This window comes from Vigna umbellata, chromosome 3 (assembly GCF_029865625.1).
Source record: "Vigna umbellata cultivar VRB3 chromosome 3, Vumbellata_1.0, whole genome shotgun sequence".
NCBI classification, from domain to species: domain Eukaryota; kingdom Viridiplantae; phylum Streptophyta; class Magnoliopsida; order Fabales; family Fabaceae; genus Vigna; species Vigna umbellata.
This window is the reverse complement of record NC_142167.1, coordinates 27,357,010-27,429,098: the sequence shown is the minus strand read 5'-3', so window position 1 is coordinate 27,429,098 and position 72,089 is coordinate 27,357,010. Positions and strand designations below refer to the sequence as shown.

At 36.3% G+C, this 72,089-nt stretch overlaps 2 protein-coding genes and 1 pseudogene across 2 annotated transcripts; 1 reads left to right on the top strand and 2 right to left on the bottom strand.

Moving 5' to 3' along the window:
- The first annotated feature begins 14,900 nt into the window (after positions 1-14,900).
- LOC148202158 (uncharacterized) lies at positions 14,901-15,530 on the top strand (annotated as a pseudogene).
- A 12,065-nt stretch (positions 15,531-27,595) lies between these two features.
- Positions 27,596-36,758, bottom strand: LOC148202157 (uncharacterized). The gene is made up of 4 exons (XM_088109537.1): positions 36,101-36,758; positions 35,821-36,053; positions 27,830-27,910; positions 27,596-27,730 (listed from the first exon to the last, which is right to left on the bottom strand). The coding sequence occupies exons 1-4, from the start codon at positions 36,756-36,758 to the stop codon at positions 27,596-27,598; spliced, it is 1,107 nt and encodes a 368-aa protein (XP_087965663.1).
- Positions 36,759-44,498: 7,740 nt separating this feature from the next.
- On the bottom strand, positions 44,499-57,492 carry LOC148202156 (uncharacterized). Its single transcript, XM_088109536.1, has 8 exons — positions 56,415-57,492; positions 56,188-56,258; positions 55,697-56,091; positions 55,404-55,603; positions 55,168-55,358; positions 53,037-54,153; positions 45,506-45,561; positions 44,499-44,912 (listed from the first exon to the last, which is right to left on the bottom strand). Exons 1-8 carry the CDS (start codon positions 57,490-57,492, stop codon positions 44,499-44,501), a joined length of 3,522 nt encoding a protein of 1,173 aa, XP_087965662.1.
- Positions 57,493-72,089: the final 14,597 nt, after the last annotated feature.

Below are 72,089 nucleotides of genomic sequence, written 5' to 3'. Positions count from 1 at the left end.
GTTACTGTTTTCAACTTTTATTTTCACTGTTGAACTTGGATTAGTTCTCAAAAGCTCATGACCATAATCATAAATTCTTCTAAATTGTTCCTTGAATGACTCATCAACATTATCTTTTGCAATGACTCTTTCCCTATGTTAAGATGTCGGCAAGTGTACCGAATCGTATCAAGTAATATAAAATGGTAAGACCAAGTATCGTATCCCAAAGGACTCACGACACTAAACAGTTGTGTAATTGCTTAACTAATTAAGACTTAAGAAGAACAATTTTTGGGTTTTCAATGCAAAACAAGAAAGTAAATATGAATGCAAATTGATCAATTGAGGCTAAACACTAGAATGAATGGATGAAGTGTAAAATATGAGATGAGTATGTTGTTGGGGTTTAGATTTCACCTAGTTTACTCTCATGCATATAAGAATTCACATTCTTCATTCAATTGTTAACGTCACTTTCTAAAGTACTTAAAACCTGATCCCTCGACGAAGAAAGCCTATCCTTATTTACTAGACCACAATCCCTTGCATCCCTAATAATTAATTCTACGATTAGAAGCTTAAGACGACCAAAACTCATATCCCCATCCCTGAGCAATACTGCTTTTGGGAGCAATTCTCCAGAACCTGAATTGTAAGATACCTCCCGGTACTCATGCAAATCATACATCATGCCATGAATGAGTTAAACATAACAAGCATTGAGCGAAGAAGAATTACCCTAACAATTAATGAAAGAAGCATATGTAATTAAAACCAATTCAAATATATGAGAGTTTAAGAGGTTACATTTTTCCAAACAACAAATAAGGTTTAGTTCTCCATTATCATGGAAAAACTAGATGAACAATGGGATGAAAGAATGAAAGAGATAGAAAAACCCTAGAAAGAAAAGAGGAGAGCTATCACATCCCCAAATCTACCTCCAAAGGGTCAAAAATGTGTTTCTTTGTTCAAGCCATCAAAAGATAAAATCCTTAGGACGCCCAAGTCCTTAAATAGATCAAAATAATAACAGAAAACAGGTCCAAGTCCACGTTGTTGGCGCTCAACGCCTTAAGTGGGGCGCCCAGGCGTGGTGCGAGACAAAACTAACGGTCAGGAGCCCTGATTGGGGCACTCAGGCGCCCTACACTACACAAACTGGCGCTCAGGCACCTTGCGTGACCTCATGTGCTCATTTTTTGATGTTTTAACTGTCCTTCTTGAATTCCAACCCCTTGATACTTTTGCTCTTCTTCCAAATCATACTAATAACCTACAAAATCAAGGGAAATTATTGATAAAATCATAAAGTATACCCTCTACTCACTTATTCAGAAAACTAAGCTAAAAACATGCGTTCAAGCAAGCTTCTAAGTAAAAAAGGGTTGATTTAATATCAAAATTGAATCACAAATAACAATATTTTCAATCGTTATCACAACCTCAAACTTGAAACTTTGCTTGTCCTCAAGCAAAATGTAACTTGGCTTAAACAAAATAATTGTTAACGATTGAAAAGACCGTTATTTGGGATGTACTTTTAATACTAAATACACCCTTTTTCACTTAGAAACTTGCTTGGACTCATGCTTTTTTATTAAGTTGTGTGAATAAGAGAGTTGAGGTTGAATTTAATGATTTTATGACTAATTTCCCTTGTTTTGATAGGTAACGAGAGAATGCGGAAAGGAGAGATGAAGTGCTAAAGAGGTAGAGCTCAAAAAGGCCTGGAAAAGACCCAAAAGCAGGAACCGCACGAAGTTTGGGCGCCCTATCTAGAGGCTTGAGCCTCGGAAAAACAACGTCCACCGCTCGGGCACCCTCCTAGGCCGCTTGAGCGGCAAGCCCCAAAGCCTGGGTGTCCAATTGAAGGCTCAAGCCCTACATGAGGACCGTCCACCGTCCAGGCGCCCTAAATGGGGCGCCCGAGCGTTGTGCGTCGTAGATCCGACGCAATTTTTGCTCTGTTTAGACTCTTTTGGATCGAGCCCCGTTTCTACTCTTTTCCGACTTTATTTAAAGGACCTAGGCGCTCTAGGTTTTGTATCTCTGGCTGGAGCAACACAACAACACACTCTTCTACTCTCTAAAGGCGGATCTAGAGGCGGGAACTTCCTCTTCTACTTATAGGGTTTCACTATATCATGCTTTGCGATTATTCATCTAGTTTCTCCATGTCTATGGGGAACTAAACTCTATTTGTTGTTGGGGCATGATGTAACCTTGTGAACTCTCATGAGCTTTCTCATTTAGTAGCATGATTTATGAATTGGATGAGTGCTAGGAGGTTCCTTACAATTCAGGTTCTTGTTGAATTCTCCCAAGGGTAATATTTCTCAGGGATGAGGGTATGAGTACTTGGTGGTCTTAAGCTCTTGATCTTCAGACTTAATTTTCTAGGAACGCTAGGAATTGCACGAACTAGGAATTAAGGCAGACTTATTGTGCTGAGGGATCGGGTTCTAAGTAATTTAGTGAGTGACGTTAACATTAATGTAAAAAGAAGAATTCTTATATACATGAGAGTAAACTTGGTGAAATCAAACCCTAACAACATATTCATCTCATATTAAACAACATCCGTTCATCTTTGTGTTACTCTACTATTGATCAATTTGCATTCATATTTAATTTTATGTCTTTGCATTTGAAACCAACAATCTCGTTTTATCTAAGTCTTAATTAATTGAATTATCACACAACTGTCTAGTGCCGAGAGTCTTCAGGATACGATACTTGGTCTTACCATTTTATATTACTTGTACGATTTGGTACACTTGCTAATCCATCAACAATAGTCATACTACAACGGTCAAGCATATCAAAAAGCATTTTCTTTCTAGACAAGTAAATCACTCATGAATGCTCATCATAGAAAGATTAGTCAAGATATAATGATACTTTAGCCAATCAAGCTTGAAGTGGTGCTCACATAATCAAGACATACACAACAGATGCAACATTATGAGTAATCAACAACCAAGCAAAAATGTTATCATAGAGTGCATGGAACGATTCCTCACCAAAGACAGTGTTTCACACAAGCACTCAAAAGTGTTTCACTCAAGCACTCAAAAGTGTTTCACTCAAACTTAAAGGTGTATAGTGAGGTAACACTTTTACACTCTACGATTACAATGTCACATGAATCAACTTTTCCATTCATTTAAAAGAAATATCAAATACACTCACAAGCAAGTTATCATCACAAGGACTTTTTGAGGTTTGTTTTGATGCCGGGCTAAGAAGAAAATTGGTTTTTCTAGACAACAAAATCCTTGAGTTAAGAGAGTGCACAATTCATTTATTCTCATTAAAAATCAACTCTCTTTCTTCTTTTATGTGAGAAACCAATTTTGAACTTATTCCCAACTTTACTTGCATTGAGCTTAACCTTTTCTTTTCTTTCTTTTCTTTTGTTTTGCTTTTTGCTTTTGCTCTTTCTTTTCCCCAATGCTCTTTAATGAATTTCACAAAGTTCTTTTCGGTTTCTCACCACCCCAAACTTGAACCATTCTCCATTACCACAAAAACATACTCTACTTAACTAAAGGTAAGGATTTCAAAAAGGGTTTTTCCACTTTCAACTTTAAGCTCAAGGTTCAAAGGGTAAAGAGAAACATTGTTCTTTGTTAGGTTCACCTATTCGCATTGGCTCTAAGGAAAAAGAAAACATGGCCTTGATGATGTGTAACAAGCAAACAAGTGGTTCAATAGTAGAAAATTAGGTAAAACCAATCATGCTTCCAAAGCAATAGCGTTCAATCAATCAAAACTCTGGAGCCCAATCTCTCATAGGCTAAATCAAGTTCCACAATTTGATAAACATCCTGCGTAGCATATTAATCACAATTGAAACCATGCATATGTTTTTAACAATTATGAACAACCACCATTTATGCTTAAAAGCCTCACCAATCATTAACTCAACATGCATCATAGAACAATAGAGCAAACATAAGAATATTACTCATCACAAACAGTTTATCACATCATACCAAATCATTGTAGCACAATTCATTAAACAAAATAAACACAATTCAAATAAGTATAAAAAGTCCTGATCCAGCAGCATACATCAGTAGATGTGAATCCTTCTCATCAACATCCATCAGTAGATGTTGATCTTTCTCATCTTTATTGGCATCCCTTAGTAGATGTCGTTAGTAACATCCATCAATAGACGCTTAATAACATAACATCTATCAGTAGATGCTTAATCTAGTAGCATCCATCAGTAGATGCTCTCATTTGAATCTTCATCATCAAAGCATCCATCATTAGATGCTTTAATCTAGTAGCATCCATCACTAGATGCTCCACTTCATGGCAGTATCCATCAGTAGATGCCCTCATCTAAATCATCCTAGCATCCATCAGTAGATGCTATCATCTGAGTCCTCCTAGCATCCCTTAGTAGATGATGTCCAGCATCCATCAGTAGATGCTGTCATTACTGCAAAACAAAATCAAATCCAAACCACACAAATAATCAATTAAAAAAGAAAAAGTTAGAAATTGGGTTGCCTCCCAATAAGCGCTTGTTTAACGTCAAGAGCCTGACACCATTAAGGACAATCCAGATTTTTGATATTGGTGCTTTTCTTTCTTTCATCACACCAACAGTTTCCTAGTTACCATCTTTACTCTCCTTGAATAAGGAGCCTCAATCTCAATAACTCCAATATCTTTAATATCTTTAATCACCCATAACCTGTTCTTGAATTTCACTGGTTTGCCAAGGTAGGGTTCATTATTTTCATGCACAAATTCTTGATGAACTAGTTTCTCTTCATTTTGTGCCTTCTTCATCTACTATTGGCAGTCTTCTCTACTTTCAGACCTAAAAAGAAAGATTCTAATTTCACTTGAAGTCTGGTGCTCAGTGCCCTCAAAGGGGCGCCCAGGTGGTGATGTGTGACATCCTGCACTAAGGGCCCTTTGAGGGGCAACCAGGCGCGCCCTGAGACCTTCTTCAACCTTCTTCTCTTTTTGATGATCATGTGCTCCTAATACAGACTTTCGGATTTAATCCTGTAGACACTATAGAACATTGCACTAAAGCACCCCATTAGCACAAACAGATAAAAAGATAAAATTAAAAAGATAAAAATATAAAAAAGATAAAAAGATAAAAAGATAAAAAAATAAAAAGATAAAAAGATAAAAAAAAAAGATAAAAAGATAAAAAGATTAAGTCTAATCGGTTAAGAATCACAAAAAAGTATAGTTTAAAGCACGAGTCCCCAGCAACGGCGCCAAAAACTTGTTAAGATGTCAGCAAGTGTACCGAATCGTATCAAGTAATATAAAATGGTAAGACCAAGTATCGTATCCCAAAGGACTCACGACACTAAACAGTTTTGTAATTGCTTGGCGCCAAAAACTTGTTAAGATGTCAGCAAGTGTACCGAATCGTATCAAGTAATATAAAATGGTAAGACCAAGTATCGTATCCCAAAGGACTCACGACACTAAACAGTTTTGTAATTGCTTAACTAATTAAGACTTTAGAAGAACAATTGTTGGGTTTTCAGTGCAAAACAAGAAAGTAAATATGATTGCAAATTGATCAATTTAGGCTAAACACTAGAATGAATGAGTGAAGTTGAAAATATGAGATGAGTATGTTGTTAGGGTTTAGATTTCACCTAGTTTACTCTTATGCATATAAGAATTCATCTTCTTCATTCAATTGTTAACCTCACTTTCTAAAGTACTTAAAATCCGATCCCTCGGCGAAGAAAGCCTATCCTTAATTACTAGACCACAATCCCTTACATCTCTAATAAATAATTCTGCATTATGATTAGAAGCTTAAGACAACCAAAACTTATATCCCCATTGTTGAGTCACTGGCAAGTGTACTGGAGTGTACAAGTAATATAAAATGGTAAGACCAAGTATCGTGTCCCAAGAGACTCTCGGCGGTAAACAGTCGTGTGATAACTCGATTAATTAAGACTTAAAAGGAACGAAATCATTGGTTTAGAATGCAAATACAGAGAATTATATATGAATGCAATTTTGATCAATTGAAGAGTAGCACAACGATGAACGAATGATGTTTATGTTATGAGATGAATATGTTGTTGGGGTTAGATTTCACCAAGTTTACTCTCATGTATATAAGAATTCTTCTTCTTTCATTAAATTCAACGTCTCAAGAATATATTATTAAGAATCAATTCAAATACATGAGAGTTCACAAGGTTACATCATCCCCCAACAACAAAATAAAAGTTAGTTCCCCATTGTCATGGTGAAACTAGATGTACAATGGAGAAGAATAAGAAGAAAAAACCCTAAAAGTTGAAGATGGAGGCTCTTGCATCCAAATCTGCCTTCAGAGAGTGGAAGAATGTGTTGCCGCGCCTCCTCTGCCAAAGATACAAAACCTAGGGCATCTGGGTCCTTCAAATAGAGCGAAATCAAAATAGAAACAAAGCCCAGACCCATCACGCTGGCGCTCAGCGCCCCAATTAGGGCGCTCGGGCATGCTACGATACTAAAACTGGCGCTTAGCTTCACTCGGAGGGCAAGCAAGCGTGGTTCTTCAAGAAAAGTGGCGCTTAGCGCCCAAAAAAGGGCACCTAGGCGGTGTGCGGTAGGCTTTGGCACTGAGGGCTCCAAAAAGGGCGCTCAAGCTTCAGGCGTTCCTACTTTCTAGTGCTTTTTCAGATCTTTCTGAGCTCCATCTCCTTGGCACTTCAGCTCTGCTTTCATATCATCTCATTTCCTGCCAAAACAAGGGAATTTAGTCATAAAATAATCAAGTTCAACCTTAACTCTCTTATTCACAAAACTTAACAGAAAAACTTGATTTCAAGCAAGTTTCTAAGTAGAAAAGGGTGCATTTAGTATCAAAATCACATCACAGATAACGATATTTTCAACCGTTATCACAACCCCAAACTTAGAACTTTTCTTGTTCTCAATCAAAACAAAATGTAACTCAGCTTTTCTGAACAATTACTACAATGGCTCAGCATATTTCAAAACTTTTTCTTCCAAGACAAGTAATCACTTTTATCAGCTCATCATAAAGATGTCAGTTAAGATCTACAAATGCCTTAATTCAATCAAACTCAATGTGATGCTCATATACTTCAACAGATGCTATCCTTAAGAATAATCAATCAACCAAGCAAAGATGAAATCATGAATTCAAAGAACTACTCCTTATTAAGGAAAGTTTTTCACTCACGCACTCAAAAATGTATCACTCAAGCACTCAAAAGTGTATCACTCAAACTCAAAGGTGTATAGTGAGGTGTTGGTGTCTCTTTCACTCTGCTATCACAATGTCATAAAAATTAACTTTGCCTTTCATTTAACCAGAATCAATCATACTCACAAGCAAGTTTTCATCACAAGGTCTTTTCTCGGCTTGTAGCTTGGCTAGGCTAAGAAGAAAATTGTTTTTTCTAGACAACAAAATCCGTGAGTTAAGAGAGACATTTATGCTTTCATCATTCAAACACATCCTCTCTTTCCCATAACCATCTTCACTTATTCCCAACTTTCCCTTGCATTGAGCTTTTTTTTTTTCTTTTCTTTTCATTTTTCTTTGCTTTTGCTTTTGCTTTTTCTTTTTCTCATTGCTTAGCTTAATGGTTTTTTTTTTCTATTTCTCTTTTTCAAATATTTCTCGCAACCCAAAACTTGAATCCTTATCAATACCTTACAAATGTTCTCAACTTAACTCAAGGTAAAGATTTTCAGAAAGGGTTTTCAAAACATGCTTAAGGCTCAAGGTTCAAAGGTCAGAACAAATTGTTCTCTTTTCATTGGGCTAGAATCATGTGTAGGATAAAAATAAAGGATAACAAAAGATAACCTTGATCATATGAAACCTGCAAGCAAGTAGTTCAATCACAGAAAATTTGGGCAAAATCATTCATGCTTTCAAAGTAATTGCAATTATTCACAAAAAAAATCTGAAGCCCAAACCTCACACAAGTTACTTTCAAGTTCATAATTCATACAAACTGTGAGCCATCACCTGTATATAAGCACATCATGCATCATCTCAACATCACTCAATATACTAGAGCATCACAAAGCAATACTTATCACAAAACACAACATAATTGAACCACAGTAGTGTAGTTAATTTAAGCTAAGTACAATAACAAAACAAATGATCAAAAAGAAAGGTTTAGAAAGCTGGGTTGCCTCCCAGAAAGCGCTTCTTTAATGTCACTAGCTTGACACCATTAAGCTCATGTGACATCTTTGATCTTGGTGTTCTCCTTTCTTTCTCCTCACCAATTTATCTTCAGCAGCATCCTGTTCACCTTCTTGACTCTTGAAATTGAAGATTCAATCTCTATCATTCCATCAGTTCTGAGTTCTTTTACAACCCATAATTTGTTGTTGAATCTCACTGGTATGCCTGGTCTAAGTTCTTCATATTTTTCCAGGGAGTCTTGATGCACACTTATTCCTTTGCTGTCTTTTTCTTCTTCCTTTACCTGTGACATAAAACAATTTTTACCTTTCTTGCCTGGCTTAGCAGCTTTCTTACTAGTCCCTGGTGCATCTTCACATGCAACTTTGAGCCTAGTCTTCTTCACCTGGATCTGCTGCTCAGCATTGAAGACGCTGAATATCACCTCCTATTCTTGGTCTTTGAGTGCTATAGTTCCATCATCAACATTGATAATAAGCTTGGTCGTTTTCATGAATGACCTTCCAAGAATAATAGGGATCTCAAAATCTTCCCCATCTCCATCACCACAAAGTCCACCAGGAATCTAAGGTTATCTGTTCGAACCACTACATCTTCCACCACACCATAAGGCTTCTTAGTGGATCCATCCGCTATTTGCAAAGTCACCTTTGTAGGCTTGACTTCAAGACCACCAATCTTCTCAAGTATAGATAAGGGCATCAAATTGATACTGGACCCTAAATCAATTAGGGCTTTCCCTATTTCATAACTCCCAATAGTGCAAGGAATAGTGAAACTTCCCGGATCTTTAACTTTTGGAAGGAGTGCCTTCTGTAAGATCACACTACAATCGCCTTGTACCTCAAATGTTTCCTCCTCTAGATTTTTTTTTCTTTTGAGAAGTTTCTTCAAAAATTTAGCATATTCAGGAATCTGTTGCAATGCTTCAGTCAAAGGAATTTTAATCTCCAATTTCTTGAAGATTTCTTCAAAACACCATAATTGCCTATCTTTTTCTCCTCTTGAACACCCCTTACGGTAAGGAAGAATTTTCTCAATTTTTTTTCTTTTCTCTCTCAACCTCTTTTTTTTCTTTTCTCTCTTCTTCCACATTCTTCTCCTCTTCTTTTCTCTCAACTTCACTTTTTTTCTCTTCTCTTTCTTCTCTCTCTTTTAATTCAACTTTTTCTTTTCTCTCTACTTCTCTCTCTTTTTCCCTCTCATCACTCACGCTCACAATACCCTTGCACTCTTTCTAAGGGTTAACTTCAGTATTAGCCCCAAAACCGCTGTTAGGCATCTCCTCCAACTTCTTGGCCAGCTGACGAACCTGCATCTATAGATTCCTTATAGCAGCTTCAATGCTTTTCTAGTTGGAGATAGTTACCTGCATGAACTGTTGAAGGGTTTCTTCAAGTTTTGTAGTTCTGTCAACTAGAGAGGGTTGTTGTTGCAACTGTTGTTGTTGCTGTTGTGGTGGTCTATTGAATTGTCCAATAGCTTGCCCAAATTGACCTTGTCCCATGCTTGGATGAGGTTTCCATCCTTGATTATAATTGTTGGGACGAAACTGGTTACCCATGTAGTTAACTTCTTCATTGATATTCTCGGACATTGCATATTGACCATTAATATGATCACCACCACATAATTCAAAAAGTTGTTGTTGAACCTGTGAAACATTCTGGAACTCCTTTGGCAATTGAGAAAGTTTCTTTGTCAAAGCCTCCAATTGTTGAGTAATAATCTTGTTCTGTGCAAGAAAAACATGATGTGAAATTAACTGTAGAACTCCTTTCTGTTGAGGTGGAGCTCCTCTTTCACTGTGCATCTCATTGTCATTGGTAGCCATGTTGTCAATCAATTCATAGGCTTCCTTTAGAGTCTTGCACTTGATATTGCCTTCAGTTAAGGCATCTAGCATCAATTTTGTTTGTGAGCCAAGACCTCCAAGGAAAAGAATGACTACCGTCACTTCATCAAAACCATGAGTCGGCATTTTTCTCAACAAGCTCTTGTATATGTCCCATGCTTGTCCTAATGTCTCCTCCATGCCTTGCCTGAAAGAAGAAATTTCATATTTACCTTTGTTAATCTTTGATTGTGGGAAATATTTGTTCAAAAACTTTGTAACCACATCTTCCCACTCAGTAAAGCTATTTTCAGGAAAAGAGTTCAATCAAAATTTAGCATTCCCTCCTAATGAGAAGGGAAACAAGCTCAACTTTATAGCATCATCTGACACTCCATTTAGCTTCACAGTATTGCTGATCTCATCTAAAGTGGTCAGATACTCATATGGACTTTCATGGGACAATCCACTGAATTGGTTGCTTTTCATCAGATGAATCAACGCAGGCTTCATCTCCATACTTGCGGCATTGACCCACGATCTTGCAATACCGTTAAAATGATGGGAGGGCCAACAACTGTTGCATGATCTGCCAAAGTACGTTTACCACCATTGTTGTCCATGCTTTCCTGATTAGATTGTGAAGTCTGTGAAAATGTCTCTGGAGAAGGTTCTCTAGATATCCTGTTTCTTCTTGTCCTTCTATTGTTCTCCAGTCCTTCAAGAAGAGGTTCAAAACTTTTTCTGCTTCTAGTCCTAATAGTATCCTGCATACACTAGACACAAAACCCTAGAAAGCACTCTTAGCACAAAAGATAAAAACAAAAAAAAACACAAGACTAAAATAAAAAAAATAAAACAAAATAAAGATAAAGAAAAATAAAATAATAAAAAAAATAAAGTCAAAGTTAATCAAGAATCACACAAATAGAATAGTTTAAACCATGAGTCCCTAGTAGCGGCGCCAAAAACATGTTGAGTCACCGACAAGTGTACCAGATCGTACAAGTAATATCAAATGGTAAGACCAAGTATCGTGTCCCAAGAGACTCTTGGCACTAGACAATCGTGTGATAACTCGATTAATTAGGACTTAAAAGGAACAATATCATTGGTTTAGAATGCAAATACAGAAAATTAAATATGAATGCAATTTTGATCGATTGAAGAGTAGGACAACAATGAAAAAAATGATGTTTATGTTATGAGATGAATATGTTGTTGGGGTTAGATTTCACCAAGTTTACTCTCATGTATTTAAGAATTCTTTTTCTTTCATTGAAGTCAACGTCACTCACTAAGTTACTTAAAACCCGATCCCTCGGTGAAGAAAGTTTATCCTTAATTACTAGTTCATATGATTCCTAGCATCCCTAATAATTAATTCTTAAGATCAGGAGTTTAAGACGACCAAGACTCATACCCCCATCCTTGAGAAATACTATTCTTGGGAATAATTCTACAAGAACCTGAATCGTAAGGAACCTCCCAACACTCATGCAATTCATACATCAAGCTATGAATGAGTTAAACAAAGCAAACATTGATCATAGAAGAATTACCCTAACAGTTAATTAAAGAAGCATATATTATTAAAAATCAACTCAAATACATGAGAGTTCATAAGGTTACATCATCCCCCAACAACAAATAGAAGTTAGTTCCTCATTCTCATGGTGAAACTAGATGTACAGTGGAGAAGAATGAGATAGAAAAACCCTAAAAGTTGAAGATGGAGGCTCCCGCATCCAAATCCGCCTTCAGAGAGTGGAAGAGTGTGTTGATGCGCCTCCTTTGCCAAAGATACAAAACCTAGGGCGTTTGGGTCCTTTAAATAAAGCAGAATCAAAACAGAAACAAAGCCTAGGCCCATCATGCTGGCGCTCAGCGCCCCACTTAGGGCGCCCGGGCGTGGTGCAATACTAAAACTGGCGCTCAGCTTCACTCGGAGGGCACGAAGGCGTGGTTCTTCAAGAAAAGTGGCGCTCAGCGCCCCAAAAAGGGCGTCCATGCGGTGTGCGGTATACTTTGGCGCTGAGGGCGTCCATGCGTGGTTCCTACTTTCTGGTGCTTTTTCAGATCTTTCTTAGCTCCATCTGCTTGGCACTTCAGCTCTGCTTCCATATTATCTCATTTCCTGCCAAAACAAGGGAATTTAGTCATAAAATCATCAAGTTCAACGTTAACTCTCTTATTCACACAACTTAACAGAAAAACATGATTTCGAGCAATTCTCCAGCACCTGAATTGTAAGATACCTCCCGGTACTCATGCAAATCATACATCATGCCTTGAATGAGTTAAACATAACAAGCATTGAGCGAAAAAGAATTACCCTAACAATTAATGAAAGAAGCATATTTAATTAAAGCCAATGCAAATACATGAGAGTTTAGGAGGTTACATCTTTTCCAACAACAAATACGGTTTAGTTCTCCATTATCATGGAAAAAATAGATGAACTATGAAATGAAAGAATGAAAGAGATAGAAAAAACCTAGAAAGAGAAGAGAAGAACTATCACATCCCCAAATCTACCCCCAGGACGTCCAAGTCCTTAAATAGATCAAAATAATAACTGAAAATTGGTCCAAGTCCACTTTTCGTATATTTTACATTTTATTGTACACATTTTTTTAGCTTTCATGGAGCATGGGTTACTATAAATACCCATCTCCATAATTGTATTGAATACTTTTGAGCATAACAAGGATTAGATTTCTGAAATCAGAATTAAATTTCTCTTGAAAGTCAGGCTAGAGAGTACAAGGACTTCCTCTAGCCACCTTCCAAACACATTTTCCTCCAGTTTCATTTCTCCATTCCACTTGTGCTATCATGATTTTTCTCTCCTTCACGCTGCTACACCATTAGAAGCCACATCGTCAGCTTCTTGCGCCATTGTCCCGCACCTCTCCACATCCTCATTTCATTTTCACTCTCACGTCATCTTCCTCAGGTTTCATTGTCTAGAGGGCTCCTCGTTGCTAGCCATAATTCATCGCAATAAGCCTCATTTTCTTCATAGATTCATCATCTTCTTTCATATTTCTTCCTTGCCTCAACCTATTCAACTACTTTCCATCGAACAAACTAGCATTTCCACCGATTAAACTCATGTCCACTGTTTAATCGGTCTAGATTAGGGTTTCTTCATGATTTAGGGCTTTGCACCGTTCAATTTCTCTTTTCTCTTTCCTCCTAGGGTTTTAGTGTTATTCGTGTCAAATCTTCTTAGCTTTTGGAGTATTCTTTGATTCCTAGGCTTTTCTCAAGTTCTCTTCCGATTAGTTCTCAATCTATAGCTCTCTCTTCATTTTTTGATGCAACTCTAGTAGGTGTTCTCCTTAGGCGTCTTCCATCAACTAACCAACTCATCTGTTGTTAACACTCCAGCAAGTGTACCGAATCGTATCAAGTAATAATAAATGGTAAGACCAAGTATCATTTTCCAAGAGACTCACGACCTAAACAGTTATGTGAGTGCTTGATTAAATAAGACTTGTAAACGAAATCATTGTGTTTATATTGCGGAAAATAAACATGAATGCAAGTGTTGATCAATTGGATTGAAAGATGCAAAAGTGATTGATGTAAAATATGGAATAATTATGTTGTTGGGGTTTTCGACTTATCTTATCCACTCTCATGTATTTATGAATTCATCTTCTTCATTAATGTTAATGCCACTTTCTAATTTAGCTTAAGCCCGATGTCTCGGTGAAGAAAGCCTAATCCTAATTACTAATTCACAATGTCTTGTCTCCCTAACAATTAATCATGCATTACATTTGGCACAAAAGCTTAAAGGCAACCAACCCTCCTATCCCTATGTTTAGGTAATATTGCTTTTGGGAGAATTTCCCTAGTTCTAGATTTACCTATATGTGTCCATATCGATAACATCAATGATCATGCAATTGAATGAGTTAAACAAAGCATACATAGAGCATAGAGGAAAAACCCTAACTATTAATAAAGTAAAGCATATATAATCAAGAATCAATTCAATACATGAGAGTTTCAAAGGATTACATTGTTTCCCCAACAACAATGGAGGTTTAGTTCACCATAGACATGGTGAAACTAGATGAAAATAATAAAAAGAATGAAAGATAGAACCCTAAAAGTTGAAGATCGGAGATTTCGCATCCAAAATCCGCCTTCGAGGGGTGAAAGGAGTGTATTTTTTCCACTTTCTGTCCAAAGATGTGAACCCTAGATCGACTAAACCCTTATATAGTTTATAAAAATAACAGAAAACTGGGCCAAACCCAAGTCTACAACACTAAGCGGTAGGAATTGCGCTCAGCGGTAAGTGCGGTAATCAATTTGATGGTTTGTTCTGTTTTAGATGTTTAGTTCCGTACAAGTAGTGCTGAGGGATCTCTGTTTGGCCCTCAGCCTGAATGAGAAGAGTTTGTTGATTTTTGGGACTAATGCTTGATGATTTCTATGTTTGTTTTGTGAATCTTTATATGTAAGAATGGCCTCCACTTCAGGAAAAAGGATCAAAACCCTTGGTACCAAAGACAAGGGAACCAAGAGGAAGGAGAAGGAGCAGTTCTACTCAAATAAGTTTAGAACTCCAACTCATGAGAGATACTTCCTAGCTGTGGAAGGAAGGAGACTGCTGATGGAGAGGAAGGTGGCCAACATACCATCCTTGGCTCCCCAATTTGAAGGGAGCTGAACAACAGAGACTAGGGCCACTTGGGAACCTACCCCTCTCCCGCAAACATTGACATCATCAAAGAATTCTATACAAATGCAAAAGCATTAGGGGGGATAGGATGAGATGTACTTTAGCTACGTAACGGGTAAGAAGGTTGCTTTTGATGCTGACACCATTAACAATTTTCTTGGTATAGACTGGGAGGGGGAGCAATGTCAGTTTGCAATGTCCATGATGATGTGGAGCGGACTTTATGCGTGCCCGGAGGGCACTTTCAAAGAAACAGGACTGGGGCATCTATCCACATCATAAGACGCCATTTGACTCCTCTGGCAAAGTACTGGATGACTTTCACTCATGCCAACATTCAGCCATGCTCCCATGTGTCAGACATCACTATTCAGAGGGCCATCTTCCTTCACTGTGTTCTTAGGGGCCTCAACATCAACATTGAGCAGGTTATAGCTGATGAAATTGAAAGTTGTGCCCGTGGTTCAAGCAGCCAGGCACCCCTGGGACACCCCTCCTTGATCACCCATCTTTGTGAGGCTACAGGTATTGATGTTTCTAGACCACCACTGGAGCGTCCAAGAAAGGAGTTGGACGCAACTTACTTTACACACTATTGTGCAGTGGATGAGTCAGGCCACCCAGCGCCACCACCACCGTAGCCTAGGGTACATAGGAGAGCACCACCACCAGCCTATGAGCCAGTTCATGAGGCCGCTCCTTTTCAGATGCGGGACATGTACTTTTCTCTACTAGATGCTAGACTGGCTGCCGTATATTGGGGTGAGCAGGAGCTATTGAGGACACTGACGTTCGCCTTCCCTGAGAAATAATTCATATCTCAGGAGGAATTTGCAGCCCGAGTGGCATGGCCCACTGACCCAGCATAGGAGGGCGTTAGAGCTGAAGCAGTTGAAGCTTCAACCATGGATGAGGATGTTGAAGATGAGGAAGCCGAGGAGGATGAGGACTCTGATGATGAGGAGTGATGAGTTGTACTTGGCATCTACTAATGGATGCCACCTTTATTATAGAACAAGATTTTTTTTTATTTTACTATTTTTATTGCTTTGATTGTTAAACTTTATTCTATTTTTGTTTTCATTTTTCTCCTTTTGATAATTTGTTTTGTTATTGTACTTTGCTTGAATGAACTACACTGCTTTGGTTCAACTGTGCTGTGTTTAATAATAAGTATTGCTTTGTGATGCTCTAGTGTATTGATTAATGTTGAGATTATGTATGATTTGATAATATATAGGTGATGGCTCACTATGTATGGAATAGGTGCTTAAGGTAAAATTTGATTGAGATACTGAGCAGGGTGTTTTTCTGAATTCTGGGACTTGAGAGTTTACCTGTGTTAGTTTTGGGCTTCAAAGTTTTTGTGAACAATTGTTATTGCTTTGGAAGCATGAATGATTTTTCCCAAATTTTCTGTGATTGAGCTACTTGCTTGGAGGTTTCATATGATCAAGGCTATTTTTTGTTATCCCTTATTCTTTTAGCCTTCACATGATTTTTGTCCACTAAAAAGAAAACAATTTGTTTTAACCTTTGAACCTTGAGCCTTATGCATGTGTTGAAAACCCTGTGTGAAAATCTTTACCTTGAGTTAAGTTGAGAACATTTGTGAGGTATTGATAAAGGTTCAAGTTTGGGGTTGTTGGAGAGATTGAGAAAGGGAAAGAAAAAGCATTAAGTTAAGCAGTGAATAAATGAAAAGCAAAAGCAAAAGAAAAGGAAAGATAAAAAGAAAAGAAAAGCTCAATGCAAGGGAAAGCTGGGAAAAAGAAAAGGGAGTTGTGCTTGAATGATGAAATCATAAATGTTTCTCTTAACTCAAGGATTTTGCTGACAGAAAAACCAATTTCCTTCTTGGGCCAGCCAAGTTACAAGCCATGAAAAGCCCTTGTGATGACAACTTGCTTGTGAGTATGTTTGATTATAGTTAAATGAAATGCAAAGTTAATTTGTGTGACATTATGTTAGCAGAGTGAAAAAGACACCAACACCTCACTATACACCTCTTAGTGAGTGATACACTTTTGAGTGTTTGAGTGATACACTTTTGAGTGCTTGAGTGAAACATTTTCCTTGGTGAAGAGTAGTTCTTTGAATTTCTGATTGCATCTTTGCTTGGTTGATTGATCATTCTTAAGGATAACATCTGTTGAAGTATATGAGCATCACGTTGATTTTGATTGAATTAAGGCATCTGTACATCTTGACTGACATTTGTATGCTGAGTTGATCAAAGTGATCTCTTGTCCTCGAAGAAAAAGTTTTTGAAAAATGTTGAGTCATTGTAGTGATTCTTTTGAAAAACTGAGTTACATTCTGTTTTGCTTGAGGACAAGCAAAATTCTAAGTTTGGGGTTGTGATAACGGTTGAATATACAGTTATATGTGATGTAATTTTGATACTAAATACACCCTTTTCTGCTTAGAAACTTGCTTGGAATCATGTTTTTCTGTTAAGTTGTGTGAATAAGAGAGTTGAGGTTGAATTTGATGATTTTATTACTAATTCACTTTGTTTTGGCAGGAAATGAGATAATATGGAAGACAGAGATGAAGTGCCAAGGAGATGGAGCTGAGAAAGGCCTGGAAAAGCACCAGAAAGGAGGATTGCTCGAAGCTTGGGCGCCCCGTTTGGAGGCTTAAGCGCAGAAGAGTGTCGCTCATCGCCCAGGCGCCCCTTTTGGGGTGCTTGAGCGCCATAAGCACGAAGCTTGGGCGCCATCTGTGAGGCTTGAGCGCAGGGAACCACCGCTCACCACCCGGGCGCCAATGACACGAGCCTGGGATTTGTTTCTGTTCTATCTTCGCTCTATTTAAAGGACCCAAACGTCCTAGGTTTGGTATCTTTGGCTGGAGGAGTGCAAGAACACACTCTTCCACTCTCTAAAGGCGAATTTGGATGCGGGAGCTTCCATCCTCTACTTTTAAGGTTTTGCTATCTCATGCTTTTCCATTCTTCATCTAGTTTAACCATGTTTATGGTGAACTAAACTCTATTTATTGTTGGGAGATGATGTAACCTTGTGAACTCTCATGTATTTGAATTGATTCTTAATAACATATGCTTTTTCATTAATTGTTAGAGTAATTCATCTGTGCTTATTACATGCTTTGTTTAACTCATTCGTAGCATGATGTATGAATTGCATGAGTGTCGGGAGGTTCCTTACATTTCAGGTTCTTATTGAATTACTCCCAAAAGTAATATTTCTCAAGGATGAGGGTATGAGTCTTGGTCGTCTTAAAGCTCTTGATCTTCACATTTAATTACTAGGAATGCTAGGAATTGCATGAACTAGTGATTGAGGACAAACTTATTTCGCCGAGGGATTGAGTTTAAGTGATTTAGTAAGTGACGTTAACATTAATGCATAAAGAAGAATTCTTACACACATGAGAGGAAACTTGGTGAAATCTAACCCCAACAACATACTCATCTCATATTAAACGACATTTGTTCATCACTATGCTATTTTGCTATTGATCAAACTGCATTCTGTTGGTATCGGAGGGGGTATTTTTCGAAGAGTATAGCGCAGCGAAATTAAAACTCAGAGAGCGGAAAGCGTGTTCGATCACAATTAAAATTAATTTGGTCCTTTTAGTAAAAATAATTTTCTTTCAGAAAATTAATCAAACAGTTGATATACGTAAAATAATATGAGTGTAGGGAATAGAAAAATCACACAGATATTTTTATACTGGTTCGATTCAACAGAATCTACGTCCAGTCGTTAATCACTATAAATAGTGATTAAAAGTTCCACTAAAAATGGTTTAACAGATTACAATCAAATGAACAGGAATAAAACGAAAAGATCCAAACCAACTTGAAGAAAACCGCTCCGGCAATCGACCAACGATTCGCAAGCTTCTCCTTTCACAAGACCAGGCAGAGTACCTTGCTAACTTGAAGAGAGTCTGCTCCGACTATCGACACACGATACGCGAGCCTATCCTTTCACAAGACCAAGCAGGGGAACAATGAACAAAAAGCTCTCTAAGAACGTTCCTCTGACACACAGTGTTCTAAGCTTTCTCAGTTCAAAAAAAACGTTACCTTCTGATTTCTCCAAATCAAATTATATAGCCAAGTACACTGAATGCCAAAGGTCAGCTCCCAACTGCCATGAATAATCGATTATTGTAAGTGATAATCGATTATTCAAGTCCATTACAGAGTTTTCAAAAAAGTGATAATCGATTATATGAAGTGATAATCGATTATTCAAGTATGACTTGTGATAATCGATTATTGCTTAACCATAATCGATTATACTAGTAAAAATTACAATGTTTAACATTTTACTACTACATTCAAAATCTACAAGTTGCTTTTTTTAAATATTTTCCTACTACATCCAAAATCTATAAGTTGCAGCATCATCAAAACACATCTTCAGGTTTTACCAATACTCCTTATTGGTAACAATCTCCCCCTTTTTGATGATGATCAAAAACTCTGTTTTTAAAAGCAACTCAGGTTTACCTGCAACATATATAAACTAATGGACAACCACAGAGTTAGCAGTACCTGTACAATTAAAAACTATTTTTTTTTCTTTAATCCTCCCCTTATATTTCTTCTCCCCTTTTTGATCATAAGCAAAAAGAATAATGTAATAACCTCCCCCTTAATATGAGCTCCCCCTAAAAAATGGAATATATGCACAAAATAAAAGCTCATTATATTAAGAACAGAAAGGAATTACATGAAATTCATAAAGATTAAGAAACTAAATACCATAAAGAAAATAACATAACAATCAAACTTATAGGCCTAAAACCTAGAATTCAGGACTAGGAGAACGTTCAGGAGGTGGGATATTAAGATGACCCTCGATGTTAGATAGGCGAACATCAAGATCGAGAAATTGATCAACCATGTACTCATCAACAGATCGCTGCCACTCATAAATCTCCTCAAAGTGAGTCTTTTGTGCAAGACTCATATCCTCCAACTGTTTAGATAACCTTGCAAAATGTTCTTCCATAGAAGTTGAGGAAGAGGAGGGTATGTTGGATGGTCTAGCATCAGACGGAGCAGCAGCACTTACTGGGTCAGCCATATGAGTGTCCATGTCATCATCTTCATCTACATCAGGATGGTCATCATCTTTGTGAATAAGGACTCTGCCTCTAGTAATGAATCCCATTTGACGAAAGGTAGTATCTCCAATTTTTGATCCAACAACTTCAATAGTTTGAACGAGTTCTCCTTCAACAGGTACACCTTTGAATTCTAAAATCCTAGAAATAAGAAGAGCATAGGGAAATTGATATGAATGGGATTTCTTGGCTTTTACCATTGTGTCAGCAATGAGAGCAGGCCAGTCGATGTGTATGTGATTTAGAATCCCATACAACAGAAGTAAATCCTGCTCAGAGCATTGAGCATGGTTGGTTGCTCTAGGATATAAAATCCAGACAATCAAGTAGTGGATCATCCTTTCTTCAACTTTAAAACCTCCAACCAGTAATTGCCTTCTATTGGTTTGCCGTTCAGGATGACGCAAGAAGGATTGAAAAGTCATCATCCTGTTGAAATCTTCAAGTCCTAAATGGACTTTGACAACATCATCCCAGATGGGAAGTTGAGCAACATTGGTCCATACGTCATCATCTAAAATGATGCGTACTCCCTTGACCTTAGTAGATATTATCCCATCTCGATAGCACAAGTTGAAGTAGAAGACTCTTATAAGATCAGGATAAATGCATCCTTTTTGTTCTAACAGATGCTTTAACCCCTGCTCAGCAAAAGTGTTTGGAAATTGAAAGCCATAGAAGCGGAAAAAGTCAAGACGAATAAACTTTACCGCCACGATCTTCCTTTCTTGCCAAGAATTAACAAAGTCTGCATGTTTCCCTTGATCTGAAATCCATCCATCTATGTTTGCAAGACGTGGTTGAGAAGAAGAGGAGGCTCCAGCTGTTCTGCGACGGTGCCTTCTTGAGTCAGCCATGGAGGAAGAATGGGAAAATGAGATTTTGAGAAGGTGAAGGGAAATGAAGAAGATTTGAGCTCTAGATTTGATTTCAGCAGTATTTGGTTGCAAAGGAGTGTCTAATAATCGATTATGAGGGGCTATTTATAAGAAAAATGGAAAAACTAGCCGTTTATGGTCGTTTATAGCCGTTATGGGATGCTCCAACGGCTCTATTTTTGAAACTGTCAGCGCGATAATCGATTATGGCTCGTGATAATCGATTATCAGTTCAATAATTACTACCCAGAATTGCATGATAATCGATTATGCATAATGATAATCGATTATCTGCTCAAGATTTTCCAGAATTGAATTTTATGCATGAATAATCGATTATAACTTAGTGATAATCGATTATGAAGTGTTAAGTTTACGAAAAATGCAAAAATTTGCATAGATTTTGATTCTAAGATATGTCTAACACTCCTAACTCTCTTCTAAGCTCAAAAAATCTATCTTTAGGTAGAGCCTTGGTAAAGATATCAACTAATTGATGTAAGGTATCAACATATTCAATTTGACAACCCCCCTTTTGAATATGATCTCTTAAGAAATGGTGCCTAATTTCTATATGCTTAGTTCTTGAATGCAGTATGAGGTTCTTGGTCAAATTTATCGCACTAGTATTGTCACATTTTAGAGGAATTTTGTCAAGGAAGATATCAAAATCTTCCAATTGTTGTTTCATCCACAAAATTTGGGCACAACAGTTTCCAGCTGCAATATATTCAGCTTCGGTGGTAGACAAAGCTACACATGCTTGTTTCTTTGAGTGCCATGACACTAAAGAACATCCCAAGAAATGACAGGTTCCACTAGTATTTTTTCTATCAATTTTACAGCCACCATAATCTGCATCAGAGTATCCTATTAAACTAGGTGAGGCATCAGAGGGATACCAAAGTCCAAATGAAGTAGTTCCCTTAAGATATTTTAGAATTCTCTTAACTGCAGTCAAATGAGATTCTTTAGGATTGGCTTGGTATCTAGCACATACAAAAACACTCTGCATAATATCTGGCCTACTAGCAGTTAAGTATAGCAAGGATCCTATCATGCCTCTAAACATGGTTTCATTCACTCCTTTTCCAATTTCATCCTTATCTAAATAACATGAAGTACCCATGGGTGTACTAGCTTCCTTGCAGCTATCCATACCAAATTTCCTAAGAATTTCTCTACAGTATTTAGTTTGGGAGATGAATGTTCCACCATTCATTTGTTTTATCTGTAGTCCTAAGAAAAAGTTTAACTCACCCATCATAGACATCTCAATTTCACCTTGCATTATTTTTGCAAACTCTTCACACAAAGAATCATCAGTTGACCCAAAAATGATATCATCTACATAAACTTGCACGATTAAAATGTGTTTTCCTACTTTCTTAATGAATAAGGTTGAATCAACCTTTCCTCTAGAAAATTCATTTTCAATTAAAAAGGTACTAAGTCTTTCATACCAAGACCTAGGTGCTTGTTTAAGACCATAAAGGGCCTTTTTCAACTTGTAAACATGATCAGGAAATTTAAAATCTTCAAAGCCAGGAGGTTGACTAACATACACTTCTTCTTTTATAAAACCATTTAAGAAAGCACTTTTTACATCCATTTGATATAGTTTAAATTTCATCAAAGATGCATATGCAAGTAATAATCTAATTGCTTCTAACCTGGCTACCGGTGCATACGTTTCATCATAATTTATACCTTCCTCTTGACAGTATCTCTTAGCAACTAGCCTTGCTTTATTCTTTGTGATGTTTCCATCCTCATCAAGCTTGTTCCTGAATACCCATTTTGTTCCTATGACTTGGAATTCTTCTTGTTTTGGAATAAGTTCCCAAACTTCATTCCTTTCAAATTGATTTAGCTCTTCTTGCATAGCAATGCACCACTTGTCATCTTGAAGAGCTTCCTTTATATTTTTAGGTTCTACCTGAGACACAAAAGCAACAGTTAGACAAAAATTATTTAAATTATGTCTAGTAGTTACCCCTTTTGATATATCTCCTATGATGTTGTCCAAAGATAGTCCTCTTGGTTGTTGATAGATTTTGGAATCAACGACTTGGGGTGTTTCTTGAAGCTCCGGAGGATAATTTTCATTTAGATACATCTCCTCAAGGGCTTCTTTTAAGTAATCCTCATCACCTGCAATGGGTCTATTTGACTCAAGAGGATTTACCTCAAGGTCTACAATCTCATCAAGGACAACATGCATTGATTCTTCAATTATCAGTGTTCTTCTATTGAACACTCTATAAGCTTTGCTAGTCAAAGAATATCCTAGAAAAATTGCTTCATCAGATTTTGCATCAAATTTTCCAAGATTATCTTTTCCATTATTTAAGACAAAGTATTTGCATCCAAAAATTTTCAAATGAGATATATTTGGTTTTCTACCATTCAACAGTTCATATGGAGTTAATTTTAGAATTGGCCTAATAAGCATCCTATTTAACACATAACAAGCAGTACTTACTACATCAGCCCAAAAGTATTTTGGCACATTAGATTCATTCATAAGCGTTCTAGCTAATTCTTCTAATGATCTATTTTTCCTTTCAACAACACCATTCTGTTGGGGAGTTCTAGGTGCAGAAAAATTATGTGCAATGCCAAATTCTTCACAAAATTTTTCAAACGATTCATTTTCAAATTCACTACCATGATCACTTTTCAAAGTTTTGATTTTCAAATCTTTTTCATTTTGAATACGTTTAGCAAAAGTTTTAAATGCTTTGAAAGCTTCACTTTTCAGAGTTAAAAAGAAAGTCCAAGTAAATCTAGAGTAATCATCAACAATTACAAGAGCATAGCAGTTTCCACCAAAACTTTTAATTCTAGATGGACCAAACAAGTCCATATGCAAAAGTTCTAAAGGTTTTGATGTTGAAATCATGCTTTTAGATGAAAATGAAGATTTGGTTTGTTTACCCTTTTGACATGCACAACAAAGTTTATCTTTCTCAAATTTTAGTTTAGGCAAACCAATCACAAGATTCTTAGAGATTAATTTATTTAAGTGTTGCATGTGAATATGTGCAGCTCTTTTGTGCCATAGCCATGGATTTTCTTCTTTAGCAACTAAGCATGTTATACTATGACTAGATTCACTCTCAATATCAATCAAATATATGTTATTATGCCTAACACCTTGCAAAGCAATTTCAGCAGAATTTTTAAAATAAACAGTACATTTGTCACTCTCAAAAGTTACCTTGAAACCTTTGTCGCATAGTTGGCTTATGCTTAGAAGATTATGTTTGAGGCCTTCAACGTATAAGACGTCTTTTATTGTCAAAGTGTTTCCTCCTCCAATGTTTCCAGTACCCATTATTCTGCCTTTATTGTTATCCCCATACGTTACAAATCCTTGCTTCTTCTTCTCAAAAGAGATGAATCTTTTCTTGTCACCAGTCATGTGTCTTGAGCAACCACTATCAAGATACCACAATGACTTCTTGGACTTAGATTGATCCTACAAAACAAGTTAGCAAGAATTTTAGGTCCCCAATCTCAATATGGGTCCTTGGGGTTAGTTTTTGCAAGTTTACATCATCTCACAGCTTTAACCCAAGCATATGTTCCACTTGGAACACCAACATGTTTGATATTGCATTTGTTTGATGTGTGACCATGCTTCATACAGAAAAAGCAACATACATCACTAATTTTATTTTTAATAAAAGTTCCTTTAACAACCCAAATTTTTCGAGTTCTTCTTACCTTGGATTTAAAATTTTGATGCATGTTTCCATTGCTCTTATTAAGGTTTGTTTTAGCATGTGAATTAGCTTTAGTTGCCTTAGCAAGTAAGTTTTCAAGTATATCAATATCAAACATATAACTTTTGCATGACAAGCATTCAACAGGTTCAACAGTAGCATTTGCATATGATAATTTAATTTCTAAGGTATTAACTCTATTTCTTAGAACAACTTCATCATCAAACAGTTTATCATATTTTAACTTCAATTCATTATGTTCCTTTTTAAAATTTTTATGAGCAGCATTAAGTTTCTCAGATTCATTCATCAATTCAAAGAAAGCTTTTTGTAAATCTAATTCACTAGATTCAAAGCTGGAATCGCTTACTTGACTTCCAATTTCTTCAGAATCTGCCATAAGGCATAGATTGGCTTCTTCTTCTGTGTCACTTGAACTCGTTGAGCTAGAGGCATTATCCTCCCAAGCTATGTATGCTTTCTTTTTCCTTTGAAATTTTCTTTCCTTCTTGTCTTCACTTTTCTTGCTTTTTGGACACTCAGATTTTACGTGCCCTCTTTCTCCACAACCGAAGCACTTTACGTTTGATGGAGATTCTTGACTTTCTTTCCTATCTTTGTGAAACTTGTCCTTTCCCTTTGCTTTCATGAACTTTGCAAATTTCTTTATCATCAAGCTCATGTTTTCTTCATCATCAGAATCATCTTCTTCGATCCTCTTAGAGCTTTTTCCTTTAGATATTTCAGACTTGAAAGCTAGAGTTTTCCTTTTGCCTTGATCCTCTTCAGCAGTCAATCTCCTCAGCTCAAGTTCATGCTCACGGAGCTTTCCAAACAAGATTGGCATTGACATCTGAGTAAGATTTTGAGATTCCGAGATGGCAGTCACCTTTGGTTGCCAAGACCTGTCCAGAGATTTCAGAATTTTCACATTAAGTTCATCAGTATCAAAAGTCTTACCCAACCCTGTTAAATGATTCACAATATGAGTGAATTGTTTTTGAACGTCAGAGATCGTTTCTCCAGGTTGCATTCTGAACATCTCATATTCCTGAATGAGAGTGTTCTTCCTAGCGCGCTTCACGTCCTCTGTTCCTTCATGAGTGACTCTGAGGACTTCCCACATTTCCTGTGCTGTCTTACACACTGAAATTCTATAAAATTCATCAAGTATAACAGCAGATGAAATTATATTGCCAGCTTTAATATCAAACTGAGCTCGTCTATTTTCTTCAGCAGTCCAATTAAAATAAGGTTTTTCAGTCTCTACACCATCAACAGTATTCATAGGAATATAAGGGCCATTTTGTACAGCTTCTCAGATACCTCTATCAACATACCCCATAAAAATCTCCATTCTCACTTTCCAAAAAGCATAGTTATCACCAGTAAACAATGGAGGTCTGTTAATGGAAGCACCCTCAGCATATACATGGTTTTGATTGTGACCGGCCATTTTCGCAAATATATTTTTTTTTGAAAAACTATCAAAGCAAGCTCTGATACCAATTGTTGGTATCGGAGGGGGTATTTTTCGAAGAGTATAGCGCAGCGGAATTAAATCTCAGAGAGCGGAAAGCGTGTTCGATCACAATTAAAATTAATTTGGTCCTTTTAGTAAAAATAATTTTCTTTCAGAAAATTAATCAAACAGTTGATATACGTAAAATAATATGAGTGTAGGGAATAGAAAAATCACACAGATATTTTTATACTGGTTCGATTCAACAGAATCTACGTCCAGTCGTTAATCACTATAAATAGTGATTAACAGTTCAACTAAAAATGGTTTAACAGATTACAATCAAATGAACAGAAATAAAACGAAAAGATCCACTCTACCAACTTGAAGAGAACCGCTCCGGCAATCGACCAACGATTCGCAAGCTTCTCCTTTCACAAGACCAGGCAGAGTACCTTGCTAACTTGAAGAGAGTCTGCTCCAACTATCGACACACGATACGCGAGCCTCTCCTTTCACAAGACTAAGCAAGGGAACAATGAACAAAAAGCTCTCTAAGAACGTTCCTCTGACACACAGTGTTCTAAGCTTTCTCAGTTCAAAAAAAACGTTACCTTCTGATTTCTCCAAATCAAATTATATAGCCAAGTACACTAAATGCCAAAGGTCAGCTCCCAATTGCCATGAATAATCGATTATTGTAAGTGATAATCGATTATTCAAGTCCATTACAGAGTTTTCAAAAAAGTGATAATCGATTATATGAAGTGATAATCGATTATTCAAGTATGACTTGTGATAATCGATTATTGCTTAACCATAATCGATTATACTAGTAAAAATTACAATGTTTAACATTTTCCTACTACATTCAAAATCTACAAGTTGCTTTTTTTAAATATTTTCCTACTACATCCAAAATCTATAAGTTGCAGCATCATCAAAACACATCTTCAGGTTTTACCAATACTCCTTATTGGTAACACATTCATATTTAATTTTCTGTCTTTGCATTTGAAACCAATGATCTCATTTTCTTTAAGTCTTAATTAATTGAGTTATCACACGATTGTCTAGTGCCGAGAGTCCTTGGGGACACTATACTTGGTCTTAACATTTTATATTACTTGTGCGGTTCGGTACACTTGCCGATTCATCAACACCTGTCAATTTTTTATACATTTTTCCCAACAATAAGCATGTCATCATCATACAACAACAGGATAATGAAATAATTCTCAGAGAATTTTCTGACAAACACACAATGGTCAAAAGTAATCTTATTATAGCCTTGCTCACACATAACAGACTAAAACTTCTAATACTACTGCCTTGGAGACTACTGCCTTGGAGCCTACTTCAAACCATATAGACTTTTTCGTAGCCTACACACATAGTCTTCCTTTTCTTCAACAAGAAAACCATCAGGTTGCTTCATGTAAATCTCTTTCTCCAAATCACCATGAAGAAAAGTTGTTTTCACATTCATTTGCCCAACCTCTAAATCCAAAGTAGAAGCTAAACATAGCACAATTGTGATGGATGTCATCCTCCCCACAGGTGAGAAAATCACATTGAAGTCAACACCCTTTAATTTTCTAAATCCTTTCACCACTAATTTGGCTTTGCATTTGGGAAATGTAGAATTGCTCTCTTGCTTCACCCTGAAAATCTACCTATTCTTTAAGGCTCTCTTACCCACCCTTTGGCAACTTCACCAAGTCATTAGTGTGATTATCATGTAGAGATTTCAACTCATCCTGCGTTGCATCAAACCATTTTTGCTTTTCTTCACTCTCAATGGCCTCCTCATAACATTCAGGTTCTCCCTCATTCGTCAACATCACATACTCATTGGTAGATTACTTCTTAGAAGGTTGTTTAGGCGAGTTAAATCTTATAGGTTGAACTTGAGGTAGCTAAAGTACATCACCAAGACCCTCATCTTGTGACATATCATGTTCCTCTTCATCAACATTATCAATAGGAACATCCAAGCCCTCTCTAACCTGTTGATTATCAATATCACCATGTTACTCATCATCATGAACATCAGTATCAAAATTATTAACAAACAACCTAATTGGATCAATCGGCCAAATTATCATCTTCCTTAGGTGTAGAGTTCTCCACCTTATCAATGTCTTCAATAGCTTGATCTTCCACGAATTGCACATAACAACTTCAACTGGGTCATATAACTTGTAGCCAAATTCATCGTGACCAAAACCATGACAATGCATTGCCTTGTCTTCACATCCAACTTCGATCTTTCATCCTTTAGAACATGAACAAATGCTTTCCAATCGAAGACACACAAATGATCATATGTAACATTCTTGCCAAACCAAATTTTGTCTAGGACATCAGAGTTCAAAGCAACTACAGGACTTAGATTAATAACATGCACTATTGTAAGCAATGCCTCACCCCAGGAATGCTTAGGTAATTTTGCTTTAGAAAGCATACACCTAACTCTTTAAACCAATGTCCTGTTCATCCTCTCCGTTAAACCATTCAGTTGAGGAGTTTTGGGAAGAGTCTTCTCATGTGCAATACTATACTACCTGCAATAAGGATCAAATGGTCCACAATATTCACCACCGCTGCCAGTACGAATGCGCTTCAGCTTCTTGCCTGACTACCTCTCAAACAAAGCATGAAATTGTTTAAATTTTTCCAACACTTAGTGCTTTCTTTGTAGTGCATATACCCAAAGCTTTCTGGAACAACCACTAATAACAACCATAAAGTAAAGTGTACAACTAAAATACTTTACCTTCAATGGGCCACAAACATCAAAATGCACCAATTCAAGCAACTCTGACTTATTGGTGGGAGGATACTTCTTGAAGGATACTCTAGTTTATTTACCAACCATGCAATGAGAGAACATCCTTTTTAGATAAACAGTTAAGTCCCTTTTTACTAATATGATCAAGCCTTCCATGCCAGAAAGATGACTCCATATACACAATATTCACAGTCTACTGCAACCAAAGCCTTTATGCAGTAAAGTTTAGAGTTTTTCGCCCCTTTGGCCACAATCAAGTTGCCTTTATCGAGGTTTCACTTTCCAGAACCAAAGTGGTTATCATATCCACCATCATCGTGTACATGAACAGAAATCAAGTCTAAACTAACATCTAGAGCATGTTTAACTCCTCTAAGCAATAACTCCCCATGTTAGTTTCTAAGTGAACATCACCAACACCAGTAACCTTAGACACCCCATCATTACCCATCTTCAATACTCCAAAATCGCAAAGTGTATAAGATGTAAGAACTTCTTCTTGGATGTACATGTAGTGTAGCACCACTATCAATTATCCATATGCTCTTATCGGATACAAGATTAATAGTGTAATAATATATACTATTTAATATATATATATATATATATATAGATATATATATATATATATATATATATATATATGAAGAAAGAAAAAGAAATACTATGTTCACAAAGGTAAAATTGGATTTAAAACTTTTATTTGAAAATAAAAAATATAATATAAAAATTAATATTATTTACACTTTTAAAAAATATAAAAGAAATTGAAACAAAAAATAAAGGATAATAAGAAATGACACTAAATATTTTGTTGTAATTTTGTAACATTCATTTTAATAGTTTTTAACTACTAAAAAAGTCATCACACATCCCATATAAATAAAAATTAACTCAAATAAACATATAATATATTATTACTGTTATCTATATACAACTATAATAACATAATATTATGTTTACAAGATAACTAATAAGAGTCATATTACGTTGAAACTAAAGCGTAATAGAGTTTCACAAAATCCAATATACGTTGAAGCTAAACAACCTACTTTACGTTTTATGACCACTCATGTCTTGCATGGGATCAATGAGATAATCTTCATTTGCTCACACGATTTAGTTGATCATTACAAACAAGAAGGAACACATAGACAGAGAAACAAAAAGGAAATGGTAATCTCATGTACCAAAAAAAATATATTTCAACTTTATAGAATAAGTATATAATATAGATAAATTAATCAACACTAAGACATACAATCATTTCTAGACTCGACCATCCGGATACATGTATTGATGTTGAACTCTTGGGAGACATCCACCCGTGTGTGTTGAAACAACTCGCCCGCATCAAACTACCACACACCAAGGTTAATCCATCAAATATCTATGGCCAAGAAACAATCACTACACTAAAGACCTCATACTACTATCCACGACGTCATACTCCACCTTACTTGAGACTAGATGGTTATTAAGAGTGTGAAGATCATCCCCCATTTGGGAGGCCCTACATTAATACATTACACTATTGAGCACCATCATAGAATTTTTCCACTAGATTCATGGAACTATATCAAACACATATCATATTCACCAATAATAACACACTAATCATCATCATAATATCATATATGAACAGGCATCATACATGTTTACCATCATGCTTTAACCATACTTACATTCATATTTAAAATCCATAAAGCATCAACATTTTCATTTAAATATGCATTAAATCAATATCACTAAAAATCTAAAAAAATAAAGAGAACATAATAACATAAGTACACAACTCGCAGCAATGAGCGCTCAACAGTACAAGAACACCGCTTAGTGCCCTACATACAGAGGCCAAAACCACGTGTCACTGGATGACCAGGGCTCAACGACCAATTAGTGGCCCTAAGCGCCACATCAGAAAACAAAATTTCATCCAAATGCATTTGGGTAACCATGGACCTATTAAAATGACTAATTTGATATTCCTAGCTCAGTGAAGGGTTCTAAAATAGGTTTAGATGTCATATTGAATACCAATTCAATCAAATATATGACTATTTTTAAGCCACTGCCATCTCTAAAATGTTATTTTCTAAATCTTTATAAATTTGACTATAGGTGAATTTATATTTAGTTTGAATCGTTACTGTCTTTAGTTTTAGTAGAGCTTTTCTAACTTTTTATATATATAAACATATTTATTTTTAATAATTTAAATTCCATTTTAATTTATATATTTATAATTATATACTTATTTATGTAAGGTGAGCAATTATATTTTGTAATCTATTGACAAACTTTTGGATATATATAATTGTGTGTGGATATATCCCAGTCACAAATGAACATGTTGTGTACTTATCTATAATAAACACAAACTAATTGAAAACTATAATACACTAAATACATGTTGAAACGAACATATAAAAATTCCATAATTAACTTACTAATTTCGACCGTTAATTAAAATAAACTAACTTCTAAAACCAAACAACAATATCTGTTACTTTGATTAGAACAATATTTATGCATCATATAAAACACAACCACATGATATGATACTAGAGGAAATCAAAAGGCAAGATCAATATTTGATCCTTTTATCATTTAATTTCACCAAATTCTTCTCGAATTATTATTACTTTTTGTGGGATTAAAATGTGGAAAAGTTCTACATTATTATTCATTTAAAGGACAAGAGATCAGCTGAGGAAAACTGAGAAGAAACACAAAATAAAAAGATTTACTAAATTTTTGGAGAAGAGTGTTTAGATGTTTGTGGGTGCATGCAAGAGACTATGGTATAAACTCGGGATAAACCTCAATTTCTAATCTCACATTCTATCACATCTTCAAATTAAAAAGTAGCAGTAGAAAAATAGATTACAAGAGTTATAAATTCTCACATTTTCTTCTTATTAGCTTTTTTAGTCATTTGGATTCTTATTTCTTGTTCATTTCTATTGATGAAATGATGAGTTCATATATCCAAATTAATTGTACACTAAATATTCATCATTTTCTTAGCCATCTTTGATCCTTCTCATTTTTCTATTTGCTTTACCTAATGATTGCAAAAAGTTAATATATATTTTGTGTTATAAAGACGTTAAGTACAATATCTAAAACTTATTTAGTTTATGGGTTGCAGAATCAAAAAAATTCTTTTTAGCTTTTGGATGAAAAGTACTTGTAATTTTAGGATCAACCGTCTAAAATGACCAAAATGGAAATTCTTTTATATAGTGTAAAAAAAGGTTTGAGAATTCAAGTTTTATACTGAGAACTGAATGTTAAATATACATTAATTTATAAAATCAATTTATAAGATAAGATTTATATTATTTATATACAGTAAATTGATTTTATTTTTAATTAATAAAAAAAGTTAATAGTAAATTTATTTAAATATTTAGATAAAGTTTTATCATTTACAGTAATTTCACTCTTAATTCTTCTAATGGAAGTTTAGAAGTGTCGTAACGCAGAAATCATAAGTAAAAAATGTAAAAAGAAAATAAATATAACATGAACTTAGAAAAGATCAGAACTAGAATAAACATTATGTGCGTTCAGAACAAGTTATTTTGTCTGTCTTATCTAAACATATTTTTTGGACGTGAAACGTTATTTGGGCTATTGTTGTTTTATTTGTGGAGTTTCTTCTTACACGTCCAAGCCTTTTTACATGCACTTTAAATTTTGATTTAATGACAAAAGTAACCTTATAATAGAATAAATAATTCTTTTACTTTATTTTCTCTCTTATACAATTAATCTGTTGCCACATCCATCCACATTTACTTTTTTTTTTTAATTTTCTTCAAATCTTAGTGTTGTACCTTCTTGCTTCCTCTCAATTCCTTTGCTGTTCACCCTTACACATGTTATATTTTGCGAAATTTTTTGTCACTCCACTAATTAAGCTTCGTTTCCTTTGCTCTTCATTCCTACACACGCGATACCACATGTACATATTTATTTTTCTTTTCATTTATATTTGTTGTTTTATATTTCGATTTAAAATTATTATTAGGAACGTAATGAGCGAAAGGAAAGATATTGAAGCAAAGATTATAATTAACACATGTCTAAGAGTAATGCTTTGAGTCATAAAATTAAACATAAATGCTTAATCATACACACAGCCATTATAAGCATATTAATGTTCTCTTATGAGAGATCCACTAATTTAAATGCTAACTAAAATTTGGACCAACTAGAATCACCTAACACGTTTGAGTATATAAATAAAAAGTTTAAACCTTAGGATGATGCTTGTATTTGTAGTGGAATCTCAAGTGAGACCTCTTCTTGAAAAATGTCTCAATTGGATCATAAATTTTGAAATATTGAATCAATTAAGCCATTTTCGTTAAGTGTTGACAGATAGCGTTAACAGATACTGAGTTTTAATTTTGTTTTAAAGGACGTGTCATCCTGTATTATATTAAGTGGGTGATGTGTTTTACAATATCAATTCCACGTGGAGGCTAAAATTAGTATGGTTGCTAGCCCTAATATTTAAAGGTGTCCCCTCACATATAATTTGTCATAGATCTTCGTCTTGAGAAAGGTTGGGTGTAAAACCCAGTTGCTTTTAGGATCACAATGCAGTGTTCCGCATTGCGAGAATCCCTAAAAACAAGGGCAAAAAATTTTGGGTTGCCCTAACTTCAAGGTAAGTTTCATGGAAGCAAAAATGTGAATTTTATTTTTTGGGTTTTGACGATGGAGTGAGTAGATGTGTGTTTTTGTTGTGAACAGGGTGGGAGTGAAGATTTGGTTGGCTACAACTTCTTTCAATATTACAGTGAAGAAGGATTGAAGAAGGAAATGTGTTGAATGTAGAAAAAGGAGTCTAAGTGCAAGAAATGAAGAAGTGGGTGGAACGTTGATGAAGATGGAACAAAGTCTTATGAAGATGGAACAAACAGATGTTGAAAAGATGAAAATAGCTTGTTTAGAGAAAAATGTTCTTATGTTGGAAAAGTGGTTGAAGGTGTTATTGGGGCTGGTCTTTGTTATATTTTAATGTAATTGTAATATCAATGTTGATGAAACTTGGTTGATTTTTTATAAGAAGTTTATGTATTGTAATTTGGTATTTGTAATGTTAATGTCTATTTTAATTTTAAAGGTTACTGATGTTAATGTGTGTTACATAATGTGTGAAAAATTATTCAGCAATGATCATTACGAAAGAAGGGATGGCTTACTCATTACATGAAAAATTGTAGTCAATAAGCAAAAGAAACCTCATAATATACTTTAACAAAGTCTCAAAGTTATCAAAATACATGGCATAAAACCTGATAAAACATTGTCTTTGAATATTAAAATACACCAAAAGAAACCTCATCAAACATTGTCTTTCAATATCAAAATACACCAAAATAAAACTAATAAAACATTGTCTTTCAACATTAAACATTACATCAAATATAAAACACTATCTTGAAAATGAAAGTCCTAACATTGTCTACTAATTAAACACTAATTGATTGTTGAGTAGGAAGCATAGTAGATTGCCGAGTAGGAAGCACATCTACTGGTGGAAATATTGTGACTTTAGTTTCTTGTTATGGAGATATTGTTACTTCAATTTGTTGTACATGAGTTGATTGCTGAGAAGGAAGAACATCTGTTGGAGATCTTTGTGGACAAGATTTTTTGTTGTGTCCAAGTTTCTTGTAGAGACCATATCTTTTTATGGTCCTACCCTTTATTAATTCACTTTCATTCTTCTTCATCTCCCAAGGCTTTAGTCTTCATTTCTTCTTAGGCCTTCCTAACATTGTTCTTTTGTTTAGGGGTAATACATTTGGATATGATGTAATTTCCCAGACATGTTGACCATTGATAGGATAAAAGATTGTGTTGTAGGTCTTTTCATATGTTGACTTCCTAAACCAACGCCCAATGTTTTCTTCTGCATTTAAATTCAAAAATTTCATTGCAAAAATGGCATGTGATAGGCGACGCTCCGAGGAGAAAACGAAACTTGAGAGATCTGGACTCCTCGAGGCCTCCTTGACATCGATGCGCAGCGAAAAGAAGCTGAAGAAGCAAATGAAACAGCGGAAACAGCAGAAGAACTAAGAACCCTAGGTTTGGATGATTAATCGGTGAAAACCTAGGGTTTGAGGCGGAAGCGGCTTTGAATGGTGGAGAAGTGATTTAATCGGCGAGAAAGATGAGGTTCTACGATGACAGTGTGGTTCGTGATGGAAGAGCTCTCTCTCGAGAGTGAAGTAGATGAAGATTCGCGAAATGAAGATGCAGTGTTGTGCTGATGGAAACTCGTGAGGACTAAGCACGCGTGGCAGCGATGGAGTAGTCAATCCACGCGGCTGGAGCAGAGTGGAGAAACCAATGATTACGTGGAGGTAAGAGAGTTCTGGAGTGTAAATGGAAAATGAAAGATGAAGTGTGAATGGAAGGTGGCTAGAGGAGATCCTTTGGGATTCTCTAGCTTTGACTTTCAAGGGAATTAATTTCTGGAGTTCTCTCTACAGAAAGTTTAATTCACTATTCTCAAAAGTATCTTACAAGAGGTGGTGGCATGTCTATATATAGGACTAAAAGTCCCTCCTATCCAGCACATGCCTAACACCTTTTATACATGCTTTTAATAAAAGTAAAAGAAATACTACACTAAACTAATTAGCCTTGGTCCCCGCGTATCATCCCCTCCCCCTTGGAAAGGATTTGTCCTCAAATCTGATGGTGCTTTTGAAGACTTATTTTTGTTAGCTTCATAAGGGTTCCTCCTGGGTCAAATATCCATCTGCAATAAGCATCAAACATATCTCTAATTAGTTTTCTTTGACCCAATAAGATATATAAAAGAATATGTGTAGAAGAAGGTTTCCAAATTTTGAAATTTTTAATTTTAATATAACAAAGAAACCTTTCTTCATTTGAAATTTTATTTGTATCTTGAGTTATTGGTAACCATAAAGGTAACCCTAACCCAAGTTGGAACTTTGCATGTGTTGAAAGTGATAACATTTTTAAAGATGGAGTGGCCAATTCTTTGAAAGAAAAGTGAAATTTGGAAAATTCAAATATAAATGGATAAAAGTGAGAGGATAGAAAACCTTCCCTTAAGAGTTTAACTTCTAATGTAGGAGGAGAGGTTGCCCTTAGTTGCTTTGGTTTCTTTTCTTCCATTTCTATCCTTTCAACTTCTTCCTTTTCTCTTCTAAGTGTTTCGTTTCTCTCTTTCTCTCTTCTTTTCTCTTCTTCTCTTTCTTCCTCATCTCTTCTCTCTCTTTCTTCCTCTTTTCTTCTCTCGTTTTCTTCCTCTTCTCTTCTCTCTTGCTCGCTTCTTTTCTCTTCTTCTCTTCTCTTTCTCCTTCCTCTTTTCTTTTATTTCGTTCTTCCTCTTCTCTTCTCTCTTTTTCTCTTCTCTCTATCTCTCTTTTCTCTCTTACTTCTTGCTTTTGTTTTTCTCTTTTTAATCTCTCAATTCTATGTTTGCTTGTCTCTTCCCATAGCCTCCTAAGTTTTTCTAGAAACTCACTTTCCCTACGGGAGAACCCACTTAAATGTTGAATGAATGCCTCACCTTTTCTAATAAGCTCTCTCATAAGTTCTAAGTTCCTTTCAATTTCTCGAGGCACAAACTTTCTTCTCATACAAGCTTTCAATTCATTCCAATCATGAATGGGATATTTTCTACCTATCTTAACATGATATTGCCTATCATCCCACCACTCTCTTGCATGCTTTTCAAAACTAGAAGTGTAGAGACTAAGAATATAAGATTCATTATCTCTAGAATAGAAGGATTCAGATTTACTTTTTCTAACCATGAATGAATGCATGTCATCAATTTCCTTTTCCCAAACTAGGTATGTTAATGCACCCGTATCATCACCAAAGAATGGAATATTTTCACTAGCTTGTTTATACAAATCATTTTCAATCCTATCAAATTCATAAAATGAACAAGACTTCCTTCTAGCTTTATCATGTTCTCTTTTGATGTCTTTGTAACTAAGTTGCTTATCAAAATTAAAATTCCTAGAAGACTTGTATGAATAACAAAACATCTTTGTTTCTAAAAGTTTTTCTAGTGTAAAAGATATACAAGATTCACACTTAGACAAGTCCCAGGTAAGAGAGGTGAGTCATGAAGACTGCTTAAGTACCAAGTCTTTGCCTTGCCAGAAATGTCTTAGGTTACTACTAGTTACCCTTTAAACTAAAATCACTTTTAAAATCAAAGGATACACTCACAAACAATCACAACAATTAAACACTAATAAACGAGACTCTTCGGACTCTAATGTAACAAGGCTTAGAGTTTAATCCCTTTTAGCCTAAATCACCCTAAACGTAAGACACTAAAAGAAATTAAACACAAACAAGAAAAGTTTTGCCAAGAGTTGAAAGAGCACCAAGGACTCTTCCAAGACACTTGGACTTTGAATGGCCTTTTACAATGAAATTAAGAAAACTAACAATATAGCCTATTACAACACCAGATGAAGAAACAATAAAAAAAAATAACAGCTATGCTTCAATCCTGGTCCTGATTCAAATCCGCATGAAGAAGCTAGTGTTCCACTTTTTGGTTGCTTCTGGACAACGTTGAAGTCTCCTAGCTCTTGGGTTCAACTCTACAATCACAAATGTACAAAGCTGGATCAGAGACAGTTAACGAACATATTGGAAGAGGGGAGTTACACTTAAATGAGCCTTCCCTTTCTTGGGTTTGTACACTTGATGCAGAGAAAGGTTCCTATTGCCACTTCTTCATCTTGCACGAAATCTTCCAGAGGCCAAATATTCCTTTCAATTCTCGACCTAAATCAAGAAACTAGCTTGTCCACTCCTTTTCTCTTGGCTGCACAAGCTTCCCAAGCTTTCCACTCAGAATTATACTCCTGCACAAACTGAATTCCAACCAATCAACAATTAAACAATTTTAATCCTAACAATTGCAGGCCATACTACACAATTTAAGCATATCAAAAACAGTTTGAGATAAAAGAAACTCCCTTTAGTTCAGATGGTTGCTACTGTCTTTACTGAAATAGCTCACAATGTACAATATGCTACAGTACCATCAATATTGCTTTTCCCAAACTACACAGAAAATTCACACTAAATCAGCAGTTCATGCAGTCCATAATGAACAATTTTAAACCAAAGCAATGTAAACAATCAGAAGCAATTAAAGTAAATAACTCCCTTCAGTTCAACACTCCCACAAGAAGTGTTTCTGCCTCTGGTTTCTTCAGTAATATTCTGCTCACGTAAGGTTTCATTCACATCAGCTCTGCACACATAAATCCAACAAAATCCAGCAACAGAATCCAATGGACAGTGAACTATATTCAGACTAGAGGTAATTCAATGCAGAAACTAACCACCTAATTACTGCAATCGCCAAGTCAGAACTGAAAGTTAGGTGCTTTAATCACTTTTTAAAACTGGAGGATGCATTGGCAATTAAAACAGTTTGATGCACAATTGATTATGACAAGAGCAGCATTTTCAGAAAAAATTAGTGAATTACACTGGACAGAAACAATGGACCAACTAGTCAAGAACAATGTCCTAAACTAATTCAGAAATCAGTGGACCATGCTAATCAAATGAATGGACAAAGAGTAATGTGAGGCAAATCAGGAATTGGCAGTTTTAAAGCAGTATTGTTGCACTTCCAGAAATGCTCATAAAACAATCAGCACATTATTTGCAAATCCTATGCATTTACTAAGTTCCCATAGGTCTCATCAAATCAAAATCAGCATTCAACATGTCCAATTAAACCATGAAATCAACAATTCATTTGCAAAACAGTGAGTATATCAATGAATTCAGCAGGCAATGTTTGAAACTAAAATGAGTGCAATGACAGTGTAACATTCACAAGCACAAATAGCATCACCAGACAATCAGTAATCAACTGAAAACAACAGTGATTGTAGTTGACACAAATCACAGCTGATCCAATCTAATTACTCCAATTTCTTTTCCTGCACAATGAACACAGTCAACAAATGGTTAATTGAAACTGAACTCTCATGCAAATGCCAGGGAATTTTAGGCTAAATTAGCCTTACAAAGCTCACAGCACTGAGGTTTCTCTTTAAAATTTAAAACACTCAAATGAAAAGTTTAAAAGAGAAATTTTCAGTCTAGGCCAGAGAATCATGTGGATCACCATCACCTAATATGCTACCATTCACACTTACCTTCTTTCAAATCCCAAAAACCAGAATGGAATCAGATTTCTCAATCAGGAAAATGGCTAAGATAAACAAGGTAATGGAATGACAAAAACAGTAGAGCAACTGACTTGAGATCAGATTAATAAAGCAAATAAAAGATCCAATTATGATTCAGCAGAACATGATTAACATGTGAGAGACAAAACTAGATAACCAACAAATGACAAGCAAGAAACAAAGCTTTTGATCAAAGTGAGCACTCAAATGGAACTTAATGAATAGAGCTAGAACAGATTTTTAAAGCAAGAAAATCAAAACCCACAGCAAGTTGAAACTGAATGCACATGCAGCATCCAGAACTGAATTTTCAAAACTGTTAAATGGAATGCCACAAAGAAACCAGTGTATATGTTTAAATCTGAAATCTGTTTTGAAATTGGTTTCAACTGGATTGTACAGGTCTGAAAAGCTTTTTACATTGAATATATCATATTCATCTTTCTGTATATTTTTTTTTATCACAGATCCTTGCTATTGCTACAATCCAGTCCTCTTGAAATGATCTAATTCACAAGAAAATTCAGCACTGCAGTTCCAACTTGTACAAAAAATTTGAACTTAAAATTTGGGGTTTCAAAGGTGAAATTGCACAAAGGCTGATATAACTCGAATTAAACTATTGCATCATGTTTGAAATATCAAAACAACTTGTTTTGCTCTGAAGTTGGATGCAGAAAGTAGTAATTCGAAAATTGAACTTGCAATAGCCAATTATGCAATCAAACAGCTCAACTACACCACCAGTTTTAAGTTTTATGGAGTCAATTGACAAATTATTCATGAAAATGACTTTAAAACAGCAATTTGAAGCTTAAACACGACACAAGGAAGTTAATGCAAGATTTCCAGCATGATCTATATGCCAGAACAGATTTTAAAACAAAAAAGACTAGACTCAAACAAGACAATGCAGATCGGTCAACTGCAACTTTGATACTATTGGAGTGTTCACAAGATGCCACCAAGCTATTTGCTTCAGCAATTAATGGCTTAAGTGGTGTGCACCTGATACTAACTCATTCAAGCATTTTATCACCAAAATAATATGTATTGGCCATGACAATAAACGCAAATCAAAATACACATCAACAGTACGTTAAATCTGAGATTACGGTCACTTTTGCATGCACCCGAGCTCAAAATGAAGGTATCATAGCTCATATGGTGTATAGCCACTGATCATATATTCCAGAATCTCAGAAAAAAACTCAACACAGCTTTGAACACAAAATTTATGACATTTTAAGCAATTAAACATGACTGTAAACATGACAGAATATGATTCATCAATGAAAATGACTCAACAAAAATTTGGACCGATTAAGATGATGAAAGACACAACCAAAACAAGGTTAGCATACAAGAAATGACTCAAGCAGAAACCTAATGAACAGATCAAGACCAAAAACACATGAATCAACACAAGACAGAGAAGGAATCATAATGAACAACACGAATATTGAAGAGATTCAACACGAATGAATAAGATCAAAACAGAATCGAAACAACTCGTGAATTTCATAACAACGCAAGAAACTTAAACTCAGATCAGAGACGCGAATCAATGGAGAGATACTTAGCTTTCGAAGCGCGGAGAACCTGAGCTCTGATTACCACTTGATAGGCGACGCTCCGAGGAGAAAACGAAACTTGAGAGATCTGGACTCCTCGAGGCCTCCTTGACATCGATGCGCAGCGAAAAGAAGCAGAAGAAGCAAATGAAACAGCGGAAACAGCAGAAGAACTAAGAACCCTAGGTTTGGATGATTAATCGGTGAAAACCTAGGGTTTGAGGCGGAAGCGGCTTTGAACGGTGGAGAAGTGATTTAATCGGCGAGAAAGATGAGGTTCTACGATGACAGTGTGGTTCGTGATGGAAGAGCTCTCTCTAGAGAGTGAAGTAGATGAAGATTCGCGAAATGAAGATGCAGTGTTGTGCTGATGGAAACTCGCGAGGACTAAGCACGCGTGGCAGCGATGGAGTAGTCAATCCACGCGGCTGGAGCAGAGTGGAGAAACCAATGATTACGTGGAGGTAAGAGAGTTCTGGAGTGTAAATGGAAAATGAAAGATGAAGTGTGAATGGAAGGTGGCTAGAGGAGATCCTTTGGGATTCTCTAGCTTTGACTTTCAAGGGAATTAATTTCTGGAGTTCTCTCTACAGAAAGTTTAATTCACTATTCTCAAAAGTATCTTACAAGAGGTGGTGGCATGTCTATATATAGGACTAAAAGTCCCTCCTATCCAGCACATGCCTAACACCTTTTATACATGCTTTTAATAAAAGTAAAATAAATACTACACTAAACTAATTAGCCTTGGTCCCCGCGTATCAGCATGTGTGCAAGGAATGGCAGTAATGGTCAATTTTCTACACGTGTAGTCCATTTTGTCAACATTGACAACAAATTGATCCCCAATTTGAGAAGTGTGTCTAACTTCAAATAATTTATCCGATGACCACTTGTCATGAATACAAATTGACAACACAGTTAGCAGTAAAGTAGTGATCATTTGAACTTAAGTTAATTATGTCATTAAAGCTACCTTAGTATTCAATATCTGGTTAACCATGATTCCTTTTGAAATTTGTTGAGAACTTTAGGGTAGACAAAACCTTCATATGATGTCATCTTTGTTCTGTTGGTAGTCCATCTCTTCATAATGTAAACCCTAATGTCTTCTAACATGGTAATAATGGGCTTGGATTTAGTATGAATTAGTACATCATTGAAGCCCTCACACATGTTCACAAGAGTGTCACACTTTGATGTAGGGGTGAATCTAGATCTTGACTAAAACTTGAGACAATTAAATGTTAGTAAATATAAGTGTGAAATGTGAGTATATAAACCACTTATAACAATAATGCATACCTTGGTGGAATGACGATCAAGTATTTAAATGCCTCAAAATTGAACTCTTTAATGTTTCTCATTTCAGACTCCCATTGTTGTGAATATGTGGTTGTTGATGCCCTCTACATGAGACGTTTAAGGATTTTCCCATGAAATTTCTTTCTAAAGTTTGAATACAAATGTCTAACACAAAATCTTTGTTCTACCCCAAGTAGAACATCTTGAATAGCTGGCAAAAGACCCTAACATTTTAAAATAGTCAAGTCAGCTCACTTATATGTCAAATTTATTGTAATTAAAATTTGTTAACACTGACCTTTAGTTGGTCTGAAATAAATTTGCATGATGGACACACAACTTCCCCACCAAGATCTTGAATGAGAAGCTCCAAGAACCAAGTCCACGAGTCTTTGTTTTCTACCTCAACAACAACATATGTTATGGCAAAATTTGTTCATTTGCATCTCTTCCAACTACTGTTAGCAACTCCCTCCATATTTTCCTTTCAAGAAGCATCCATCCAACTCAATAAATGGGTATAGAACAAATGAAGCTATCTTTGCATGCTTTCAAGCATGCGTAAAATCTATTGAAGATTAACTCATCGTTACTGTTTTCAACTTTTATTTTCACTGTTGAACTTGGATTTGTTCTCAAAAGCTCATGACCATAATCATAAATTCTTCTAAATTGTTCCTTGAATGACCCGTCAACATTATCTTTTGCAATGACTCTTGCCCTAAAAGTCATATTTCGAGATATACCAACATTGTATTTCCTACTTACTTTGCCCCTAATGTCTATCACCTTCCTAGTTCGTGCAATTTCTAGCGTTCCTAAGGAATTAAGTCTGAAGATCAAGAGCTTAAGACGACCAAGTACTCATACCCTCATCCTTGAGAAATATTACCCTTGGGAGAATTCAACAAGAACCTAAATTGTAAGGAACCTTCCGGCACTCATGCAATTCATAAATCATGCACTAAATGAGTTAAATAGAGCAAGCATTAGGAACAGATGAATTCCCTAACAAATAATGAATAAAACATATAAATTAAGAATCAATTCAAATACATGAGAGTTCACAAGGTTACATCATTCCCCAACAACAAATAGAGTTTAGTTCCCCATAGACATCGAGAAACTATATGAACAATGGAAAAGCATGAGATAGTAAAACTCTAAGAGTAGAAGAGGAAGCTCCCGACTCCAGATCCGCCTTTAGAGAGTAGAAGAGTGTGATGTTGTGTTGCTCCAACCAGAGATACAAAACCTAGAGCGCCTAGGTCCTTTAAATAAAGTTGGAAAAGAGTAAAAACAGGGCCCGATCCAAAAGAGTCGAAACAGAGCAAAAATTGGGTCGGATCAGCAACGCACGACGCTCGGGCACCCCATTTAGGGCGCCCGAGCGGTGGACGTCGACTTCCATAGGGCTTGAGCCTTCAGTTTCGGCCAAGCTTCGGGGTTCGTCGCTTGGGCAACCTAGGAGGGCAGCGAACGTCGATTTTTCCATGCCCAAGCCTCCTGCAGCTCGCCCAAGCTTCGTGTGGTTCCCTCTTCTGGTGCTTTTCTAGGCCTTTTTGAGCTCTATATCCTTAGCACTTCATCTCTGCTTCCTGTATTAACTCATTTTCTATCAAAACAAAGGGAATTAGTCATAAAATCATCAAATTCAACCTCAACTCTCTTATTCACACAACTTAATGAAAAAGCATGAGTCCAAGCAAGTTTCTAAGTGAAAAAGGTTGCTTTTAGTATCAAAATTACATCACAGATAGCGGTATTTTAAACCGTTATCAGAATCCTACCTGACGTACCTTTCTCAGTGTTGTCCTCTTTTCGTATATTTTACATTTTATTGTACACATTATGTTTAGCTTTCATGGAGCATGGGTTACTATAAATACACATCTCCATCATTGTATTAAACACTTTTGAGCATAATAAGATTAGATTTCTGAAATCAGAATTAATTTTCTCTTGAAAGTCAGGCTAGAGAGTCCAAGGATTTCCTCTAGCCACCTTCCAAGCACACTTTCCTCCATTTTCATTTCTCCATTCCACTTGTGTTATCACGGTTTTTCTCTCCTCCATGTTGCACCACTCGTCAAAAGCCACATCTTCAGCTTCTCGCGCCAGTGTCCCGCGCCTCGCCACATCCTCATTTCATTTGCACTCTAACGTCATCTTCCTCGAGTTTCATTCTCTCGAGAGTTCCTCGTTGTCAGACATTATTCATTGCGATAAGCCTCTTTTCTTAACAGATTCATCATCTTCTTTCATATTTCTTCCTTGCCTCAACCTATTCAACCACTTTCCACCGAACAAACTAGAATTTCCATCGAGTAAACTCATGTCCACTGTTTAATCGGTCTAGATTAGGGTTTCTTCATTATTTAGGGCTTTCCACCGTTCAATTTTGCTTCTCTCTTTCCTCCTAGGGTTTTAGTGTTATTTGCGTCAAATCTTCTCCGCTTTTGGAGTATTCTTTGATTCGTAGGGCTTTCTCGAGTTCTCTTCCGATTAGGTCTCGATCTAGAGCTCTATCTTCATTTTTCACTACAACTTCAATAGGTGTTCTCCTCAGGCGTCTTCCATCAACTAACCAACTCATCTAACACCCACTCTATGTTAGATAGTCCACGAACATCCTTAATGGAATCAATATCAGTTGTGTGTGAACACTCACCTACTAGAGTGCAAGGTTCTCTGTCACTTTTCCTTTAGAAGTCCTAATGTCACATTGAATGGTGACATCAACCAGAGTTTCTTCCCTGACAGACTCACATTCAACTTCCTCACCTACTTCCTCATCTACATCTTCATCCTCATGTACATGTTCATCTTCATCTACATCATGCACCTCAGTGTCATCTACATCATTATTATTACCATCATCATCACCAACTACATCTTGCATCTCTTTAGCAACATTACTATCACCCTTCCCCATTTGTCTTCCAACTTCGGCAGTACCATCACCCTCCTCCATTTGTGTTCCAACTTGAGCATTTGCATCACCCTCACCCTCCTCCATTTTTGTTCTAACTTCAACATCAACATCACCATCACCCTCCTCCACTTGTCTTGCAACATCACCATCAACCTAATTAATCATTTTTATTATCCGTGGTTCCATGGTATTATGACACGTAGAGATGAACTTCATCATTTAACCTTGCAATGTTCAACATATAGGCATAGCACCCCGGTCATCACTAAATAGTTCTAACCTATCTGGTACCACAGACTGACCTCCTAAATTTTACCAAAGGTCTTTGACATCTATACGACCTAAGTCTTTCACTGAGGCTAATATGCCAAAATAGCTCCATAAGTCTGGATCACAAGACCATTCTACTGTTTCTCCATCAAAGTGACCATTATGGTGGACCTCAACTTTAATACGTTCGTCATCCATGTTATATTGTATATGAAGCACAAAGTGTTCACACCTATACATTATAGGGGGGAAATATTATTATTATTACACTCCCTACCACTCAATGGGGGAACACTCAGACAGACAGGGGAACAAACTAACATCCCTACCAAGGAAACACTCACACAAATAGGGGACCACTACTTCTAAACAATTGAAAAATGCAATATTGGGACCACAATATGTACAGCTCTCCACATTTCAACATGTAATATCGAGACCACAATATCTATAGTTATACGCATCAATATTCATACCACAATGCATAAATAGTCATACCACAACGCAAAAACCCATTTCCCATTACCCATCCCTAAAACGAAAACGTAATAGAAAACCAACCGCGAAAGCAAACATAAAACCATCCACGAAAGGAAATTAACTTTAACTGGTGCCAATAGTTCATCAAACTCGAGGTGATTGTGTTCGTCTTCTCTCCGACTCTAATTCGTCTCCTATGCTCACTTACCAAATCCCTAATTCGCTTTCTCTAACCTATTTACTTTAAAAAGTCCTAATCTGAAGAAATTTCTAACATAACCAATTAAATTTTGTTCCACGTCAAAAACTCTTTATTTAAATAAAAATTCCACATAATATAACACTTTTACATCAGCATATTAAGTGTGCAACACGTTGGCATCTGTTAACGCCATCTGCTGACACTTAACGGAAAGGGCTTAATTGATTCAAATTTTTAAGATTTTGGATCCATATGAAACTATTTTCAATAAGAGGACTCACTTGAGATCCCATTACAAATACGAGGACCATCCGAGGGTTTAAACTTAAATAAAAATAATGACTTTCAATTCCATGTAGATTGATGTACAACTTATTACATCTTAGAGCTATTAAAATGTTGATATGGTACAATATGATCTTAATTTAATATTCACATCATATATCGTTATCTTAGTAGTATTTCCCTGTTAAGTATAGAAGTTTTATGTTATATTATAAGAATTCACTTGCAACTTATCAAATAATCACATTTTTACAATATAAATCAAAGAAGAATGTAAGAGCATGTAAAATTCTAGTAATTAAGAAAAATAAATAAACGAGGTGATAATTAATTATTTTAAAATTATTTATTTAAAAATTTATTATATGATTAATGGTTTATTTTTATTTTTATATAAAGGATTTTAAAAGAGATCGAAATAGAAAGGTAGGAAAAGATATATCCGGTATTTTGTTTAAAGATTGCATAAAATCTCTTAACAATATATATAGGGTTTTAAAGGTAAAAGTGAAACCTATAAATATACATATTAATTGAGTGACGGAGTATAAGACCCATGAAAATATTTACCTTGATAAATAGTAATAAATCATATTTTATTTTTATGAGTAAAAATGTGAAGAATGAACTTATATAAAAGAAAACGGATAAAGAAAACAAAGATATATATATATATATATTATTGAAGGTAGAAAAAATAGATGTGAAGCTTATCTATAATTTAGGATGTAAAAATTATAACCTCTTTCACAAACTAAAATCAACAAATTAATTTATTAATTTTTTTCTTGTGCGTAAATTAATTTGTAGTTTATAACACGAACTTATTTATTTTTTACTTTATATTTTATTTATATAAAAAATTTCGTCTAAATATATTATTTTACAAGGAAATATCAGATATTTTTCTTGCTGTGATATTTAAATCAGATGGTATTTTGCAGTCAACACAAATACTTATGAATACAAATGTAAAAAAGAACAATAAATAAATTTCATTTTATAACATTATTCTATCAATACTGTATAAGTATCAATTCAAATATAAAATATAAGTGTTTGAATTTTTATGCTATGAATTTTAAATACGAATATTTTGATATTTGATTCCTGAGATATATATTACTCCACTTTGACCATAATTTTGGGTAAAATGATCATCACTTTATTTTTGTTTCTGAGTTACTTCGGTAAAATCTCAATCTTCACTTGGTTTACCGTTAGATTAAGCTAAAATTTTTATATGTGATTATTGAAATATCTTACTCCCTTTTGACCGTTCGAATTTTTAATTAGAGGTTTGTAATTAGATGAATAAATTTTGTATTTTTGAGTAACCTGATCACTACTATAATTGTGTCCTTAAGTTACCATAGTAAAAACTTTAATTTTCTGTTTGTTTATCAATAGATTGACTTGAAATTCGGATATATGGTTCATAATATATATAAATTTATCTTAACTGCTCAGATTTTTAATTGGACGTTTGTGATTAAAGTTATTAATTTCATATTTTGGGTAGATCTGAAAACCACTTAAATTTTGTTGCTAAGTTACCTCGGTAAAACTTTAATTTCTACCTAGTTAACCGTTAGATTAACCTAAAATTTTAATATGTAGTTCCTAAAACATAGAGATTCACTTTAACTACTCGAATTTTAAATTGGATGTCTATATTTAGAGAAAGTTTTTTCGGGATTATTAGAAAACTCAACCCCATCTTAAATTATGTTTTTGAGTCATCTATGTTAAATTAAGATTCTGACTTCATTAACTGTTGGATCAAACTGAAACTTTTACACTAGGTTCTAAGCATGTTATTTACTTTGATCGGTCAGATCTTTAATTATTGATCTTTAATGAGAACAATCATCCTACGTCGAATTGCTTAAATTGTTAATAATATTTGATCAGTTTGGGTGAAATTTTGAGTAATTGTATTTATTGTATGTTTGATTGTATCATTGATTTGAACATTATTCTATGTTAAGCTATGAACATGAATTTGGATCAAATATGTATTGCACGATGAATAGGTTGATGAATATGAACATGATATGAGATTGGTCAAAGATCTTGTGGAGAGATTTTGTGTTTGTAATTGATTAATGTACACATTGATGTTGGGAGTTCTGATGTTGGAGGTTATCTTGATACTCTAATAATCATCCATTCTCAAGTAGAGAAGGATGAGTTATGTGGTGAGAGGGGCAGAAGGTCCTAGTCTATGCGCCAATTTTGGACATAGGTGTTACGGACTAACCTTTGTGGAAGACATGATGTATTGTATTAGAAATCTATGTGTAAAGAGTAGTGGACCCACCCCAAGTCCGTGATTTCGCATCAACGTTTCATTTAGATGGTCGAGTCTAGTATGATTATGGTATGATAGGATGATTAAGTCTAGCATGATGATTACATGTGTTGATAGGGGAAGTTAAACCTACCCTTTATATCTATGTTTTTTATGATGAACAAAAGATTGGTTTTCTAGTTTCTTGCACAAGAAATGACATAACACTTATCTTATTTGATCTTGTTTGTGCTTGATATGAGAATTCATTATTGGTAAATGAATCTTACTTTAAAAGGATTGAATATATCATTTAGCCTGTGTTCGCATGAACAGATTGAACTGTTCATGCGAATTTGAGAGCGAAGATTTACCAATGCATGGTTGTTTCTTTGAGCTGAAATGAACGGATCATCGAGGATGGATTTGCGGGACGCACTCCATTTTCATCACTCGCAAAATTGAAGAGATTTGCGTGGATTGTTGATGAAAAGTCGTGTGTGCCCTCCACTTGATACGCAACACAAGGGTGGCGTAACCGGTTATAGGAGAATCGTAACCGGTTACAGGGGTATGAAGCACATATAATGGGAGGGTGGCGTAACCGGTTACAGAAGCATGTAACCGGTTACAGGAGCATATGAAATTTTGGTGGCACGCGTAACCGGTTACGCAAACGCTTAACCGGTTACAGGTTTTTTTTTTATATTTATTATGCAAACTTATTTTTCAGTTTTTTTTATAATTATTTTAATATTATAATTTAAAAAAATCTACATCTTAATAAAATTAGGTATATTATATTTTTTAATTTATTAAAAATAAGTTGATTATTTAATTTTTATAATTTTTAAACATTAATTTTATAAATTATTCATAATTTTTTTTTCTTTATAAACATTTTTACAATTAAATATAACATTTATAAATAACATTTTATATTATTTTTATAACTAGGGGCATTTTGGTAATCTTTAATTTCTACCAATTAAACTCATTTTTAAAATCTATCACATCAATCAAATCCTATACTAATTCTCACAAACTTTACTTCCAAATCCACTCTCAATTACCCACAAATCCACTCAAAAAAATAACAAAAGAATTACCCTCAAATCCACTCAAATCCATTCAAATCATCTCCCCCAAATCACTCTAAACGAACAAAGCCTTATGGATGAAATAATCGATTTAACAAAGTGTATAATCTGTTAGATTTCACCATATCTCACTGTATGCTTAACAGAGCCAAACTACTCTATTGTAATCAATTACATGAGTTGATTAATCGATTAAAACATAAAGTTATGCCATTATATGTTCCATTAGTGAGTTGATATGTTTAAAATGGAAATTGGATTGAAAATTTGGTTAAGTAGAGGGATTAATAGATTACATAAGTTGTATAATCGATTAAATCAAGCTACTTTGTTTAAATCCATTTCATTTAATAGCCTGAACTGTCATAACGGTCAAATAAATTTATAACAGGCTACTATGATTATATAACTGATTACATGATTGAATAATCTGTTAAAATAGAAGCAAACCTTTTAAAATAGAAAGAAAAGCTTAAATGATTACATAAATATCTTAATCGATTATAATGCATCAAGATTCAGAAAATCTCATATATATATATATATGTGTGTGTGTGTGTGTGTGTGTGTGTGTGTGTCTTGAGTTCTGTTTCAAAACATACAATTGCTATCACTTTCATATACTAATTGTTTCATTAAGTTTTGATTATAGGAGTGTTCAAAAAGAAGTGTCTTGGAGAATCAAGGTTCAAATTGGGTTACCTACACATCAAGATTCTTTCAAGAAAGTGGGTTGAAGTGTTCTGATTTGATCTACACCAAGAGGAGTGTGACTAGAAGATCAAGATCATCATTGACATTATATGTTTCTCTACCCGTGCATGTTGGCCAAGTATGTAGGTATCAGGGAGTTGCACAATGGATTGTAAACGTTCGTTAAGAGCAGAAAGCATGTAGGTATCAAGGAGTTGCGCAGCAGATTGTAAGTGTTCGTTAAGAGCGAAAAACATGTAGCGGTTAATAAACAAGTTATAGTGGTCTGTTTTAAAAATTTATTTTCTAAGAGAACTTTTATCAAACTGTTGGTGTTCTAAAAGTGTAGAGAATGTAAGGAAGAAAAAAATCACACGAATGATTTTTATTCTATTCGAATAAAAAGATTCTATGTCCAGTCGTTAATCACTATAAAGAGTGATAACTGTAACATCCCAAAAATACAGTAGACACCATATAATAGAATTGATTACATTTAACAGTAAAACAGTGCAGTCTTTACATAAAGATGCGAGGTTCAAAAATGTCGAACGGCTTAAAGTACAAAATTTAAGATCGCCAGCGGTATCCCAAGGTTCTAATACTAACGGTTACACAACCCGCATCTGAACTTTCAAAAGCTAAATAGAAAAACTAAATACTACCACATGTCGAGCACTCTAGGGCTCGACCTTAACCTCTACTTCAACCAGATTGACATCATCCAAAATTTCTTCTTCCAGCGCCTCTTCCAGCAGCTCACTTCCATCTGCTCCCATCCACATGGATGATCATCGCAAGGACAAGACGGACGTACAATGACGATCGACAACGCAAGGAAGAGAACACAGGGTAAGCTCATGTAATTTAATTCATTTATTAAAGTATCAATTCAATCAAGTCAAACATACCAGAATGATTCAACATAAATAAATAAACAAATATCCATCAACTATTTCTAGACGGACCGTCCGGACTGTATGATCTGTGTAGCTATAGGCGTCCTCGCACCCGAGTGGTGGAGTAGCCGGGATATACCTAATCAGCTGCCACTCGAGGTTAGTCCGTTCTTACGTCGCCCATGTTAACTTATGGACTAAGGACCTCCTGCCATTCCCACACATGAACTACTCCCCTCTACGTGAAGATGAGTGTCACGGAATATCCGGATGGACCAGGCCTGTCTTAGCTTTCCACAGTCATACTTTACCAAATTTTAACATTCAAATATATATAAGAGACGTTCCTCCATGAAACGCTCGTTCGACTTTCACAAACATTTATTCATCTCATATAATGTTCATCATTCCAAAATAAAGTAATACCGACTACCAGATAGATGAACAACCTGTATTAACACGGTACTCGACACTGTCGGTCGACTCAGATGGATGATCCGTTATTCAAGGGAGTTCGACACTGTTGGTCGACACAGATGAATGATCTGTATTACAAGGGAGTTCGACACTGTTGGTCGACACAGATGAATGATCTGTATTACAAGGGGGTTCGACACTGTCGGTCGACACAGATGAATGATCTGAATTACATGGATGCTCGACACTGTCAATCGACACAGATGAAGGATCTGTATTACAAGGATGCTCGACACTGTCGGTCGACACAGTTGAATGGTATGTATTACGAGGGTGCTCGACACTGTCGGTCGACACAGTTGAATGGTATGTATTACGAGGGTGCTCGACACTGTCGGTCGACACAGTTGAATGGTATGTATTACGAGGGTGCTCGACACTGTCGGTCGACACAGTTGAATGGTATGTATTACGAGGGTGCTCGACACTGTCGATCGACACAGATGGATGATCTGTATTACAAAGATTTTTCAAGAAAAGGGTAAGAGCGCTTGGTGTAAGACCGAGCACTACTCAATACGATTACTATGTGTAAGAACGACACTGCTCATTATGAGCTCTAAGTAAAAGACCCAACATAGCTCATGCTCGACCAGAATCCTTCCCAAATGAAAGTATTCCAATTCAAAGAAGTTTACTAGAACACCAAACGGTCGAGAACCGTTTCATGTCGGACATACGTTATCATAGGGAAGTTGATATTCAAGTTTCACTTACATTCTCTCGTTTCCTAAGCATGTATATTTCGTATTCATACGTATCACCCATATCATACATTTCAACCAACATATATCATATTCATTCGGTACAACAACGTTCGACCATGCATACTCAACCGACATACATCTCATACATTCAGTTCATATCATGTTTACATACGACATACAAGTATAAATTAAATTACTAAGCTTCCCTTACCTGGATAGCAGTGTACGTCAAATAGTATAACTTGGACTTGCCTAAATATGGCTTTCTACCCTCCACGATCTTTCATACGCTCTTCAACTAAGTCTAATCAAAAGAAACTCAGAGAACTCAGTTTATACCCTTGCATGCAACTGAATCTAAGTTTGCATGTAACAAGAAACGAGCGTCCAGAGTCGAGCGACTTACCGGTTACAGAACTTGGATTTGTTCGGTTCGGATTGAAGCTCACGGTGCCAGGAACGTTCCTACGGTTCTGAAACGTGATCGGAGAAGAAGGTGATGAGTTACAGTAGAGAGAAGGTGAAGGTTTCTAGAGAGAAGTTGGAGAAAACGAAAGGTTGGGTTCTGAGGAAGAAGATGAATGGTGCAGGTGAGTGGAAGAGTTTTTCGAAAAATCACTTTTGTTTCTTCCAATTCCAGACGAACGAGCGTCTCGTTTTCGGACACCTGCACTCCCATTCTGACTTCAGAACCTTCCAACGTGACAAGTGGCATGCGTGCATGCAATGCAAAGTGGGTTTTAATTACCCGGAGCAGTGACGTGGCGTGTGTATTAATGGTGATGCGACAGAGATTATCCTTGCTAATTATCTAGGGTCTCACATTCTCCCTAACTACAAAAATTTTCGTCCTCGAAAATTTGAAACTTACCTTGAAACAAGTGGGGATATAACTCTCTCATGGCGTTCTCCACTTCCCACGTTGAATCACCAGTCTTAGCGTCCCACACCACCTTCACCAAATGAATGTCTTTTCCTTTGTAGTACTTGGTGCGGCTATCTTCTATACGGACTGGTTGCAACTCCAGCGTTCGGTCTGGACGAAGTTGAACGTCTTCTAACTCCAGCACGTGTGATGGGTTTGCTATATACTTCCGAAGTTGGGAAACGTGGAAGACTGGATGGAGGTTCGACAGTTGAGGCGGCAATGCTAGCTCGTACGCTACTGGGCCAATCTTCCTTAGTATTTGATAGGGTCCGACGAACTTCGGGGATAATTTCTTTGGTCGCATAGCTCTGCGGACTCCCGTGGTTGGATTCAGTCTAAGGAATACGTGATCGCCAGCTTGGAACTCCAACGGTCTTCTTCTCTTGTCGGCATAGGACTTCTGCCTGCTCCTCGACGTTTTCAACCTCTCCTGGATTAACTTCACTTTCTCTGTTGTCTGCTGGATAAGTTCTGGTCCAGTTAGCACGTTCTCTCCTTCCTCGAACCAACAAAGTGGCGTTCGACATCTTCTACCATAGAGAGCTTCAAACGGTGCCATTCCAATGCTAGCCTGAAAGCTATTATTATACGTGAATTCCACCAGTGGCAAGACTTCATCCCAAACGCCTAAATGATCTAGGACACACGTCCTCAGTAAGTCTTCAAGCGTCTGGATGGTCCGTTCAGACTGGCCGTCCGTCTGAGGGTGATAGGCTGAACTCATTTGCAACTTACTACCGAATTCGCTTTGAAGTGACTGCCAAAACCGTGAAGTGAACCTTGTGTCTCGATCGGAAATGATGCTCGACGGCACTCCATGCAGACGAACAATCTCCTGAATGTAGAGTTTGGCCAGATTGGTCATCGACAACTTCAAGTTTACTGCCAGGAAATGGGCGCTCTTCGTCAGTCGATCCACGATCACCCAAATTGAGTCATGATTTCTGATCGTACGTGGTAGGTGAGTCACGAAATCCATGGATATGCTATCCCACTTCCATTCGGGAATCTCCAACTGCTGAAGTAAGCCGCCTGGTCGTTGGTGTTCAGCCTTTGCACGCTGGCAAGTTAAACATGATGCCACAAAACGAGCGACATCACTCTTCATTCCAGGCCACCAAAATGATTTCCGGAGGTCTTGATACATCTTGGTCATGCCAGGATGCATGCTAAGACGGCTGTGGTGACCTTCCTCCAGAATAATTCTCTTCAGATCTCCATCATTCGGAATGCACGTCCGGCCCTTATAACGTAAGAAACCGTCCGTTCCAGTGTTAAACTCTTTGGCCTGATCCGTACCGAGGGCATCAAATATCTTCACTAACTCTTCATCCTCTCGTTGCTTCGTTCTGATCCGCTTAAACACGTCGCTGGATATTGTAAGGTTACAACACTTGATACTGTTCGACTCCAACTCGAATTGTAACCTTAGATCTCTAAAGCTTTCCACCAAACTCAGCTCGCGCACCATCATGGACGACACATGCACCACTTTTCTGCTTAGAGCGTCCGCTACCACGTTCGCCTTTCCTGGATGGTAGAGTAGCTCGAAATCATAATCTTTCAGAAATTCTAGCCAACGCCTCTGCCTCATGTTCAACTCCTTCTGATCAAATAAATATTTGAGGCTCTTGTGATCACTGAAGACTTGGAAAGTGGATCCGTACAAGAAATGCCTCCAAATCTTCAGCGCAAAAACGACCGCTGCCAACTCCAGGTCGTGCGTTGGGTAATTCCTTTCGTGAATCCTCAACTGACGAGACGCATAAGCCACCGCTCGCTTCTCTTGCATCAAAACACAACCCAAACCTTGGTGAGAGGCATCGCAATATACTTCGAAAGGTTTAGACGCGTCTGGAATAACTAACACTGGAGCGCTCGTCAATTTCACTTTCAACTCCTGGAAACTGGCCTCACAACGATCTGTCCAAGCGAACGGCTGGTCTTTACGAGTCAACTGAGTTAGCGGCGCCACTATCTTGGCAAAACCTTCAATGAAACGTCTGTAGTAGCCCGCCAGTCCAACAAAACTACGCACCTCAGTGACCGAACGCGGACTCTCCCATTCCAGTACCGCTCTCACTTTCGCTGGATCTACCGAAATGCCTCCAGCCGACACCACATGACCCAAGAACTGAATCTCCTTCATCCAGAATTCACACTTAGACAACTTGGCATATAACTCCTTCTCCCGCAACACCCCAAGTACAAGTCTAAGATGCTCTTCATGCTCGTCCTCGTTCTTGGAATAGATGAGAATATCATCTATGAAGACGACCACAAACTTATCCAAATAAGGCCTGAATATGCGGTTCATATACTCCATGAACACGGCTGGAGCGTTCGTCACTCCAAAAGGCATCACCACGTATTCATAATGCCCATAGCGAGACCTGAATGTTGTCTTCTGGATGTCGTCCTCCTTAACCCTGATTTGATGATACCCGGATCTCAAATCAATCTTTGAGAACACTGCAGCCCCATACAACTGATCCAGCAGGTCATCTATCCTTGGCAATGGGTATTTGTTCTTGATGGTCAGCTTATTCAATTGTCTGTAGTCTATACATAACCGAGAGCTGCCATCCTTCTTTCTTACTAACAGCACGGGCGCTCCCCAAGGTGATACGCTCGGCCTAATGAATTTCTTCTCTATCAACTCTTCAATTTGCTCCTTGAGTTCAGCTAACTCCGCAGGCGACATTCGATACGGCTGAACCGAGATAGGAGCCGCTGTTGTCACCAAATCAATGGTGAACTCCACTTCACGACAAGGGGGAAGTCCAGGTATCTCCTCCGGAAAAACGTCTGCAAATTCATCCACCACCGATCGTCCCTTGTCGTCACTAGTGGACGATCGTCCTAAACTCGTATTCCTAACTTCTCCATCTTCATGCGTCATAGTGAGAAAACAGTTGGCGCCCTCCATAATGTCTTCTTTCAGTTGGCCGAGCGTCACTGAAAGAACTTCTTCTTCTTCACCAGGGAAGATCAATTCCTTCGCTCCACAATCAATAAGAATGCGATTGGCAGCAAACCAATCCATTCCTAAAATCACCTCCAAACCTTGAAGAGGTAAGCAGATGAGGCTAACCTTAAACTTACGCCCTTCCACTTCTATAGGACACTTGACGCACATAGTTGACGTCCTAACCTCACCAGCTGCTGGTGTAGACACCACCAGATCAAACTGCATCTCGCTCACTTCTAATCCCAGTTTTTCAACACACGCCTTCGAGATGAAGGAGTGCGTTGCCCCCGAATCATACAAAGCACAGCACGGTCTACCAAACAGCATGCATTCACCAATTATAAGATTACCTGAGCTCGCTGCCTCAGCGCTCGTTATAGCATACACTCGCCCACTCGCTTGGGCTCGTCCACCCCTTGGCTGATTCCTTTCAGCGGTTGGTGGTCTCATTACTGCTCGCCCACTCATATTGCACTCGTGATCCAAGTGCCCATTCCTTCCGCAACGGTTGCAGTGCTTTCCTCCCACCAACTGAGGGCAAGAAGACCTATAATGCGGTCCTCCGCACTGGAAACAAACTACACTTCCCTGTCCAGACTGTCCGACAGGGACTATAGCTCGAGATCCGCTCGTCTGCGAAGGCTGGTTTGGACGAGCGTATGGAGGTCTCCTCTGAACAGTTCCTCCCCTTGACACGATCGGTCCCCTACTCACCGGTTGCTGCCTCTTCAACCGTTCCGCCTCTGCCATATTCTTCTCCAAAACCTTGGCTCGCTCAACCATAGCAGGAAACGACCGGATACACAGACTTGAGATCAATACTTTCAAGTCACTCCTCAGCCCATTCTCAAATTTCCTGCACTGCCACTCCTCACTGGTGGCCATCGTATTGAACCTCAGAAGATGTTTAAAAGTGTTGGTATACTCCGATACTGACTTTGCCCCTTGTGACAGTTGAAGAAACTCAACTTCCTTAGAATAGCGAACGCTATCTGGGAAGTACTCCTCATAAAATTTTCCCCTGAAAACCGTCCAGGTGATGGGATTCTGAGCGTCCGTTAAGATGGCTTTCATACTCGTCCACCAGTGGCTAGCTTCACCAGTCAGCAAGTACTCTGTAAAAGCCAAACGGCTTTCATCTGGACACCTCTTAGCATCGTAAATACGCTCTATGTCTCTCAGCCACTGGTCTGCCTCATCAGGAAGGCATTTTCCACTAAATTTAGCCGGATGATGTTGGAGGAAACTCTCCAAACTCCATTCAACTGCAGGCGGGGCAGCGTTGGAAGAAGACGCTCCCGGGGTGTGTCTGGTAGCAGCTAGGATCTCCATTAATTGTCTTTGCGTCGTTTCAGAGTTGGCACGAGAGGCCTCCAAACTCTGCATGGCGTTCTGGTTTTGCTGCATCAGTGTGGCGTTCTGATCCATCAGCGTGTTGTTCTGCTCCTGTAACCTTTCTATCACTGATTCCAACAACCTGGTGTTGCTGGACGTATCGGACTCATTCGGTTGAGGAGGAGGAGGTAACCTAGGTGCCATTTGTTCTCTGGACACAGAGAAAAACGAGCGTTAGTTATGTCCAAGAGTTAAAATAATAATAACTCATTAAACATACAATAAGTACACAGCAAAAACACAGTGCACCCATAACCATACAGTGTCCTTAAAAGAACAAAACTGCTCTGATACCACTAATGTAACATCCCAAAAATACAGTAGACACCATATAATAGAATTGATTACATTTAACAGTAAAACAGTGCAGTCTTTACATAAAGATGCGAGGTTCAAAAATGTCGAACGGCTTAAAGTACAAAATTTAAGATCGCCAGCGGTATCCCAAGGTTCTAATACTAACGGTTACTCAACCCGCAACTGAACTTTCAAAAGCTATATAGAAAAACTAAATACTACCACATGTCGAGCACTCTAGGGCTCGACCTTAACCTCTACTTCAACCAGATTGGCATCATCCAAAATTTCTTCTTCCAGCGCCTCTTCCAGCAGCTCACTTCCATCTGCTCCCATCCACATGGATGATCATCGCAAGGACAAGACGGACGTACAATGACGATCGACAACGCAAGGAAGAGAACACAGGGTAAGCTCATGTAATTTAATTCATTTATTAAAGTATCAATTCAATCAAGTCAAACATACCAGAATGATTCAACATAAATAAATAAACAAATATCCATCAACTATTTCTAAACGGACCGTCCGGACTGTATGATCTGTGTAGCTATAGGCGTCCTCGCACCCGAGTGGTGGAGTAGCCGGGATATACCTAATCAGCTGCCACTCGAGGTTAGTCCGTTCTTACGTCGCCCATGTTAACTTATGGACTAAGGACCTCCTGCCATTCCCACACATGAACTACTCCCCTCTACGTGAGGATGAGTGTCACGGAATATCCGGATGGACCAAGCCTGTCTTAGCTTTCCACAGTCATACTTTACCAAATTTTAACATTCAAATATATATAAGAGACGTTCCTCCATGAAACGCTCGTTCGACTTTCACAAACATTTATTCATCTCATATAATGTTCATCATTCCAAAATAAAGTAATACCGACTACCAGATAGATGAACAACCTGTATTAACACGGTACTCGACACTGTCGGTCGACTCAGATGGATGATCCGTTATTCAAGGGAGTTCGACACTGTTGGTCGACACAGATGAATGATCTGTATTACAAGGGAGTTCGACACTGTTGGTCGACACAGATGAATGATCTGTATTACAAGGGGGTTTGACATTGTCGGTCGACACAGATGAATGATCTGAATTACATGGATGCTCGACACTGTCAATCGACACAGATGAAGGATCTGTATTACAAGGATGCTCGACACTGTCGGTCGACACAGTTGAATGGTATGTATTACGAGGGTGCTCGACACTGTCGGTCGACACAGTTGAATGGTATGTATGACGAGGGTGCTCGACACTGTCGGTCGACACAGTTGAATGGTATGTATTACGAGGGTGCTCGACACTGTCGGTCGACACAGTTGAATGGTATGTATTACGAGGGTGCTCGACACTGTCGGTCGACACAGTTGAATGGTATGTATTACGAGGGTGCTCGACACTGTCGATCGACACAGATGGATGATCTGTATTACAAAGATTTTTCAAGAAAAGGGTAAGAGCGCTTGGTGTAAGACCGAGCACTACTCAATACGATTACTATGTGTAAGAACGACACTGCTCATTATGAGCTCTAAGTAAAAGACCCAACATAGCTCATGCTCGACCAGAATCCTTCCCAAATGAAAGTATTCCAATTCAAAGAAGTTTACTAGAACACCAAACGGTCGAGAACCGTTTCATGTCGGACATACGTTATCATAGGGAAGTTGATATTCAAGTTTCACTTACATTCTCTCGTTTCCTAAGCATGTATATTTCGTATTCATACGTATCACCCATATCATACATTTCAACCAACATATATCATATTCATTCGGTACAGCAACGTTCGACCATGCATACTCAACCGACATACATCTCATACATTCAGTTCATATCATGTTTACATACGACATACAAGTATAAATTAAATTACTAAGCTTCCCTTACCTGGATAGCAGTGTACGTCAAATAGTATAACTTGGACTTGCCTAAATATGGCTTTCTACCCTCCACGATCTTTCTTACGCTCTTCAACTAAGTCTAATCAAAAGAAACTCAGAGAACTCAGTTTATACCCTTGCATGCAACTGAATCTAAGTTTGCATGTAACAAGAAACGAGCGTCCAGAGTCGAGCGACTTACCGGTTACAGAACTTGGATTTGTTCGGTTCGGATTGAAGCTCACGGTGCCAGGAACGTTCCTACGGTTCTGAAACGTGATCGGAGAAGAAGGTGATGAGTTACAGTAGAGAGAAGGTGAAGGTTTCTAGAGAGAAGTTGGAGAAAACGAAAGGTTGGGTTCTGAGGAAGAAGATGAATGGTGCAGGTGAGTGGAAGAGTTTTTCGAAAAATCACTTTTGTTTCTTCCAATTCCAGACGAACGAGCGTATCATTTTCGGACACCTGCACTCCCATTCTGACTTCAGAACCTTCCAACGTGACAAGTGGCATGCGTGCATGCAATGCAAAGTGGGTTTTAATTACCCGGAGCAGTGACGTGGCGTGTGTATTAATGGTGATGCGACAGAGATTATCCTTGCTAATTATCTAGGGTCTCACAATAACTATTTCACTAAAATCAGTTTAACAATTACAATAAGATGAATAAAAATTGAGAACAACAAAAACCTTCCTTAGACAAACAAACCGGAAGAAATCGCTCAGCCCAGTTGAAGAGAACCGCTCCGACCTTAGACACACTAAGCACGAGCTTCTCCTATTCACAAGACTTAACAAGAGCACACTATCACTTGAGGACTTCCTCAGAAAAAACTGTATTTTAAATGGCATAGATTCCTTTTATCTCTTAGAAAGCTTCCCTTAGGCACAAAGCTCTAATACTCTCAAATGAAAAGTTACTTCATAAGAGTTGTGGAAAACACTATTTATAGCCCAAGGTTCAGAAAATGAAAAGACAACTCCCAACTCCCAAATATAATCTATTATCATAAGTGATAATCGATTATTTGTGTCCGTTATGGGGTTTTCAAAAAGTGATAATTGATTATCCTGAGTGATAATTGATTATCCTGAGTGATAATCAATTATTTGCACAACCTGGGCAATATTAAATCAGATAGTGATAATCGATTATTCTAAGCAATAATCAATTATTTTCGCGAGCAACTCTTTTCCAAATAGGCTCGTGATAATCGATTATTATACCAAATAATTGATTATCTATGCAAAGACTCTCTAAACATGAGAACTTCTAAGAGTTCTTACATCAACAAAGTAATTCCTACACAATTAATTCTACAAAATGCTTTTAAATAAATACAACAAAAGTCTTCATGTTCTTCATCTTGTAGCATCATCAAAACCATAATATCGTCAAGACACCAATGCTCCTCATTGGTAACAAAGTGTTGAGAGCTATGAGTGTTCTCAAGGGTTGTCAAAGAGTGAGGGTATTATCCTCTTGCTTTGCTATATTTGATTTTGAGTGTGGTGAGAACTGCATTGAGAGGGGTATTTCTGTATTTCTGTAAACTCAATCAATTTATAGTGGAATCCCTTCAACTTAGGTTGTTGAAGGAGAACTGGATGTAGGCTTGGGATTAGCCGAACCCGTATAGATTGTCTATGTTGATCTTTCTCTCTACTCTTTCTCTTTTATTGTTGATTCATCACTTCTTGTTTAATTGATTTCAAGAAAACCAAAGATTTTACAAAGCTGTTGAAAAGATCAAGTTTTCTAACTACATGATAATATGATGATTTTTGTGTGTGTAGTAAATATGTTTATGCATATTTTATGAATGATTTGTTCCATGTTACTTCATCCCTACTTGTTTGTGTTTGTGTTTTTGTGATGATTGTATAGATCGTGTTGCTATACAGGAAATCAGATATGAATGTAGCTGATTGTAGAGTCTATGATTAATGAGAGAGGGAATTGACCATGAGAGTTTTATTTAAAGTTTATCTAATGAAAATTTATAATGATGCTTTAGAAATTTATGGGATTAATGTATAAATGGAAATCAACATTTTTCTTAAATTAAAAAAACAATTCCCGTAAGAGTATGAGAAGGGGTGTTACGCATGGGGAGAAAGAAGTGACGTAGGGAAAAGTTTTGGAGGTTTACGTACAAAATCCAAGTAAGGTAAACTAACATTTTGTTTTCGTTCTTATATGTGTATATGATGAGTTGAGTTAAATAGTGGTTGTGAGGTAAGTTAACTACCTTTTATAATGTGACTTTGGTTCGAGAAAGTGAAGTTTGATGGTTTCATTATAAAAATATAAACTACTTGGTTGCAAAAACTATGGATTGAGGGGCCTAATTTTAGAAAAAAAAATTTGTGAAAAAGGTTAATTGATTTTTGATTTTTGGATTGATAATTGTTATTATTATTGTTCTTTAATGTTCAAAAGAGTTTTACTTGAATCATGTGTTTTGAGCTTAAGAACAATGATGGTTTGAGGTTTGATAAGTACTTTCAATTCGTTGCTTAAAGTTACGAGAATGAGATTTTATGAAATTGCATCATTATTTGGGCGCATAGGTTCAAAATGGGGTTTTTGTGAAGGTGAAATTGTTTTGTTATATGTGAATGTATGTTTAGGATTAGTTCCACCATAGCTAGGAAAGTTGCCTTGTGAGGGCGATGTGATGCAGCTTTGACTGGAGAGGATGCCTTTTAGAGGTGTTTTATTCTGCCATAGTCGGTGAGGCTATCTTGCGAGGGCGATGTGTTCCACTTTTGGCCAAGAGGATTCCTTATATGAATGATGTGTTCCATCATAGTGAGGTAGGATGCCCTTTGAGGGCATTATGTGCACATCTTAGTGATAAGAGTTATTTATTTATTTGTTTTATTGATTTATTAAAGGAAATGATTATTGGGAAAAGTTTTATTTATTTTCAAAAATACCTTCTTAAACTTTAATCAAATTGTGAGTTTTAATTTTAAAGAAAATGATTTGGCTACGCTATGTTAGCTTACCCTTTTATTTTTTTTATTGTGTTTTTCTTTTATTTTTACATTACACGAGAGTAGGAGATGATTCAGGTGAAGATACACAAAAATAAAGAATGAGAGTTAAGCAAGATTAGAGAATAATAAAAAAAATTTAGAGTTTAATTTTACAAATTTATCATTAAATTTTGAAAGTAAGACATTATTTATTTTTATTTATTTTCTTCAACAAAGTGATGAATTTGAAATAAGGTTATATAAATGTGGTCATAAAATTTAGAAATACGAAAATTAGGAGTATTATAAAAAAAACACATTATTGAAAACATCCTAATACATTATACATATATCCTTTAAAAGTGATTTAAATTAAATTATTAACGGAGAAATATGACTATTTTTTATAAGTGAAGATTAATATTGACGTATATGCTCAAACAATAACAACAAGACCCATCGCTTGATCAACCGTCAAACGGTTGAGCTACCATCTTTCAGTATGAGAAAACTTTAGTACATTTTTTTTGTAGTTATGTACTATCGATTAATTATCCAAACTTATTCCTTTAACAACTCGATTGTGCATGAGTCACTTTCTATCACAAGAGACAATTAGTATTACATCTTTCTTACTTCAATGAGGATTTATGATTTAAAATTGATGGGAAAAACAAAACAAAAATTATAACAACTTAACAAAGAGTAATAACACAACGAAAATCCAATCCCCTTTCTTGCGAGAATCTACGAGGAGCACAAAATATAAATAGAGCAAAAACAAAATCCAAAGCACAAAGAGACACCGACAATTATAACGTGGAAAACCCCTCAAGGATAAAAACCACGAGTCGTCCATATCAAAGAAAAATCTACTATGATCAATTTTAGGGTTCAAAAGAGTCTTCAATAAAAACACTAAATGGTGTTTTCAATCAACCAAGCTAACTAAGCACAAATGCTTACAAATGAGAACAAAGAAGATGAAAATTCTCCAAGACAGAGCTACTGATGCGAAGCTAGTTTCTCCCAAACTAGATCTCCGATTGAGGATAGTCGGAATGAAGAGTCATACGTCTGGAACCCATTGTCCAAAAATAAGCCTGATCCAAAGTTGAACGACTTTACAATGACAAAAACACTAGTGCAAACTTTATGTTATACGGGAAAGACTTTCTCTCTTCCTTTCGCTCTCACTTGACTTTTCTCTCTCTTCAAATGACTCTTATGTGTCCTACTAATCTGACCCCTCTCCAGTAAAGCAAAGTGAGACATAGTGGTCCACATTATTTAGGCCTATTCTCCATATAGGAAGGGAACCCAATAACCCAACAAATCTTTCCCTCACGACTATATGGAGTTGTCCGCCAAACCGGTGATCTCACAACAAGCTTCAAACTTTCCTCTTGACAATGCCTTGGTCATCATATCATCACCATTATAATTTGTATGAACTTTAGCTAACTCCAACAACTTAGCATCCAAACCATCACATATACAATGATACCTCACTTAAATATGTTTGGATTTGGAATGAAAAATTGGATTCTTACCAAGACAGATAACACTTTGACTGTCACAATACAACAAGTATTTACCTTACACACTTTAGTAAGTGCAATGAATTCTGCCTCAGCAATAGACAACATTATACACATTTACAACTTTGATTGCCAAGCCAAGGTTTCCCTTGCAAAGTGAACCAAATAGTAGAAGTGGACTTTCTAGAATCAATGTCTCCAGTCATATTTGAATCTGAGTAACTCACCAAAGTAGTTTTATCACCTCCAAAACAAATTCTCAAACCACTAGTACCACGAAGATACCTTAAAACCCATTTCACAATATTTCAATGTTATCTACCTAGATTTGACAGAAATATACTGACTGTACCAACAACATGTGAAATATCTAGTCTTGTACATATCATTGCATACATCAAACTACCCACCGCAGAAGCATAAGGAACTTTGCTCATATTTATCTTCTCATCTTCATTTGAAGGACTCTATTTAACACTAAGTTTAAATGAGCAACGAGAGGAGTACTTACAACTTTACCATTTTCCATTTGAAGTCTGTGCAACACCTTATGAATGTAGTGCTCATGCGATAGCCAAAGTTTTTTCTCTTTTCTATCATGAGTAATACTTATACCAATAATCGTTTTAGCAGCTCCTATGTCTTTCATGGAAAATGACTCATCGAGTTGGTTCTTCAACTTGTCAATTTTTGATACATCTTTCCCAACAATAAGCATGTCATCAACATACAACAACAGGATAATGAAATCATTCTCAGAGAATTTCCTGACAAATACACAATGGTCAGAAGTAGTCTTCTTATAGCCTTGCTTACACATAAAGACTAAAACTTCCAATACTACTGCCTTGGAGCTTACTTCAAACCATATATACTTTTTCGTAGCCTACACACATAGTCTTCCTTTCCTTCAACAAAAAAACCATCAGATTGCTTCATGTAAATCTCTTCCTCCAAATCACGATGAAGGAAAGTTGTTTTCACATTCATCTGCTCATCCTCTAAATCCAAAGTAGCAGCTAAAGTTAGCACAATTGTGATGGATATCATCCTCACAATAGGTGAGAAAATATCATTAAAGTCAACACTCTTCCATTGTCTAAATCCTTTCACCACTAATTTGGCTGTGTATCTGGGAAATATAGAATTGCTCTATTGCTTCACCTTGAAAATCTACCTATTCTTTAAGGCTCTCTTACCCTTAGGAAACTTCACCAAGTCATAAGTGTGATTATCATGTAGAGATTTCATCTCATCCTGCATTGCACAAAACCATTTTTCTTTTTCTTCACTATAAATGGCCTCCTCATAACATTCAGGTTCTCCCTCATCCATCAACATCACATACTCATTGGTAGAGTACTTCTTAGAAGGTTGTTTAGGCGTGTTAAATCTTATAGGTTGAACTTGAGGTAGCTCAAGTACATCACCAAGACTTTCATCTTGTGACATATCTTGTTCCTCTTCATCAACATTATCAACAGGAACATCCAAGCCATCTCTAACCTGTTCATCATCATGAACATCAGTATCCAAATTATTAACAGACAACCTAATTGGATCAACTTGGATCTTTCATCCTTTAGAAGATGAACAAATGTTTTCCAACCGAAGATACGCAAATGATCATATGTAACATTCTTGCCAAACCAAATTTTGTCTATGACCTTAGAGTTCAAAGCAACTGTAGGACTTATATTAATAACATGCACTATTGTAAGAAATGCCTCACCCAAGAAATGCTTAGGCAATTTTGCTTTAGAAAGCATACACCCAACTCTTTAAACCAATGTCCTGTTCATCCTCTCTGTTAAACCATTCAGTTGAGGATTTTTAGGAAGAGTCTTCTCATGTGCAATACCATACTGCCTACAGTAAGGATTAAATGGTCCACAATATTCACCATCGTTGTCAGTACGAATGCGCTTCAGCTTCTTGCCTGACTACCTCTCAAACAAAGCATGAAATTGTTTAAATTTTTCCAAGCCTTAGTGCTTTCTCTATAGTGCATAGACCCAAAGCTTTCTGGAACAACCACTAATAACAACCATAAAGTAAAGTGTACAACTAAAATACTTTACCTTCAATGGGCCACAAACATCAGATGCACCAATTCAAGCAACTCTGACTTCTTGGAGGGAGGATACTTCTTGAAGGATACTCTAGTTTGTTTACCAACCATGGAATGAGAGAAGATCCTTTTTAGATAAGTAGTTAAGTCCCTTTTTACTTATATGACAAGGCCTTCCATGCTAGAAAGATGACTCCATATACATAATATTCACAGTATTTAGCAACCAAAGCTTTTGTGCAGTAAAGTTTAGAGGTTTTCTCCCCTTTGGCCACAATCAAGTTACCTTTGGCGAGCTTTCACTTTCCAGAACCAAAGTGGTTATCATATCCACCATCATCATGTACATGCACAAAAATCAAATTAAAACTAACATATAGAGCATGTTTAACTCCTCTAAGCAAAAACTCCCCATGTTTGTTTCCAAGTGAACATCACCAACACCAATAACCTTAGACATCCCATCATTACCCATCTTCAATACTCCAAAATCACCAAGTATATAAGATGTGAAGAACATCTTCCTGGATGTAACATGTAGTGTAGCACCACTATCAATTATCCATTTGCTCTCATCGGATACAAGATTAATAGTGTCATAATATATATTATTTAATATATAGAAATTAATAAAAAAATATAAAAGAAATTGAAGCAAAAAATAAAGATAATAAGAAATGACACTAAATATTTTGTAGTAATTTTGTAACATCCATTTTAATAGTTTGAACTACTACAAAAGTCATCACACATCCAGTATAAATAACAATTAACTCAAATAAACATATAATATACTATATACAACTATAATAACATAATATTATGTTTACAAGATAACTAATAAGAGTCATATTACACTGAAACTAAAGCCTAATAGAGATTTACAAAATCCAATATACGTTGAAACTAAACAACCTACTTTATGTTTTAGGACCACTCTTATCTTGCACTAGATCAATGAGATAATCTTCATTTGCTCACACGATTTAGTTGATCATTATAAACAAGAAGGAACACATAGATAGAGAAACAAAAAGGAAATGGTAATCTAATGTACCAAAAACAATCATATTTCAACTTTATAGAAGTAAGTATATAATATAGATAAATTAATCAACCCTAAGGCATACGATCATTTCTAGACTCGACCATCCGTATACATGTATTGATATTGAACTCTTAGGGGACATCCACTCGTGTGTGTTGAAACAACCTGACTGCATCAAACTACCACACACCAAGGTTAATCTGTCAAATATCTATGGCCAAGAAACAAGCACTACACTAAGGACCTCATACTGCTATCCACGACATACCCCACCTTACTTGAGACTAGATGGTTATTAAGAGTGTGAAGATCATCCCCATTTCGGAGGCCCTACATTAATACATTACACTACTGAACACCATCATAGAATCTCTCCACTAGATTCATGGAACTATATCAAACATATATACCATATTCACCAATAATAACACACTAATCATCATCATAATATCATATATGAACGGGCATCATACATGTTTACCATCATATTTTAACCATACTTACGTTCATATTTAAAATCCATAAAGCATCAACATTTCCATTTAAATATACATTAAATCAATATCACTAAAAATCTAAAACAATACAAAATAAAGAGAACATAATAACATAAGTACACAACTCAGAGCAAGGAGCGCTCAACAGTACAAGAACATCGCTTAGTGCCCTACATACAGAGGCCAAACCAACATTGTCAACACTCAATTTTGTCCGAGTAAATTAAATTCTTCGGAAAAATAAAAAATAAAAAATTAAAAATTAAAAAAATTAAAAAAAAATTAAAAATACTATTTATTTTATTATTTGCACCCCTAAATTAACTTTTAAACCCTTAGCCCAATGGCCCGAAATAATTCAACACTTTTTTACTTCTTCACCCCCTATTTTTCTTATCACACTTCACTCTCCATATCACCTTCCACATCACCTACTTTTTTCATTTACAATTAAATTTTTATATATTTATTATTTATTTATTTTTTTCTTCATAACTTTTCTAATTTTTCCACTTACTTTTTTTATTTTATTTCACCTAATTTCTCTATCCACTTTCTATATTATTTCTTTAAATTACTTTCCACATTAACTTTTACTATTCACTATATTTCATTTCACCTACTTTCTCCACCAACCTGTTATATTATTTCTTTTACTTATTTTCCACCTTAACTTTTACTATTCACTATATTTTATTTCACCTACTTTCAGCACCCACTTTTTATATTATTTCTTTCACTTATTTTCCATATTAACTTTTACTATTCACTATATTTTATTGGGTTAAATATGTTTTTAGTCTCTCAACTATCAAGCGGTTTTGTTTTTAGTCCCTCTTTCAAAGTAAGGTATATTTTAGTCCCCCTCCTTAGGAAAGCTTAATTTTTGGTCCTCCAAAACTAACACCGTTAAAAACCAGCTGATGTGGCTAACGATGGTGTGCCACGTCGTTTTTTTTTTCTGACACCCGTTAATCTTTCTCAGCTCCTCTCCCTCCCTCTCCCCCCCTCTCCCTCCTACTCTACCATAGCCACCTCTGGCGCCACCTCAAACATATCTGGTGCCACCATCAAACGCTAAACCCCCATGCGCAACCACCCTCCACCACGCTTACCTCCATAGCCAACATAAAACATACATCTCCACTGCCTAGAAATCCAGTACCTGTTCTTGCAATTGACATTTGATATTCTTCCCCTAATTTTAATCCTATTTTAATTTCAGAATAAAGAAGGTAATAATAAATTATCCTTCCCTTTTATTTATTTATCTCGGGAGGGCATGAGTGGAAATTGCAAAGAGGACCTTTCGTTTTGATTGTTTTTAGAGAGAAAAAGAGTGTGTGAGATCGGAGATGAGAGAGAGATGGGGGTGAAAGGTAAGGTGAGAATGTCAGTATCAGTGATGAAGGCGGCGGTTTCGTGAGAGAATTGGGTTTTGAAGTGTGGTTATAGGTTGGTTGCGCGACATGGTGGCGATGGTTGAAGATCGATTCACCATTGTTGATGGTGTGACGACGCGTTGGTGGCGCGATGATTGATGATGGAGGTCGCGGCGTGGTTGCGACACGTTACTGGGTGGTGTGATTTGGCTGATAGGATTTTTGGGTTTCCTCTGGTTTTTTTGAGTGCAGGTGGTGGCTCTCGCAGAGGAAGATGACGATTCTGACTTAGGGTGGGTTCTGTAGCGGAGTGGCGCGGTTTCACAGTGGCGGCACAACATGGTGGTGACGAGGGTGGTTGCACAAGAAGTGTGCTGATTCTTTTGGTTTCCTTCTACCACACGGCGCCTCATGGTCTGGCGGAGGCGGTGCGGCATGGTGGTTGTGCTCTCGCAGATGGTGTCTTCGCGATGAAGAAGGGGAAGTGGTGACGCAATGAGCAACGGTGGTGGTCCGGCGAGAAAGGAGGGAGATGAGCTAAGAAAGTCAGAGGGAGAGGGAGGGAAAGGAGCTGAAAAAGATTAACGGGTGTCAGAAGAAAAAAACGACGTGGCACACCACCGTTAGCCACATCAGCTGGTTTTTAACGGTGTTAGTTTTGGAGGACCAAAAATTAAGTTTTCCTAAGGAGGAGGACTAAAATGTACCTTACTTTGAAAGAGGGACTAAAAACAAAACCGCTTGATAGTTGAGGGACTAAAAACATATTTAACCCTATTTTATTTCACCTACTTTCTCCCCCCACTTTTTAATTATTTCTTTCACTTAATTTCCACATTAACTTTTACTATTCAATATATTTTATTTCACTTACTTTCTCCACCAACTTTTTATATATTATTTCTTTCACTTAATTTCCACATTAACTTTTACTATTTACTATATTTTATTTCACCTAATTTCTCCATCAACTTTTTATATTATTTCTTTTACTTATTTTTCACCTTAACTTTTTTATTTTTCAACTCATTTTATTAAAAAATTATATTTTATTTAACACTTTCTCCATCCTTAACTCTATAAATACCCACATTCTTCACTCTATTTTACACACACAGTTTCATAATATCCATCTCTTCTCTCTCAAAACCTCTTCATTCCATCCCAAAACTCTACTTCATTTTTCTCTCATACTTTACTATTTCTTAATCCATCTATACATATTAAATCTCATACCACATTTCTTCTACAAAGTCATCTTCTTCACCTTCCATCTACCTCTTCTAACAACTTATTACAAGTAAGGTTTTACATCTTTCAAATCTTCAACAAGGTACACATATTCTTTTCATTCCCTTTATGTATGCATTTTAATCGTTTTTTTTATGTTTGTAAATTTATCTTGTTCTCTACCACAGTTATTTTATTTTATGATTTCTACATTTGTATGTAATACATCTTTCAACTCATCTCTCTTCTTCGAAAAAAAAATATAATAAAAAAATAAAAAAATGATAAAAATGATAAATTTTTTAAAAAATATATAATATTATAAATAGCCGTGTAAGTACTCGTGTCATCATCTGCCTAGTACTCAATACGCAAAACAATAAAATAAACCAAAAGGCCATATAAGTACTCGTACGATCAGTCTAGTACTTATTACGCAAAACAATAGATTAGTACTCGTACGATCAGTCTAGTACTTATTACGCAAAACAATAGATTAAATTAAAAATGTCGTATGAGTACTCGTGCGATCAGCCTAGTGCTCAATACGCAAAACAATAAAATAAACCAAAAAGCCGTATGAGTACTCGTGCGATCAGCCTAGTGCTCATTACGCAAAATCTAAATATTATATCAAAATACTGAGAAAATCTAAAATCTCCAAAAAGATAAAAAAATATCAAATTTTCATGCATTTAATCTACGCCAGAACTACATGATCCTTGATTTTCCATCAAGAGTGGAGATACGTAGGAGCAAGGCAAGCCTTGTCAGGTTCAGCTCCCAAAAATCCAAAATAATCTTCCAAACAATGTTCCAAATATTTCTTAAAACAAAATTTTCAAACATATTTTAAAAGAACTACGTACCCCAGATTTCTCACATGAGAATACTTAGGAGCAAGGTCAATCCTTGTCGGGCTTCCTAAAAGTAAAAAAAATATTTTTCTTTCATTTGAATTATCTTGCATTGTTATTTTCAGGGAAAAATGACATTTTGAAAACCACATCATCTTTGCACATTTAATTAAAGGTATTGCTTTTGGGTGGGCGATGTAGGGTGCTAACAACTTCCCTATGCGTAACCGACTCCCGGATCTATAATCTCTTGTTTCGTAGACCAAGCCTTATTTTTATGATTTTTCCGTAGTTTTTCAGAATAAACTATGGTGGCGACTCCAAACTCTTATTTTCAAATTCTTTAATTATTTTTCAAGAGTCTCACCGTCTCTCCCCGTCGCGATTCCGGTTGCGAAACACATGTCACTAGATGATCAGGGCTCAACAACCTATTAGTGGCCCTAAGCGCCACATCAGAAAACAAAATTTCATTCAAATGCATTTGGGTAACCATGGACCTATTAAAATGACTAATTTAGTATTCCTAGCTCAGTGAAGGGTTCTAAAACAGGTTTAGATGTCATATTGAATACCAATTCAATCAAATATGACTATTTTTAAACCACTGTCATCTTTAAAACGTTATTTTCAAAATTTATAAATTTAACTATAGGTGAATTTATATTTAGTTTGAATCGTTACTATCTTTAGTTTTAGTAGAGCTATTCTAACTTTTTATACATATATATATATATATATATTTATATATATATATATATATATATATATATATATATATATATTAATATTTATTTTTAATAATTTAAATTCCAAATTTATATATTTATAA

Bases quoted from the DNA above. Each gene is read 5' to 3' on its own strand.
- LOC148202157 (XM_088109537.1), bottom strand. From the start codon at position 36,758: ATGTTTTGTTATTCATACAAGTCTTCTAGGAATTTTAATTTTGATAAG. The intron at 36,054-36,100 runs AGAGAAGAGAAG...GAGGAAGGAGAA, and splicing joins GATAGAGAGAAGAGAAAAAG to AGAGAAGAGAAGAAGAGAAA. The intron at 27,731-27,829 runs GTACTTTAGCTA...TTGACGAATGAG, and splicing joins AAGATGAGGGTCTTGGTGAT to GGAGAACCTGAATGTTATGA.
- LOC148202156 (XM_088109536.1), bottom strand. From the start codon at position 57,492: ATGGATCAGAACGCCACACTGATGCAGCAAAACCAGAACGCCATGCAG. The intron at 56,092-56,187 runs GTTAGCCTCATC...TGTGGAGCGAAG, and splicing joins TGGAAGGGCGTAAGTTTAAG to GAATTGATCTTCCCTGGTGA. The intron at 55,359-55,403 runs GCATATTCAGGC...TCGTCTTCATAG, and splicing joins GTTCATGGAGTATATGAACC to ATGATATTCTCATCTATTCC.